A 72,089-nucleotide genomic window follows, 5' to 3' on the forward strand; every position below is an offset into this window, starting at 1 on the left:
TGAATTAGTTCTTGCAAGAATTTCTTCAAAGATATGATTCATGTACAAATGGTGTCTAAGTCCAGGGTACGGGAGGAAACTGCTATTGCATGCTATGGGCTATGTTCAAAAGGAAACCATCAGCACTACCACAGCAAAGGCAGAGGTAAATATTGGGGGAGGGACATGAGCTAAGAGGAGGTTTAGATTTCTTATTTGATGAGGGTGTGTTTATTGGTCTTTCTCTTCTCTCTTAAGAACAATGAAATTATTTAAAATTGGAAATGTTGAACTCTTGGACTTTAAAAATTATTTAAAATTGGACTGTGGACTTTGGGGCCTACACATGATACTTGATGAATGCAGGTGGCTGAAGGATGCATTGACTGAGAAGTAGATTGACGAACGATGGCACATACTTATGAATACAGATTGTGCTGCTACAAAAAGGAACAAAGTCATGCAACGATGGGAATGAACATGTGGGACATCTGCTGAGGCAAAACGAGTGAGAACAAAAGAACAAGAATGGCATGGTCACCTTTAGAAAATGCTTATAAGAAAACGGGCCTAGATTTCAAGCTTTTAGAGCAGACACATTAAGTTTGGAGTCATGATTATTATTTATGGATTTCAAGAGGCTGTTTATATATATATATATATATGATCTGGAACTGAAATTTTCTGTAGCACATAATCTAACTCAACCTATCTGTATACCTTATTTGAACAATTGAAACACAGGAAGCCCAGAATAAGAAAGAGGTCCTTTAATCCTGTAAAGAGTATTGCAATGCCTGGACACATCCTGGAGTATATTAAGTAGATAATCAAAAAGTATTGGCAAAGTCCCTTGAGGGATGGGAGAAACAATTTAGAATATTAAACCCTACTACCAGGGAATCCCTATTACTGTGTCAAACTTTAGAGACATCCAAATCAATAGGCCATGCCCTCGACCACGAGGCTTACTCTTGTGAAGCTTATGTAGGTAGTGGAGAAGCTTAGACTACCTATAGGCATGCCTAAGAGTTGCTTCTGGAAAACCTCTTTTGTTACTCAGATGTGACCTCACTCTCTCTAAGCCCAACTCTGCAAGTGAAATCATTACCCTCCCCCCTCTGTGGGACATGACATCCAGGAGTGAAAGTCTCCCTGGCAACATGGGAGATGACTCGCAGGGATGAATCCAGACTTGGCACCATGGGATCAACAATTCCATCCTGACCAAAAGGGGGAAAAGAAGTGTAATTAATAAAGTGTCAGTGGCAGGAGAGTTCAAATAGAGTTCAGAGGCTATTCTGGAGGTTGCTCTTACACAAGCTTCAGTTAGATATTGCTACCTGTCATAACCTGCCAAATACCAACTAGGGCCATTCCAACCAATCCTAAAGAACACCTAGGGCAATATATAAGATTCTACAAGGGTTCCATGCCCTAGAGAAACTTTCCAGAAACCTATACCTCCAAATGGGTCCCTGGTCCAGATAAGTACAGAAACCTAGAGGGCCCAGCCTCTCCAGAACATCGGATAGTTCCCGAGCCCATATTAGTGACAGACCCTTCCAATATGAAAAATTTAGAATGGCCATAGCCCAACACCCATAAATAGAGGGAAGGAAAGATCAAAGGTGATAGTGAAGTTATACAGTGAAGATAGAATTTAACAAATGAATATGAATGCTGAATCATTAAATTGATATCTTTTTTAGTCTCCAGTATCTTAGAACAGCTAGAAGTAAAAACCTAAAATTGTGGAATTATAACCCATGTCAAACTCTGAAAAATGTTCTATAACTAACTGTGGTGCTGTGCTTCGAAATTTATTGCTTTTTTTTTGTATATATGTTATTTTTCACAAGGAAAAAAGTCGATTGTGATGATAAAAAAGTATTTAAGCCTTCTAGCCTCGTATATTCTGGAGCAGCTGGAAAGAAAAATCTGAGAGAATTGTATGGTCGCCCATGGCAAGCTCTGGGATCTGTCCTGTAACTATTTGTTGAAGAGTATTTTGAAAACCATTGCTTTTTTCTTTCTTTGCTTTTTATATATGTTACACCATACAAAGAAAAAGGTTTAAAAAAAAAGTATCAGCAAAGTCCCTTGAGGGATGGAAGAATAAATATGGAACTATTAAACTTTACATTGGGGAAACCCTTGATACTGTGCCAAATATTAGGGACACTCAAATTAATAGGCCAAGCCCTTAATCTTGAGGCTTACTCTTGTGAAGCTTGTGTATGTAGTGGAGAGGCTAACATGTATATCAGTTAATATATAGATATGTCTAAGACTTACTTCTGGAGGACCTCTGTTGTTGCTCAAGTTTGGCCTCACTCTTTCTAAGCTTAACTCTGCAAGTGAAATCATTGGCCTCCCCCCTACATGGGACATGACGTACTGACTTGAATATCTCCCTGGAAGCAGCGACATGACTCCCAAGGATGAGTCTAGCCCTGGCACTGCGAGATAAACAATGCCATCCTGACCAAAAGGGGAAGAGAAGTGTGACAAATTAGGTACCAGTAGCTAAGAGAGTTCTAATAGAGTCAAGAGGCTACTCTGGAGGTCACTCTTATGCAAGCTTCAGTTAGACATTGCTATGTATCATAACTTGCCAAACCCAAATCAAAACAATTCCAGCAAATCCTAAAGATTATCTAGGGCAATATATAAGATTTTACAAATGTTCCATGCACTAGGGTAGTTTTCCAGAAACCTACAACCTCCAGCTGGGTCCCTGGACAAGATAAGTACTGAAGTCTATGGGGGCCAGTGTCTCCAGAACATCATCTAGATCCGTCTCCCCACCCCATATTACTGACAGCCCTCCCCAACATGAAAAAGTTAGAATAGGCATAGCACAAATTCCTCTAAAGAATGGGAGAAAGGTGATGGAATTATACAGAGAAGACAGGGTTTAACAAACATACAAACAACTATGATTGCTGAATAATTAAATTGATATTCCTTTTAGTCTCCAGTATCTTAGGGCAGCTAGAAATAAAAGCCTAAAATTGTAGAATTGTAACCCTTATCAAACTCTGAAATCTGTTCCACAACTAATTGTTGTGCTGTGCTTTGAAATTTATTGCTTTTTTTGTATATATGTTATTTTTCACACACCAAAAAAAAAAGAAAAAAGTCGATTGTGGTGATAAAATAATATTTATTCCTTTTAGCTTTCAACGTTTTGGAGCAACTAGAAGAAAAAATATGAGATGATGGTATCATAACCCATGACAAACTTTGGGACCTGTCCTGTAATTACTTGAAGGTGAGTGCTTTGAAAATTACTGTGTTTTTCTTTCTTTGCTTTATATATATGTTATATTACACAATTTTTAAAAGTTTTCAAAAACTTAGTTTCACACTAATTTTCAGAACACTAGGTCAGTTTTCTGTGAAAATGGTGCTTTTGACTCAAAAAAGTGAAAGTAATTCAATGAAGAAATTCTTTCATTTCTTTTCAAAGTGGAACGACATACTAGATTCACAGAGCACTTGGTTAGTGTGTTGTGAAAATAGTGGTTTTAACTCAAAGAACTGCATGGACCTAAAAGAGCAAGTTTTTAGTCAGTTTTTAAAATTGAGCTACATACTATTTTGAGAGAGCACTATGTGAGTTGTCTGAGAAAACAGTGCTTTGGACTCAACTAAGTACATGGATATCAATGCAACAAGTATTTCACTCAGAATTTAAAGCGGAGTTGCATACTAGTTTCACAAAAGACTAGGTGAGTGCTCTGGGAAAATGGTGTTTTTTACTCAAATTAGTGCATGTAAGTCAATGAAGCAAATATTTAACTCAGTTTTCAAAAAGGAGTTAAATACTAGTTTCACAGAGCACCAGGCAGGTGTTCAGCTGAAATGGAGCTTTTCAATCAAAGAAGTGCATGGAAGTCAATGAAGCAAGTATATCACTACAGTTTTAAAAATTGAGTAATGTACAGGCTTGCACATTACTAGATGAATTTTCTGTGAAATCATATTTTAGACAAATACATGCATGGACATTGTGTTCATTTGAAGCTATTACATACCCCAGAAAAGCCATATCCTTTAAAGCTCAGTATTGCTCAGTAGGATATTTTTATTGTTTCCATGGAGATGTACCCCACCCAAGTATGAGTGGTAACTTTTGATTAGATGATTTTCACTGATATGTGTCTCTACCCATTCGAGGTGGGGTTGCTTACTGGAGCCCTTTAAGAGGGAACCACTTTGGAAAAAGCTGTCTGCCAGAACCGACAGAACCAACAGAATAGACAGAGCCCCAGGGAATCCATTAAAGATTCCCAGAGAGAAAGCTAGCAGACTTTGCCATATACCTTTCTAGCTGAGAGAGAAACCCTGTACATCATTAGCCTTCTTGGACCAAGTTGTCTTTTCTTGGATGCCTTAATTTGGATATTTTCACAGCCTTAGAACTATAAAATTTCAACTTAATAAATCTCTTTTTTCAAAAGACATTGGGTTTCTGGTATTTCACATTCTAGCAACTTACAAACTAGAACACATTTTGGTACTGGAGAAGTAGGGTGCCACTGTAGTTTGCAAACACCAAACATGATGGAATAGCTTTTTAAATGGATAAGGGGAAGATTCTGGGAGAGTTGTAAGAAGCTTGGTAGAGAAGGCCTAGAATGCTTTGAAGAGACTGTTAGTAGATATGTGGTCTATAATATACTCTCATAAAGCCTTAGACAGATATGATGCATGTGTTATTGCAAATTGGAAAGAAGGTGATCCGTGTTTTAAAGTGGCACAGAATCTGGTAAAACTGACTGACTTTGTTTGGAAGGCAGATTATAAAAGTCATGAACTTGGGTATTTAGCAGAAGATACTTCTAGATTAAATGTGCTAAGTCTAGCCTGGCTTCTTCTTGCAGCTTACAGTGAAATGTGAAGGGAAAGAAGTAAGCTGAGAACTGAATGCTTGGGTATAAAGACACCAGAAATTGATGGTCTGGAAAATTCTGGGCTTACAGAAATGGAAGTCTCAGAGAATAGAGCCCCACATGAGGATTTCACCAAATGTGGAACCAGTCAGCCATTTCAGAAAAAGCCAAAATTGGAGATGGAGTAATCCAGGAAGGATTTGTGGGAAGTCTTTTGTCTGATAGGCATGATCTCAGCCCATTGCAAAGGAAATCAACAACAGTATTGTGGTATCTGCATAAACAGAGCCACTGCCAGTCTGGGCTGGGAGAGACACAAAAGGGACACATTGGAGGAAAAACAACTTTAGAGGCAGAACTATAGAAGCTGACATCTGAAGTTAAGAAACCATGGGTCAGGAGAGCAGACCCACCCAGGAACTTCAAGAGGATTAGTTTGCCCCAAACACAGAGGGTGGGCCTTCCATATCATTGCAGTGGGAGAGTTGTGCTACTGCACTCATTGGAGAGAGTGGAGCACATTCCTTGGGGACTGGGGAGAGCCTGGCTGCCACTCCATTGTTTTGGAGGGGTTGAGCAGTGGAGCACATTCCTTGGGGATTAGGGAGAGCCTGGCTGCCACTCCATTGTTTTGGAGGGGTTGAGCATTTGTCCCAGAGATGGCAGTGATCCCAGATGTGGCCCTGATGCATGGTGAGGGTGGAGCCAAGAAAAAGGTGGTCTCCCCAATGTCCCTCAAAATTTCATTGGAGAGCGACAAGCCACTGTGTAGGGCTGTGGAAAGGATGGCACTGCTGCTTTAAAAAGTCCTGAAGATAAATGGCTCTCAGACTGAAATCTAATGGGGTTTTCCCTGTAGGTTTTTGAAACTGCTTGGGTCTGGTGATCCCTGTGTTCCTTTCGATTTCTCCCCATGGAAATAGGAATAAGTGTCTTGTGACTGTCCTGCTTTGTATGCTGGCAGCAAATAACTTGTTCTGAGTTTTACAGAACAAATGTGGAAAAATTTTCCTTATGACAGACCATGCCATAGCTGACTTTGATGAGATTTTGTACTGTTTCTGATTTTGTATTGTATTTGTATTGTTACTGAAATGGTTTGTGGCTTTCTGATATTATTATGTAATGAATGTATTTTGCATTTGGAAAGAGAATGTCTTTTTAGAGTTCAAACTGTGAAATGTGCTGGTTTGAAGCTATTATATACCATAGAAAAGCCAGGTCCTTTAATCTTCATTCAATATTGCTGGGTAGGACTTTTTTATTTCTATGGAGATGTGGCCCACCCAATTGTGGGTGATAAACTTTGACTGGATGGTTTCCATGGAGATGTGTCTCCACCCATTCAAGGTGGGGTTGCTTACCGGAGCCCTTTAAGAGGGAATCATTTTGGAAAAAGCTTTAGAACCACCAGAACTGAGAGAGCCAACATAACAGACAGAGCTCTGGGGAAGCTATTAAATGTTCCTGGAGAGAAAGTTAGTAGATGTTGCCATGTGTTTTTCCAGCTGAGAGAGAAACACGGAACATCACTGGTCTCCTTGAACCAAGGTATCATTCCCTAGATGCCTTAGATTGAACATTTCCATAGTCTTGCTTTAATATGGATGTGTGCTGTGTGCTGTGAAAATGGTAGTTTTGACTCAAAGAAGTGCATAGAAGTAAAGGAGAAAGTTTTTCACTCAGTTTTCAAAACTGAGTTAAGTTTCATACTATTTTCAGAGAGCTCTATGAAGTTGTCTGAAAAAAATGGTTTGGACTCAAATAAGTGCATAGTTATCAGTGAAACGAGTATTTCACTGAAAATTCAAAGTGGAGTTACATACTAATTTCACAAAAGTGTAGGTGGGTTGTTCTGTGAAAATGGCACTTTGACTCAAATCAACGCATGTAAGTTGATGAAGCAAGTGTATCACTCAGTTTTTAAAACTAAGTAATTTACAGATTTGCACATCGGTAGGTGAATTTTCTCTGAAATTATATTTTAGATTAAATAAGTACATGGAAATTAATGAAGAAAGTACTTCATTCAGTTTTTCAAAATGGAGTTACTAGTTTCACAGACCTAGGTATATATTCTGTGAAAACATCGTAGTGACCGAGAAGATATGCTTGGAAGTCAATGAAAAAAGCGTATCACTCAGTTTTCAAAACTTGATAACATACACATTAACACAGCATTGTCTGAGTCTTTTGTGAAAATCGGTCTTTTACTCATATCGGTGCATTCAAGTCAATGAAGCGAGTATTTCACTAATATTCAAACTGAGTTACATACCAGCTCACAGAGCACTATGTAGTGTTCTGCAAAAAAAAAAAAATATATTTATTTAACTCAACTAGTGCTGGAAATCAATAAATCAAGTATTTCACTCAGTTTCAAAAAGTGAGTTACATATTATTTTCACAATGCACTATGTGTATGTTCTCTGAAATTGAGTTTTGAATGAAATAAACAGCATGGATGTCAATGAAGCAAATTTAACTCAGTTTTCAAACTGAGTTACATATTAGTTTCATAGTGTGTTGTGAGTATTTTATGAAAATGGTGTTTTAGATACAAAGAAGTGCATGCAGTCAATTAAGCAAGTATCTAACTCAGATTTCAAAATGGAATTACATATTATTTACCAGAGCACATTTAGTGAATATGATATTTTGCTTCAAATCAGCACATGGATGTCAATGAAGCAAATATTTCACTCAATTCTCAAAATGAAATTACATAGTCTTTTCACAGAGCAGAATGTATACCTTCTGGAAAATGGTGCTTTATGTAAAATAGTCGATGGCAGTTGTTCTAGTTTGCTAGCTGCCAGAATGCAACACACCAGAGATGGATTGGCTTTTAATAAAAGGGGATTTATTTTGTTGGTTCTTCAGAGGAAAGGCAGCTAAATTTCCACTGAGGTTCTTTCTTACGTGGAAGGCACAGGATGGTCTCTGCTGGTCTTCTCTCCAGGCCCCTGGGTTCCAACAACTTTCCCCGGGGTGACTTCTTCCTGCATCTCTAAAGGCCTGGGCTGAGCTGCTAGTGCTGAGATGAGGAATGCCGAGCTGCTTAGGCTGTGCTACCTTGCGATCTCTCATTTAAGCACCAGCCAATTAAGTCAAACATCACTCATTGCAGCAGACACGCCTCCTAGCCAACTGCAGATGTAATTGGCAACAGATGAGGTTCACATACCATTAGCTTGTGTCTGCAGCAACAAGACTAGGTATGCTCACCTGGCCAAGTTGACAACTGAATCTAACTATCACAGCAGTCAATGAAGCAAATATTTCACTCTCTTTTCAAAATTGAGATACACACTAGTTTTGCAAAGCACAATGTGACCATTCTGCAAAAATGGTGCTTTGAGCTCTAAAAAGTGCTTGGAATTCAGTGGAGCAAATATGTCACTCAGTTTTTAAAATGGAATTAAATAATAATTTTGCAAATCACAATGTGTTTTTGTGAAAACGTTGCTGTGACTGAAAATGAGTGCATGGAAGTCAATGAAGCAAGTATTTCACTCACTTTTCAAACTGAAGTACATGCTTGTCTCACAGAGCACTAGTGTGTAGTGTTCTGTGAAAATCTTGTTTATAATTCAAAGAAGTGTATGGAAGTCAATGAACTAGTAATTCACTCAGTTTTCAAAACTTAGTTACATACTCCTTTCACAGAGCACTAGGTGAGTTCTCTGAAAATGGTCTTTTGATTCAAATAAATGCATGGAAGTCAATGCTGCAAGGATGTCACTCAGTTTTCAAAACTGAGAGAAGACCAATAGAGATCACCCTGTGCCTTCCCATGTAAGAAAGAACCTCAGTTGAAAGTTAGCTGCCTTTCTTCTGAAAAAATATGCATTTTTAACGAAATAAATCCCCTTTTATTAAAAGCCAATCCATCTCTGGTGTGTTGCATTCTGGCAACTAACAAACTACAACAGATATATACTAGTTTTTCAGGGGATTAGATGAGTGTTCTGTGAATATGATGTTTTTAACTCAAATAAATGCATTGAAGTCAGTGAAGCCAGTATTTAACTCTATTTTCAAAATTCACTTACATACTGGTTTTGCAGAGTACTAGGTGAGTGCTCTGTGAGAATGGTGTTTTTGACTCATACTTGGAAGTCTATAAAGCATTATTTCACTCAGTTTTCAAAACTTACATACTAGTTTTGCAGAGTACTAGGGGTGTGTTCTGTAAAAATGCACATTTGACATAAGAAGATATAGGGAAGTCAATGAAACAAGTATTTTACTCAATTTTCAAAATTTACATACTGGTATTGTAGAGTATTAGGTGAGTGTTGTGTGAAAATTGTGTATTTCCTCAAAGAAGCTCGTGAAAGTTAATGAATCAAGTATTTCACTCAGTTTTCAAAACTGATTACCTGCTTTTATCACAGAGCACTAGCTCAGTATTCTTTGAAATGTGGGGTTCTACTTAAAAAGTTTATGAAAGATAATAAAGAATATATTTCCATCAGTTTTTGCAACTAAGTTACATACTAGTTTCACTGAACTCTAGGTGAATGTTCTGTGGTGATGGTGTTTTTTACTCAATTAAGTGCATGGAATTCAGTGAATCAGCTGTTTCACTCAGTTTTCAAAACACTGTTGTCTATAGTTTCAGAGAACAGTAGATGAGTGTTCTGTGAAAATGGTGCTTTTGACTAAAATGTGCATGGAAGTCAAAGAAACAAGTACCTCACTTAGTTTACAAAACTAACTTACATACCAGTTTCACAGAGCTCTAGGTGATTTTTCTGTGAAAATGATTTTTCTGTGAAAATGGTGTTTTGGAATCAGAAAAATGCAAGGAAGTCAATGAGACAAGTATTTCACTCACTTTTCAAGCTGAGGCACAGACTGGTTTCAAACCACACTAGGTGTATGTTCTCTGAATATGATGCTTTGATTCAAAATGAGTTCATAAATATTAATGAAGCAAGTATTTCTCTCAGTATTCAAAACTGAGTTGCATACTTGTTTCACAGTGTACTCGGTGAGTGCTCTGTGAATATGGTGTTTTTGATTCAAAGAATTGCACAGAAGTCAGTGTAGGGAATATTTTACTCAATTTTCAATTGGAGTTATATTCTAGTTTTGCAGAGGAGTAAGTGAGTATTCTCTGAAAATGGTGTTTTTGACTCAAATATGCACATAAAATTCAATAAAGTCACACAGCTTAAGTCTGGAGTTACATACTAGTTTTACAGATCTTTAGGTTAGTGTCTGTGCAATGGTGTTTTAGACCCATATATATGTACATGGAAGGCATGAAGCAAGTTTCTTACTCAGTTTTCAAATGTAGTTATATACTATTTTCACAGAGCATGTGTTTTATCTTCTAAAAACTGGTATCTGACTTTAGAAAGTACATACCTGTCAATGACACAAGTATTTCATTCACTTTTCAAAATATAGCCATGCAGCATTTTCAAGAGCACTAGGTGGTTGTCTGCAAAAATGGTATTTTGGATTCAAAATAAGTCATGGAAGTCAATGAACCAGGTATTTAATTCCGTTTTCAAAACACACATACATACCATTTTTGCATCGCATAGGTGTAACATCTGGAAAATGGTGTTTTGACTTAAAGAAGTGCATGGCTGTCAATGAAGCAAGGATATCAATCAATATCCAAACCTGAGTTACATACTAGTATCACAGCATGATAGCTGAGTGTTCTGTGAAAATGGTATTTTTCACTCAAAGAAGGGTATGGAAAACAATGACGGAAGTGTTTCACACAGTTTTCAAGCTTAATAACATACCAGTTTCCCAGATCACCAAAGGAGTTGTTCTGGTTTGCTAGCTGCCAGAATGCAATATACCAGAAACAGAATGGCTTTTAAAAAGCGGAATTCAATAAATTGCTAGTTTAAAGTTCTGAAGGCTGAGAAAATGTCCCAATTAAAGCAAGTCTATAGAAATGTCCAATCTAAGGCATCCAGGGAAAGATACTTTGGTTCAAGAAGGTCGATGAAGTCCAGGGTATCTCTCTCATCTAAGAAGGCAGATGGTGAACATAGTTACAGTTTCTCTCTCATCTGGAAAGGCTCATGGTGAGTACAGCATCATCTGCTAGTTTTCTCTCCTGGCTTCCTGTTTCATGAAGCTCCCTGGGAGGCGTTTTCCTTCTTCATCTCCAAAGCCCTGGCTGATGGACTCTCTACTTCATGGTGCTGCAGCATTCTCTGCTCTCTGAATCTTTCATTCTCCAAAATGTTTCCTCTTTTATAGGACTCCAGTAAATCAATTAAGACCCACCCAAATGGGTGGGGACATATCATCACCTAATCCATCTTAACAACCACTCTTGATTGGGTTACATCTCCAGGGAGATGACCTAATTACAGATTCAAACATACAGTATGTAAAAGGGATTATTCTGCCTTTACAAAATGGGATTTTGATTAAAATGTGGCTTCTCAAGGGTACATACATCCTTTCAAACCAGCACAGGAATGTTCCATGAAAATGTTCTTTTAGAATCAATCAAATGCAAGGTAGTCAATGAAGCAAGTAGTTCACTCAGTTTTCAAAACTAAGTAACATACCACTTTCACAGATCACTAAGTGATTGTTCTGTGAAAAAGGTGCTTTAGATACAAATGAGTACATGTCAGTGAAGAAAGTAGTTCATTAAGTTTTCAAATTAAGTTTCATACTAGCTTTGCAGAGCACTAAGTCAGTGTTCTGTGGAAAGTTTTTTTAACTCAAAGAAGTGGGTGGAATTCAATGTTCAATTATTCCACTTAGATTTCAAATAAGAGTTACATACTAGTTTCACAGAGCATTGGGTTAGTGTTCTGTGGAAATGATGTTTTTGACTTAAAGAAATGCATGAAAATCAATGAAGCAAGTATTTCACTCAGTTTTCAAATCAGAATTACATACCATTTTCAAAGAGCACCAGGTGAGTGTTCTTTGAATATGTAGTTTTGCTTCAAATCAGCACATGGGCGACAATGAAGGAAGTGTTTCTCTCAGTTTTCAATCTGAGTCACATATTAGTCAAAATGGCACTTTTAGTTCAAAGAAATTAATGGAAGTCGTGATGCAAGTATTTCATTCAGTTTTCAAACTGAGTTACATACCAGCTTTACAGAGCACTAGGTCAGTGTTCTGTGAAATAGTTTTTTGACTCAAAGAAGTGGATGGGATGGAATTCAAAGTGCAATTATTTCATTCAGTTTTCAAATCAGAGTTACACATTTGTTTCACAAAACACTAGATTAGCGTTCTGTAAAAATGGTATTCTTGACTTAAAGAAGTGCATGGAAGTCAATGAAGCAAGTTTTCCACTCAGTTATCGAAACGGAGTAACATACCACTTTCACAGAGCACTATGTGAGTGTACTGTGAAAATGGTGTTTTTGACTCAAATAATTGCATGGAAGTCACTAAAGCATATATTTAACTCAGTTTTGTGAACTCTGCTACATGCTTGTTTCACAGAATATTAAGTGAGTGTTCTGTGAAAAAGTTGGGTTTTTTTTTTTACTCAAATCAGTGTTTGGAATTCAATGAAGCAAGTAATTTCACTCAGTTTTCAAAAATTATTTACAAACAAGTTTCGCAGTGACTATGTGAGGGTTCTTTGACATGGTACTTTAGACTCAAACTGAAGCATGGAAGTCTGTGAAGCAAGTACATCACTCAGTTTTCCAACCTGAGATACTTGTTAGTTTTCTAGAGCACTATGTTAGTGTTCTGTGAAAATGGTGTTCTTGACTCAAAGAAGTGCATGGAAGTTAAAGAAGTAAGTATTTCAGTCATATTCAAAACAGAATTGCCTACTATTAACTCACAGCACTAGGTGAATTGTCTGTAGTGAACGTGTTTTGAACACAAAAAAAGTGCATAGGAGTCAATGAAGCAAGTATTTCACTCAGTTTTCATATCATAAATTCCTTCAAGTTTCACAGACGACTAGGTTAGTGTTCTGCAGATTTGGTGTTTTTGAATCAAAGGTTTGCATGAAATTCAATCAAGCAGTTATTGCATTCACTTTTTAAAACTGAATAGCACCAGTTTCACAGAGCCCTAGGTGAGTGTTCCATGAAAATATTGTTTTTGACTCCAGTAATTACAAGGAAGTCAATGATTCAAGTATTTAACCTTGTTTTCAAAATGGAATAACACATAACTTTCACAGAGCATTAGGGGGATGATCTGTGAAAATGGTGTTTTGATTGAAGTGATGTGCATGGAAGTCAATTAGCAAATATTACATTTAATTTGCAAAACAGAGTTACATACTATCTTTGTAGAACACCAGGTGAGTGTTCTGACAAAATGGTATTTTTGACTCAAAGAAATGCATGGATTTCAATGAGACAAGTTTCTCACTCAGTTTTCAGAACAGAGTTACATACTATTTTTGAGAGCACCAGGTGAATGTTCTGTGAAACTGATGTCTTTGACTCAAAACAGTGCATAGATTTTGGGCGGTGCGATGGTGGCTCAGTGGCAGAATTCTCACCTGCCATACCAGAGACCTAGGTTCGATTCCTGGTGCCCACCCATGCAAAAAAAAAAAGTGCATGGATCTCAGTTAAGCAAGTATTTTACTTATATTCCAAAACTATGTTACAATAATATATCTACCAAACTCTAAGTGAATGTCCCCTGGAAATGGTTATCACTCTTATAAGCACATGGAATTAATTGAAGCAAGTACTTCACTCGGTTTTCTAGTTTCAGAGAGCACTAGTTGAGTTTCTGTGAAAATGGTGGTTTTAACACAAAAAGTGCATGTAGAACAAAAAAAGCAAGTATTTCACTTAGCTTTCAAAACTGAATTACATACCAGATTCACAGAGCTCTAGGGAAGTGTTCTGTGAAAATGGTGCTTTTGACTTAAAAAATGTGTGGGGTTAATTAATCAGTATTTCATTCAGTTTTCAAAATTTAGCTACATACTACTATCACAAGCATTTAGGTAAGGGTTCTGTAAAAATGGTGTTTTGTTTTGCTTTGTTCTTTTGCATGATCAGACTCTGGGAAATGAACCCAGCAAATGATATTTTTTTACTCAATGAATTGCACGGAAATCAATGAAGCAAGTAATGAATGCAGTTTTCAAAACTAAGTTATATACTAGAGTTGGAGAGCACTAGGTCAGTGTTCTGTGAAAATGGTGTTTCTGACTCAAAGAAGTGGATGGAATTCAATAAAGCAATTATTTCACTCAATTTTAAATTGGAGTTAAACACAAGTTTTTCAGAGCACTTGGTTAGTGTTCTGCGAAAATGGTGCTTTTTACTCAAAAATGTGCATGGAAGTCAGTGAAGCAAGTATTTCATTCAGTTTCAAAACTGACTTATATACTAAATTCACTGAGCTTTATGTTACTATTCCATGGAAATGGTGTTTTTACTCCTATAAGTGCATGGACCAATGAAGCAAATATTACATTCTGGTTTCAAAGCAATGTTACATACTACTTTCAGAGAACGCTAGATGGGTGTTCTGTAAAAATGGTGTTTTTGAATAAAAAAAAGTGCATGTAAGTTAAAAAAAAAGCAAGTGTTTCACTCAGTTTTCAAACCAAGATACATGTCAGTTTTATACAGTGCTAGGTGAGTGTTCTATGAAAATCGTATTTTTGACTCAAAAATGTGCATGGAAGTCAACAAAGCAAGAATGTCACTCAATTTTCAAAACTGAGTTACATACAGTTTTCAAAACTGAATTACATATAGTTTTCAAAGTGCACTAGGTTAGGGTTTTTGAAAATGGTCATTTGACTAAAGGTATTGCATGGAAGTCAATGAAGCAAGTATTTTACTCTGATTTCATTCAGAGTTGCATAGAGTTTTGCAGATCACTAGGTGACTGTTCTGTGAAAATGTTGTTTTTGAGTCAAATAAGTGTATATAAGTCGAAGCACATACTACACAAAGTTTTCAAACCAGAATTATATAATATTTTCACAGAACACCATGTGAGTGTTGCGTGAAAATATTTTTTTAATAATACCAGTGCATGGTATTTAAATAATACCAGTGCATGGTAGTCAATGAAACAGTATTTCCCTCAGTTATCAAATTCAATAAAAATTGTATGTCCAATATTGTTGGCTGGGAGTTTTTTCATTGTTCCCATGGAGATGTGGCCCACTCAGTTGTGAGTGATAACTTTTGATTAGATGGCTTTCATGGCATCGTGACTCCACCTATTCCAGATAGATCTTGATTAGTTTACTGGAATCCTTGAAAAGAAGAAGCATCTTGGAGAAAGGATGACAGAGACATGAGACAAGATAGCCATGAGAACTAGAAAAGCCCATGCAGCCAGAAACTTCTGGAGATGAAAGAATATGCCCCCAGGGGAGCTTCATGAAACAAGAAGCTTGGAGAGAAAGCTAGCTGATGTTGTCATATTCACCATGAGAGAAAAAACCCTGAAAATTGGCCTTTCTAAAGTGAAGGTAATCACTTGTTGATGACTTAATTTGGACATTTTTTATAGACTTGCTTTAATCTTGACATTTCCATTGCCTTAGAACTGTAAACTTGTAGCTTACTAAATTCCCCTTTTAAAAAGTCATTCCATTCCTGGTATATCACATTCTGGCGGCTAGCAGTCTAGAACAGATTTTGGTACTGGAGAAGTGGGGTGCTGTCGTAGTTTGTGAATACCAAACATGTTGGAAAATTTTTTGAAATGAATAAGGGGAAGATTCTGGAAGAGAGGTAAGGAGCTTGATGGAAGTCTAAAATGCTTTGAAGAATCTGTTGGTAGAAACGTAATTCTAGGGATACCTCTGGTGAGGCACTAGGTAGAAATGAGGCATGTGCTATCACAAATTGGAAGGAAGGCAATCCTTGTTTTAAAATGGCAGATAATCTGGTAAAATTGACTAGTGGCTTTGGCTGGAAGGCAGATTTTAAAAGCTATGAACTTGGATAGTTAGCAGAATAGATTTCCAAATTAAATGTGGAAGGCGCAGCCTGTTTTTTCCTCACAATGTATAGTGAAATGTGACAGGAAAGAGAAAAGCTGAGAACTGAACTCTTGGGTACAAAGAAACCAGAAATTTATGTTCTGGGAAATTCTGGGCTCTCGGGAAGACCCCAGAGAATAGTGCCCCATGTGGGGATTTAACAAAAGGTGGAACCAGCCAGCCATTTCAGAAAAAGCCAAGACTGGAAATGGAGTTATCCACGAAGAATTTGTGAAAACTCCTACTGTCTGATGGGCAGTATTTCACTAAGTTTACAAAATGGTCTTACCATTTTCGGAGAGCATTAAGTGAGTGTTCTGTAAAAATGCTGTTTTAGACTCAGAGAAGTGCATGGAAGTCAAAGAAGGAATTAATTCCCTCAGTTTTCAAAACAGTTACACCCTAGCTTCAAAGTTTACTCGGTGAGTGTTCTGTGTGAATAAATGTTTTTGACTCAAAGAATTGTTTGGGAGTCAGTGAAAGAAGTAGTTAGTTTAGAAAACTGAGTTATAGAGTAATTTTGTGGAGCCCTAGGTCAGTTATTTGTGAAAATAGTGTTTTGACTCAATGAAGTGGATGCAATTCAATGAAACAATTATTTCACTCAGTTTTTAAATTGGAGTTTTACTACATACTAGTTTGCACAGCACTAGGTTACTGCTCTGTGAAAATGGTGTGTGTTTTTCCTCAAATAAGTGCATGGATGTCAATGAAGCAAGTATTTCACCCAGATATCAAAGCGGGATTACATGCAATTTTTCACAGAGTCCTAGGAGATTTCTGTGAAAATAACGTTTTTTACTCAAATCAGTGCATGAAAGTCATTAAGACAAGCATGTCACTCAGTTTCAAAACAGAGATACACATAAGTTTGCAGTGCATTAGGAGAGGGTCCTGTGAAAATTGTATTTTTGACTAAAAGAAATGTATGGAAGTCTGTCAACCAGCAGTTCACACAGTTTTCAAAACTTAGTTCCATACTGGTTTTGCACAGCACTAAGATAGTGTTCTGTGAAAATGGTGTATTTACACAAAAGAAGTGTGTGTAATTCAATAAAGTGGTTTTTACACTGTTTTCAAATCAGGTGTACATACAAGTTTTATAGAGCACTAGGTTAGTGTGTTGTGAAAATTGTGTTTTTGACTGAAATAATTTAATGGAATTCAATGAAGCAAGTATTTCACTTAGACTCAAAGCAATTCATGCAAGTCAATGAAGCTAGTATTTCACTCAGTGATGAAAAATGATTACAAACTAGTTTTGTAGAGCCCTAGGTGAAAGTTCTGTGAAAATGATGTTGACTGAAAGAACTGCATGGAAGTCAATTAAGCAAGTATTTCATTCTTGTTTCTAACAGACATACATACATATTTCACAGAGTATGAGGTGTATGTTCTGCTAAAAATGGTTTTTGACTAAAAGAATTACATGGAATAAATGAAGCAAGTATTTCACTCAGTTTTCAAAATGAAGTTACAGACTACTTATGCATATCCCAAAATATGTCTTCTGATAAGTGGTGTTCAAAACATCACTTATCAGAAGACGTCAACGAAGGCATCAACAAAGCAAATATCACCAGTATTCAACACTAAATTTTATACTAGTTTCACAGTCCACTAGGTTATTGTTCTGTGGAAAGGGTTTATTGACTCAAAAAAGTGCATGGATATCAATGAAACTAGTAGTTCACACAGTTTTCCAAATGGAGTTACATACAATTTTCACTGAGCACTAGGTGAGTGTTCATTAAATCGGTGTTTTTGACTCAAAGGAGTGCATGGAATTCAATGAAGCAAAAATTTTGCTCAGTTTTCAAATTGGAGCTACATATTAGTTTCAGAGAGTGCTATTTTTGTGTTAGATGAAGTTGGTATTTTTAAACTCATTTTAGTTTTAACTAAAAGTTAAAAAGTGCATGGATGTCAATGAAGCAAGTATTTCTGACAGTTTCAAAGCACATTTAGATAATATTCTCAAAAAGCAGAAGGTATATCTTCTGAAAATGGTGTTTTGATTTAAAGAAGTGCATGGTAATCAAAGAAGCATGTATTTTATTCAGTTTTCAAAACTGAAGTACACACTAGTTTGCAGAGTACAAGGGTAGTGTTCTGTTTAAATGGTGTTTTTGAATCAAAGAAGTGCAGGGAATTCGAGGAAGCAACTATTTCAGTTTTCATAACTGAGCTACATACCAGTTTAACAAAGCACTCAGTGAGTGGTCTGTGAAAATGCTGTTTTCAGTCAGAGTCAAGGAATTCAATGAAGCAAGTATTTCACTCAGTTTTCAAAACTGAGTTATATGCTACTTTCACAGAGTACTAGGTGCATGTTCCCTGAGAAATTGTATATTCGCTCTAAAGAAGCCCATGGATTTCAATGAAGCAATTATTTCAGTCAGTTTTCAAACTGAGTTTCAAACTTGTTTCACAGAGCACTACATGAGTGTTCTGTGAAAATTCCGTTTCATAAGATGCATAGAAATCAATGAAGCAGGTATTTCTATTATTTTTAAAACTGAGTTACATGCAAGTTTTGCAGAACACTAGGTTAGTGTCTGTGAAAATGGTGTTTATTTTTCAAAGAAGTGGATGGAATTGAATGAAACAATAATTTCGCTCAGTTTTCAAAACAGAGTTACATTATAGTTTCCCAGAACACTAGATTAGTGTTAGGTAAAAAAAAAAAATTAACTCAAAGAAGTGCGTGGAAGTCAAGGAAGAAGATATTTCACTCAGTTTTCAAAGCGGAATTACATACTATTTTCATGAAGCATTAGGTGGGTGCTCTGTGAAGTGGTGTTTTTCACTCAACTAACTGCCTAGATCACAATGAAGCAAGTTTTACATTCAGTTTTCATTATGAATTTACATTATATTTGTGCAAGAGCACAAAGTGTATTTTCTAGAAAATGTTTCTATGACTTAAAGATATGCATGGCAGCCAATGAAGCAAGTATTTCACTGAGTTTTTGAAACTGAGTTACATACTAGTTTCATGGATCACTAGTGGGTGCTCCATAAATATTGTGATTTGACTCAAGGAAGTGCATGAAATCAAAGAAGCTATTAATTCACTCAATTTTCAAAATGGACTTACATATTACTTCACAGAGCACTAGATGAGTGTTCTGTGAAAATGGTGTTTCTGGATCAAAGAAATGCATGGAAGTCAGTGAAGTAAATATTTTACTCAGTTTCCTAACTAAATTACATATCAGTTTTGCAGAGCACTAGGTTCATGCTCTCTTAAAATGATGTTTTGATTGAAAAGAACTGCACGGATGTCAGTGGTAAATTTCATTCAGTTTCCAAAACCGAGTTACATATTGCTTACACAGTGTACAAATTGAGTGCTTTGTGAAAATGGTGTTATTGACTCAAAGAATTGCATAAAAGTCAATGAAGTTAGTATTTCACTTAGTTTTCAAAGCAGAGTTGCAACTTATTTTGCAGAGAATTAGATGTGTTGTGCATGTAAATGGTGATTTTTTTTGCTCAAAATAGTCCATGGAATTCAATTAAGCAAGTATTTCACTCAGTTTTCACAACTGATTTACAGACTAGTGTCACAGAGCACCAGGTGTATGTTCTCTGAATATGAAGTCCCTATTCAAAAGAAATGCATTGATGCCAATGAACCTGGTTTTCCTCTCAGTTTTCAAAACAGTTTCAAACACTTTTTGTAGAATACCAGATGGATGTCCTGTGAAAATGGTGTTTTTCACTCAAAGAAGTGCATAGAAGGCAATGACTGGTGCATTTCACTCAGTCTTCAAAACCAAGTTATACTAGTTTTGCAGAGCATTAGGTGAATATTCTGCGAAAAAAGGAGTTTGGGACTTTACTATGTGCATGGAACTAATTGAAGTAAGAATTTCACTCAGTGTTCAAAACGGACTTACACACTAGTTTTGCAGAGTGCTGGCTGATTGTTACATAAAAATGTACTTTTGAATGAAAAGCGTGCATGAAAGTCAATGAAGCAGGTATTTCACTCAGTTTTCAAAATGGACTTACATACTAATTTCACAGAGCACTAGGTGAGTCTTCAGTTAAAATGGTATTTCTTGCTCAAATAAGTGCATGGAAGACAATGAAGCAAGTAGTTCACTCAGTTTTCAAAACAGAGATTCATTCTATTTTCACAGAGCTCAAAGTGTATCTCCAGGAAATGTTTTTTTGACTTCTGGAAGTGTATGCCAGTTATGCAGCAAATTTAAGTCAGTATTCAAAACTCATACTAATTTCATACTAATTTCAGTGAACTAGGAAATTGTTCTGTGAAAATAGTGTTTTTGACAGAAGATATGCATGGAAGTCAATGAAGCAAATATTTCACTCTGTATTAAAAACTGAGGTACATACTAGTTTTACCGAGTACTAGGTGAGCTCTCTGTAAAAAATGATGTTTTGACTCAAAGAAGTGCATGGAAGTCAATGAAGCAGAAATTTCACTCAGGTTTCAAAACAGAGTAACATACCAGTTTTGAAGATCACTATGTGAGACTCCTTTAAAAATGGTATTTTAGACTCAGGTAAGTAAATGAAAGTCAATGAAGCAAGTGTTTCCCTCTGTTTTCAAAAATGATGTACCTACTAGTTTCACAGATCATTTGTGAGTGTTCTGTGAAAATGGAGTTTTGACTTAAGAAGTACATGTATGTCAATCAAAGAAGCATTTCATAGTTTTCAAAAAGGAATTACAAGCTATGTTTGGCAGAACAATGTGACAGTTCAGGGTAAATAGTATTTTTGTCTCAAAGAAGTGCCTGGAAGTCCATTGATCATAATTCACTCAGTTTTCAAGACTGAGTCCCATATTAGTTTCACAAAGAACTAAATGAATTTTCTGTGAAAATGGTATTTTTCACCAAAGAAGTGCATGGTAGTCATGAAGCAAGTACTTTAGTCAGGTTTCAAAACTACATACTAGTTTTGCAGGATGTTAGGTGAGTGTTCTGTGAAAATGGTGTTTTTGACTCAAGGAAGTGCATGGAAAGCAGTGAAGGTAATATTTCACTCAGTTTCAAAACTGAGTTACATGCCAATTTTGCTGAGCTCTAGGATTGTATTCTGTAAAAATGGCATCTTTGACTCAAAGTGCATGGACGTCAATGAAGAAAATATTTCACTCAGGCTTCAGAACGGACTTACATTCCGGTTTCTCAGAACACTAGGTGACCACTTTGTGTAAATGTTCTTTTTGTCTCAAAGAAGTGCATGGAATGAGTGGAGCAAGTCTTTCACTCAGTTTTCAAGACTGAGTTACATACTAGTTTCACTGAGCACTAGGTGAATGCCCTGTGAAAATTGATATTTGAACTCAAAGAAGTGTCTGGAATTCAATGAAACAAGTATTTCCCTCAGTTTTTAAAACAGAGTTATATACTTGTTTTGCAGACCACTAGGTGAGTGTTCTTGAAAATGATGCTTGTGACTGAAAAAAAGTGCATGGAAACCAAAGAAGGATGTATGTCACTCAGTTTTCAAAACTCAGTTACATACTTGTTTTGCAGCCCACTAGGAGATTGTGACAATAGTCTTTTTGTATCAAAGTGCATGGAAGTCAATGAAGCAGTTATTAAACACAGTTTTTGAAGAGTTATGTAGTAATTTCACAGACCACTAGGTGAATGCTGTGTGAACATGATATTGAAAATGGATGGTATACAAGAAAAAATGCAATCAATGCAAGCTAGCATCTGTAGTCAACAGTAACATTGCAATATTTTTCTACTGAGTGTAACCAAGGCATTATGCCTAAACTAATTACAACAGGTGGGGTGCATGAGGAAGAATATGGATTCTTTGTGGAAGGAAAGGAAGTATCTACAAATATATTATGGTGGCAAGGGCATGTCTTTATACTTAGGCTGGACTGCATGATGCATGAATAAAACTTTAAAAATAAACAGAGATAAATAAGTCCTAGAGAAAAGCCAGAGAAAGAGATGTACCTATTCACTGTCAGTAGGGAAATTGAGAGGTGCAACCACTTGGGGGGCAGTGTGGTGGTTCTATAGGAGGCTAAGGGTGTGGTTGCCACATAATCCTGAAATCCATTGCTCAGTATATAGCCAGAGGACTGAGTGGGGGACACAAATGGACAGTTGCACACTGGTGTCTATGGTGGCAGTGTTTGTGATTCACAAGGGATTCACAATGCATGGGAGTGGCCTAAGGCTACAAAGACTGAGAAGTGGAAGGGGAGAGTTGTGGTGTATGCATACAGTGGCCTATTGAGGGGTCAAAAGGGTTATGGTGTATACATACAGTAGTCCAAGAAGGAATGAAGTTGTGAGGCATTTAACTAGGTGAATGAAATTTAAGGACTGTTTATTGAATGAAATGTCAGAAAGAAAAGGACAAATATTATCATGCCTCACTCATATGGACTAACTATAATGAAAAACTTGATGAACTGAAGTTGAGAGCACGGGTTATCAGGTTGGTACCTATTGCAAAAGATCCTAGATTGTATTTCACTCAGCTTTCAAAGTGGAGTTTCATACTAGTTTTGCAGAGCACTAGGTGAGCATTTTGTGAAAATGGTGCTTTGAGTACAAAAATGTGCATGGAAGTCAATGAAGGATATATTTCACTCTGTTTTCAAAACTGAGTTACACTTATATGGACAGTTTAATTAAACACCATAAATACATACAACCTAGAATAGAACATGAGATTTTGTAGGTTTGTCCAGGTTAGTCTGATGCCCTGATAAATCCCAGAGTGATATGAACAGTGAATAAAAAAAGTATTTGCAAAGTCCCCTTGGGGGAATGGGGAGAAAGGGGAAAAATTCAACTTCCCCATATGAAGAATTTCTGATATTCTCATGAGCAGTGGGAACAACCAAATCAATAGGCCACACCCTCAATCTTGGGGGTTGTTCCTATTAAATTTATCCCCACAAAAGATAGGCTAAGCTTACTTAAAATTAGGCCTAAAAGTCACCCCCAGAGAACCTCTTTTTCTGCTCAGATGTGGCCTCTCTCTCTCTCTCTCAGCTAATATGACAAGCGAACTCACTGCTGTCTCCCTCTGTACATGAGACATGACTCCCAGGGGTGTAAACGTCCCTGACAACATGGGACAGAAATTCTAGAATGAACTTTGACTCAGCATCAAGGGATTGAGAAAACCTTCTCGACCAAAAAAGGGGAGAGAGAAAAGAGACAAAATAAAGTGACCATGGCTGAGAGATTCCAAACATAGTCAAAAGGTTATCTTGGAGGTTATTCTTACACATTGTATAGATATCCCTTTTCAGTTTATGGTGTATTTGAGTGGCTATAGGGAAGTACCTGAAACTGTAGAGCTGTTCTCCAGTTTCTTATAGATGATTGTATAAAGATTTAATGTTTACAATGTGGCTGTGTGATTGTGAAAACCTTATGTCTGATGTTCCCTTTATCAAGGTTATGGACAGATGAGTAAAAAATATGAATAAAAAATAAACAAATAATAGGGGAAACAAAGATTAAAATCTATTGGGTAGATGTGGGAATACTAGTGGTCAATGAGAGGGAAGGGTAAGGGGTACCATATGTATTAGTTTTTTCTTTTTTATTTCTTTTAAATAAATAAAAGTGATGCAAACATTCTAAAAAATGATTAGAGTGGTGAATATACTACTATGTGATGATGTTGTGAGCCATTGATTGTACACCATGAATGGAAAAAAAATCTTCTAAAAAAAACTGAGTTATATATTTGTTTCTCAGCACACTAGGTGAATGTCCTGTGAAAATGGTCTTTTTGACTCAAGCAAGAGAAATGATGTCAATGGGGCATGTATTGCACCTAGTTTTCAAAATAGAGTTATGCAATAGTTTCATAGAGCACTGGGTGAATGTTTCATGAAAATGATATTTGTAATCAAATAAGTGACAGGAAGTCAATGAAGCAAGTATTCATTCAGTTTTCAAAGTAGAGTTACATGCTAATTTTTGAAGTGCACTAGGAGAATATTCTGTGAAAATGGTGGTTTTGAATCAAAGAAGTTGCATAGAAGTCAATGAAGCAAGTAATTCACTCAGTTTTCAAAATGGAGTTACATAGTAGTTTTGCAGCACACTAGGTGAATGCTTCTTGAAAATGATGTTTCATTCTCAAAGAATTGCATGGAGGTCAATGAGGCCAAAATTGCACTGAGATTCAAAACTGAGGTACCTAATATTTTGCACCGTACGGTGTGAAAGTTCTGTGAGTATAGTCATTTTGACTCAAAGTAGTGCATGGACTAAATGAAGCAAATTTTTCACTCCCATTTTCCAAAATGAGTTAAATATTCCTACCAGAGCACTAGGTGACTATTCTTTGAAAATGGAATTTTTAACTCTAAGAAGTGCACGGAAGTCAAGGAAGAAATTCCTTCACTCAGTTTTCAAAACTGAGTTACATACTGCTTTTGCAGAGCACAAAGTTAGTGGTCTGTGAAAAATCGTGTTTTTTACACAAACAAGTGCATGGAAGCCAAAGAAGTGATATATTTATTCAGCAGCTCATAGCTGCAAGTAGAGCATGCATTTAACTCAGCTTTCAAAACTAAGAATGATAATAGTTTCAGAGTGCCAGCGAATAAGTTATGAAAGCAGAGATATGGTGAAAGGAAGCTCAGAGGAGCAAATGAAAAATGCATGTAACTTAGCTTTCAAAGCAGAATGTGATACAAGTTTCCCATAATGCCAATTGAATATTCTGTTAAAATGGAATAATTGGCTAAAAGAAGCTCCTACAGCAACTGGAACATACACTTAACACAGTGTTCAAAGTTGAATATGACACTAGTCTCACAGAGTGCCTGTTGAACGTACTGTGAAAATGGAGTTTTGGCTAAAAGAAACTATTAGCGGCAAGTGGAACATGTATTTTAACTCAGTTTTCAAACCTGAATATAAGTGTCAGTTGAATATTGTTCTAGTTTGCTAGCTGCCAGAATGCAACACACCAGAGACAGATTGGCTTTTAATTAAAGGGGATTTATTTTTGTTAGTTCTTCAGAGGAAAGGCAGCTAACTTTCAACTGAGGTGCTTTCTTATGTGGGAAGGCACAGGATGGTCTCTGCTGGCCTTCTCTCCAGGCCCCTGGGTTCCAACAACTTTTCCAGGATCTCCAAAGGCCTAGGCTGAGCTGCGAGTGCTGAGATGAGGAATGCCAAGCTGCTTGGGCTGTGCTACATTGTGCTTTCTCATTTAAGCACCAGCCAATTAAGTCAAACATCATTCATTGCAGCAGGCACACCTCCTAACCGACTGCAGATGTAATCAGCAACAGATGGGTTCATGTACCATTGGCTCATGTCCACAGCAACAGAACCAGGTGCCTTCACCTGGCCAAGTTGACAACTGAATCTAACTACCACAAATATCCTTTGAAAGTGGTATTTTTTGCTAAATGACCCTTATAGCAGCAAGTAAAACATGCACTTAACTCAGTTTTCAAAACTGAGTATGATACAAGTTTCTCAGAATGTCAATTGAATATTCTTGAAACTGAGTTTTTGGATTAAAGTAGCTCATAGCAAGTGGATCATGCATTTAATTCAGTTTTCAAAATTGAATGTCATTGGATGGGCCATGGTGGCTCAGTGGCAGAGTTCTCGCCTGCCATGCTGGAGACCCAGGTTCAATTCCTGGTGCCTGCCCATGTGAAAAAAAAATTGAACAAGATACTAGTTTCTCAGAGTGCCAGTTGAATATTCTGTGAAAACAGTTTTTCTGACTAAAAGAAGCTAATAGCAGCAAGTGGAAAATGCATTTAATTCCATTTCGAAGCTGAATATGATACTAGTTTTACCAAGTTCCAGTAGAACGTTTTGTGGAAAAAAAAAAAGAATTTTGGGCTTAAAGAAGCTCATTGAAGCTAATGGAAAATGCATTTTACTCAGCTTTCAAATCTGAAAATGATACTAATTTCACAGAGTGCCCTTTGAATGTTTTGTGAAAACAGACAATTTTGCTAAACAAAGCCCAGTAGCAAGTGAAACATGCATTTAACTCCATTTTCAAAACAGAGTTGCACAGACTGCAACAAGAATGTTATCTGAAAACAGTGTTTTTTGCTAAAAGAAGCACATAGCAGCAAGTGGAACATGCATTGAACAGTCTCAAAACTGTGTATGATCCTACTTCCACATAGTGACCATTGAATGTTCTGTGAAAATGAAGTTTCTGGGTTAAAGAATCTCATAGCAGAAGTGGAATATGCATTGAACTCAGCTTTGAAAATGGAATGTGATATGGGTTTCAGGGTGCCTATTGAATGTCCTGTGTAAACAGAGTTTGGGACAAAAATAAGCTCATAGCAGCACGTGGAACTTGTAGTGAAGTCAGATTTGAAAAGAGAATACAATACTTATTTCACAGAGTACATTGAATATTCTTTGAAAATGGAGGTTACAAAGGAAGTTCAGAACAGCAAAAGCACTTACAGAGAACTCAGATTGAAAAGGGAGTATGATACAAAGTTTCACAGAATGTTTTGTGAAAACATAGTTATTGGACTAAGTAGGCTCATAGCAGCAAATGGGCATTCATGAACACAGTTTTCAAAACTAAGTAAGATACTACTTTCACAGATGCCAGTCGAATGTTCTGGGACAATGTAGATATTGTCTTAAATACGATCTTTGACATGAGAGAAACTTGCAGTGATCTCTATTTTGAAACAGAGTATGAAACTAGTTTCACAGAGAGCCAGTTATATATTCTGTGTAGCAGAGCTTCTGGCTAAAAGAAGCTCATAGCAGCATTTGGAACTTGCAGTTAACTTAGTTTTGAAAACTGAGTATGATATTAGTGTCACAGAATGACGGTTGAATGTTCAGGGAAAATGCAATTTTGGCCTTAGTAAGTTCATAGCAGCAAGTGGACCATACACTAAACATACAGTTTTCAAAACTGATGATACTCATTTCACAGTGTGCTGTTGAATATTCGGTGAGACTGGAGTTTCATGCTAAAAGAAGAGCATAGCAGCAGGGGAAAGTTGCAGAAAACTCAGTTTTGTAAAGGCAGCATGATACTGGTTTCACAGGGTGCCAGGTGAATGTTCAGGAAAAAATGTAGTTATTAGTTTAAATAAGCTCATTGCAGCAAGTGTAACTTGCAGTGAACTCAGTTTTGAACATGGAGCATGATACTCATTTCACAGCGTACCTGTTGAGTATTCTGTAGTAAACAGAATTTTGGTTAAAAGAAGCCATAGCAGTAAGTGAATATTGCAGTAAAGTAATTTTGAAACCAAAGTATGGTACTGGTTTCACTGAGTGCCAGGTGAATGTTCTTTGTAAATGGAGTTTCAGGTTAAAAGACGCTCATAGCAGCAAGTGGATTTTGCAGTGAAGTCAGCTTTGAAAACAGAGTACGATAGCATTTTTACAGAGAGCCTGTTGAATGCTCTGTGTAAATGCGGTTCTAGATAAAAGAAATGTACTTCAAAGAGAACTGAATTTTGAAAATAGAGTATGATATTAGTGTCACAGAATACCAGTTGAAAGTTGAGGAAGCTTAGTTTTGGCTTAAATAAGCTCATAGCAGCAAGTGGAATATACATTGAACACAGTTTTCAAAACCGTATTTGATTGTAGTTTCACAGAAAGCCTGTTGAAAGTTCTGTGCAAATGGAGTTTCTGGCTAAAAGACACTCATAGCAGCAAGGAGAAATTGCAGGGAACTCAGTTGCAGAAAGGGATATGATATTAGTCTCAAAGAGTGTCAGTTGAATGTTCTGTGAGAATGGACTTCCTAGATTAAAAAAAAGCTCATAACAAGTGGAATTTGCAGTGAACTCAGTTTTGAAAATGGAGTGTTATACTAACTTCAAAGAATGGTAGTTGAATGTTCTGGAAAAACACAGCCATTAGTTTAAACAACCTCATTGCAGCAAGTTGAATTTGCATTGAACTCAGTTTTCAAAAAAAGGGTACGATACTAGATTCACAGAGTGACAGATTAATGTTCTGTGTAAATGGAATTTTATGTTAAAAGAAGATCATAGCAGCAAATGGATATTACAGTGAAGTTAACTTTGAAAATAGAATATGAAACTATTTTCCCAGAGTGCTAACTGAATGTTACCTGACAAGGGAGTTTTTTGGCTAAAAGAAGCTCATAGAAGCAAATGGAACTTGCAGTGAAGTCAGTTTCTACATCAGAGGATGATACTAGTATCACACAGTGCCAGTTGAAAGTTCTAGGAAAGCATAGTTTTTGGCTTAACTAAGCTCACTATAGCAAGTCAAACATAAATTTAGCACAGTTTTCAAAACTGAATTTGATTGTAGTTTTGCAGAATGCCTGTTGAGTGTGTGAGTAAATGGAGTTTCTGGCTAAAAGACACTCATAGGAGCAGGTTGGAACTTGCATGGAACTCAGATTTGAAAATGGAGTATGTTACTAGCTTCACAGAGTGCCAGTTGAATATTCTGTGTAAACAGAGTTTCTGGCTAAAATAAATACATAGCAACTCATGGATCTTGCGGGGAACTCGGATATGAAATGGGAGTATAATACTAGTTTCAAAGTGTGATACTTTACTATTTTATGAGAACAGGGTTTCTGGCTAAAAGAAGCTCATAGCAACACATGCAAATTGCAGAACTCAGATATGAAAAGGAGTATGATAGTAGTTATTGGCTTAATTAAGCTCATTGCAGCAAGTGGGTCTTACAGTGAACTCTGTTTTGAAAAATGGATTCTGGTACTGGCTTCACAGAGTAACTGTTGGATTTTCTGTCTAAATGGAGTTTGGGGCTAAAAGAAGCTCAGCAGCAAGTGAAACTTGGAGTGGAATCAGTTTTGAGAAGAGAGTATGATATTAGTTTCATAGAGTGACGGATGAATGATCTTGGAAAATGTAGTTGTTGGCTTAAATTAGCTCATAGGAGCATTGGAACATACATTAAATACAGTTTTTCAAACTCAGATACTAGTTTCACAGAGTGCCAGTTGAATGTTCTGTGATTATGCAGTTTCTGGCTAAAAGAAGCCCATAGCAGCAAGTGGAATTTGCCGTGAACTCAGGTATGAAAACTGAATATGATGCTTGTTTCATAGCGTGCCAGTTGAATGTCTGGGAAAACATAGTTATTGGCCGAAATTGCTCTTTGCAGGAAATGGAACTTGCAGTGAATGCCATTATGAAAATGGAGTATGATATTAATTTCTAAGAGTGCCTGTTGAATGTTTGGAAAAAACAGTTATTGGCTTAAATAAGTTCATTGCAGCAAGTGGAACTTGCAGAGAACTCAGTTTTGAAAATGGAGTATGATACTAGTTTCACAGAGTGACCATTGAATAGTCTGGTAAAACGTTACTGGGTTAAATAAACTCATTGCAGTAAGTTAAACTGCAGTGAAGTCCATTTTTGAAACAAAGTGTGATACTAGTTTTGCAGACTGCCAGTGTGAGTGTTCTTTGAAAACAGATTTCAAGCAAAATGAAGCTCACAGCAACCAGTGTATCTTGCAGTAAACTCAGATTTGAAAACTAAGCTTGAAAATTCTGCCACAGAGTGCTAGTTGAATGTTCTGGGAGAACAGAGTTTTGGCCTTAAATTCATAGCAGCAAGTGGAATGTACATTGAACACGGATTTCAAAACAGAGTATGAAACTATTTTCACAGGGTACCAGTTGAATGTTCCATGATGTCATCATTTCTGCCTTAAAGAAGCTCATAACAGCAAATGGAACATACATTGTACAGATTTCCAACCTGATTATGATACACATTTCACAGAGTGCCAGTTGAATATACTATGAGAACAGTTCTTGGCTAAAAGAAGCTCATTACAGCAAGTGGAAATTGCATTGAACTCAGTTTTGAAAACAGAGTATGATAATGTGTTTCACAGACTGCCAGATGAATGGTCTGTGAAAAAGAGGGTTCTGTCTTAAAGAAGCTCATAGCAGCACGTAGAACTTGCAGTGAACTGTTTTGAAGTTTCAGTGCATCCGTTGAACCTTGGGATAAAATGGAGTATTTGGTCTAAATCTCATTGTCCAAGGAGAACATACACTGAACTCAGCTTTGAAAACTGAGTATGTCAGTTGCACAGATTGCCTGTTGAATGTTCTGTGGTAAATGAAGTTTCAGGCTAAAAGAAGCTCAGAGAAGCAAGTGGAGCTTGCAGTGAGCTCAGTTATGAAAAGGGACTATGATTCTAGTTTCAAAGAATGCCCATGGAATGTGCTCAGAAAATGTAGTCATTGGCTTAAATAATCTCATGGCAGCACTCGGAACTTTCAGAGAACTTAGTTTGAAAAGGGAGTAAGATACTGGTTTCAGAGAGTGCCAGTTGAATGTTTTGGGGAAATGTAGTTGTTAGGTCAAATAGGCTCATAGCAGTAAGTGGAACATTCACTGAACACAGTTTTCAAAATTGAGTATTATGCCAGTTTCATAGAGTGCCACTTGAATGTCCTGGAAAAATGTAATTATTGTCTTAAATAAGTTCATTGCAGCAAATGGAAAATGCAGTAAACTCTCTTTTCAAATATGAGTATGATTGTAGTTTCACTGAGTGCCTGTTGAATGTTCTTTGTAAAAGGAGGGCTTAAAGAAACACATAGCAGCAAGTGGAACTTGCAGGGAATTCAGTTTCGAAGAGGGAATATGATAATATTTTCACAAAGTGCCAGTGATATACTCTGTGAGAAAGTTTCTGGCTTGAAGATGCTCATTGCACAAGTGGAACTTCCACTTCTGTTATGAAAAGGGAGTATAATACTAGTTTCACAGAGTCTCCATTGAATGTTAAGGAAAATGTGGTTGTTGGTTTAAATAAGCTCATTTCAGCACTGGAAATTGCAGAGAATTCAGTTTTTGCAAAGGCAGTATGATACTAATTTTAAATAGTGCCAAGTGAATGTTCTGTGAAAACAGAATTTGTGGCTAAATGAAGCTCATAGCTGCATGTGGAACCTGGAGTGAATGCTTTTTTTCATTAATACTTTTATTGTGAAATATAACATATATACAAACAAGCAATAAATTTCCAAGTACATTTTAGCAAGTAGTTATATAACCAATTTTAATGTATGGTATGGGTTACAACTCCACAATTTTTGGTTTTTTCTTCTAGCTTCTCCAAGAAACTAGAGACCGAAAACAATGTCAATATAATGATGCAGCAGTCATACTTATTTATTAAATCCTATCTTCTCTATTATACTCCTCTTCTCTTTAAATAACATATATATATAAAAACAAATTTCTAAGTACATCACAACAATTAGTTGTAGAACAGACTTCAGAGATTGGTATGGGCTACAATTCCACAATTTTAGGTTTTTATTTCTAGCTTCACTAAGGTACTGGAGGCTAAAAGAAATATAGTGTGCTGGTTTGAAAAGATTATGTGCCCTAGAAAAGCCATGTTTTAATCCTGATCCATTTTGTGGAGGCAGCCATTTCTTTTCATCTCTATCCAGCACTGTAGACTGGAAGCTTGATTGGATTATCCCACAGATATGTGATGAGATCAGCGGTGGGTATTAACCTTTGATTAGAGGGAGATGTGACTCTACTCATTCCAAGTGGGTCTTGATTAGTTTACTGGAATCTTTTAAAAGAGGAAACATTTTGGAAAAAAGCCACAAGAAGCATGAGAACGCATGCAGTCAGAGACCTTTGGAGATGAAGAAGGAAGGCACCCCAGAGGGAGCTTCATGAAACAAGAAGCCTGGAGAGAAAACCAGCAGATGCTGCCATGTTCACCATGTGCCTTCCCAGTTGAGAAAGAAACCCGTAACTTCAGCCTTCCTGAAACAAGGTTTCTTTTCCTGGATGCCTTAGATTGGACATTTCTATAGCCTTGCTTTAGTTTGGATATTTTCACAAGCTTAGAACTGTAAACTTGCAAAAGAATAATTTCCCTTTTTAAAAGCTGTTTCATTTCTGGTATATTGCATTCTGGCAGCTTGAAAATGAGAACAATCAGTATAATGATTCAGCACTCATACTCATTTTTAAAAACCGACCTTCTCTGTATAACTCCATGTTGCACAAAAGGCAACATGATATTAGTGGCCACTTGATTTATAGGCTCAGATTCATGGATAGCACAGACTTCAATGATATAAAAACAGAATTTATTATGAGAGAAATTAAAAGATTATTAGAAATGAGACATAGTTACATCACCAGTTGGGACAACATCAGCACCTGAAGAGAAGTGCTCAGGCATCTCAGAGACAGCATTCAGGGTCTGCCTGGCAAAAATACACAGCAGAGCGTTCTCACTCTCTCTTTCATAGATTCTCTTTCTAACTTCTTGCATGCTGTTTATATGGCATCTTTACACAATAGTGGCTGGATTCCAATTAGCTTATGTGTCCAAGTCCAGCTGGCCCTCTGGGAACTGGCTAGGGACTGAGAGGAGTATCTTGGGACCTAGATAACTCGTTTTTATCAAAATGCATCTCTTTCTGGGAGGATAGTCAGTCCTCCCAGCTAGAATGCACATTTCAACAATTTATTACCAAGGTCATGTAACAGCCACCTTAGTTAAGCATAACAAACTCTAAAACAATTTATTATCAAGGACATATAATGCTAACTTCAGTTGAGTATTACAAACTCTACAAATGTATTACCAAAGTCATGTAATGGCCATATCATTTAAGTAGAACAGACTCTAGAAATTTATTTTCCCTTTCACTCCAACATCACCTTTGATCTTTCAACCCCTCTCTTTAGGGGTATTGGGCTATGCCCATTCTTAGTTTTTCATGTTGTAAGGGACTATTGATAATATGGAATAGGGGGATGGAACTAGGTGATGTTCTGGAAAGGCTGGCCCCTTTGCATTTCACGACTTATCTGGTCCAGGTACCCATCTGAAGGTTGTAGGGTTTGGATATACTTACTCTAATGCATGGAACCTTTGTATATAATCTTACATAATGCCCTAGGCATTTTTTAGAATTGGTTGGAATGGTTTTGGTTGGGGTATGGCAAGTTATGATAGGTAGCAATGTCTAACTGAAGCATGCATAAGAGGGACCTGCAGTGTAGCCTTTAAACTATTTGAACTCTCTCAGCCATTGATACCTTATTTGTTACACTTCTTTTCCCTCTTTTTGTCAGGATGGCATTGTTGATCCCACAGTGCCAGCAGCAGGCTCATCCCTGGGAGTCATCACCCATACCACCAGGGAGACTTTCATCCCTGGATGTCATGTCCTCCATAGGGGGAGGGCAATGATTTCACTTGCAGTGTTGGGCTAAGAGGGAGAGAGAGAGACCACATTTGAGCAATAAAAGAAGTCCTCTGGAGGTGACTCTTAGGCACACCTACGGGTAATCTAGGCTTCTCCAATACATACATAAGCTTCACAAGATGAAGCCTCAAGATGAAGGGCTTGGTCTATTGATTTGGGTGTCCCTAATGTTTGGCACAGTATCCAGGGTTTCCCTGGTGGTAAAGTTTACTAGATCCATAATTTTCCTCCCACCCCTCAAGAGACTTTGCAATACTTTTTGATTAACTGCTTAATATACTTTGGGAGGTATCCTGGCATTACATTAAGCTATACAGGATTAAAGGTTCTCATTCTTATTCTGAACTCCCTGTGTTTGGGCAGTTTAAATGATCTATCCAGACATGTTGAATGCTATAGAAAACCTAGGTTCTGGACATAATAAAACTTTCTTCCTTTGGTCTCAAGGAGTAGGTAAAAAGTTCTAAAATATAGGTAATGTCTTTCTTACCCCATGTTCTAGTTTGCTAGTTGCTGGAATGCAATATACCAGAAACAGAATGGCTTTTTAAAATAAGAATTTAATAAAGTGCTAGTTTATAGTTCTAAGGCCATAAAAATATCCCAATTAAAGAAAGTCTATAGAAATGTCCAATCTAAGGCATCCAGGGAAAGATACCTAGATTCAAGAAGGCCAATGATGCCCAGGGTTTCTTTCTTGGCTGGAAGGGCACGTGGCAAAGTCTGCTTGCTTTTCTTCTGGCTTCGTGTTTCATGAAGCTCCCCGGAAGGCATTTTCTTTCTTATCTCCAAGGGTCGCTGGCTGGTGGACTCTGCCTCATGGTTCTGTTCCATTCTGTCATCCTTCTCTGCTCTTTCGGAATCTCCTGGCTTTCTCTCTTGTTCTCTAGCCTTTTCCAAAGTTCTTTTAAAGGATTCCAGTATCAAGACTCACCTGGAATGGGTGGAGACACATCTCCACCTCATCAAATTTAATGCCCACACTTGATTGAGTCACATCTCCATGGAAATAAACTAATTAAAGTTTCCAACATACAGTGCTAAATGGGGATTAGAAGAAACCATTGTCTTTACGCAATGGGATTAAGAATATAAAATAGCTTTTCCATGGTACACAAATCCTTTCAAACCAGCACACTCCTGTATCCTGAATTACCTTAATCCTAACCTGATTGGTTTCATTCTTATCTCTAAATACCATGTTATATAAAACAACCCCTCAAAATCCAGAAATAATAATTACCACTCTGGACTAAGTCCGACAGCTATAAGAGCGTACAATCTCGGTTCCAGTTTTCTTGTAAGTATTTTCTGAATGAGATCATACAATATTTGCTCTTTTGTTTTTTGTCTTACTTTGCCTCACCAAATGCCCCACAGGTTCATTCACATTGTTGCATGCCACACAACTTCATTTATTTTTGTAGCAGCACTGTGTTCAATCATATGCTTACACCATCATTCACCAATCTACTTCTCAGTCAATGTATCTTTCAGCTACCTCCATCTGCTGTGCCTCAGGTGTACTGTCCATAGTCAAAGTCCATCAACACTCTCAATTTTAGATAATTTCATTGTTTCCAAGAGGAAGATACCCAATAAGTACACCTTCACCAAGTAGAAAATCCAAACTTCTCCCTAATCCTTGTCCCTTCCCCCATTATGTACCACTTGTATTGCTGTGGTACTGTTGATGTTTTCCTGCTAAAAATAGCCCATAGCATACAATAGCATTTCCTCCCCTACCCAGAAATTACACATTCTTTGTACAAGATTCATAGCTTTGCATAGTTTATGCAAGAACTTATTATTATTTATAGTGTTAACTGGTGGGACGCATGAGTCAATACAACCCCTATCAATCATGTTCACCTTCAATATGGCAATTTTACTTATATACCTACTGTGTTAGTTAGATTCAGTTGTCAACTTGGCCAGGTGAGCATACCTAGTCTTGTTGCCCCGGACATGAGCCAACTGTACGTGAACCTCATCTGTTGCTAATTACATCTGCAGTCAACTAGGAGGCGTGTCTGCTGGAATGAGTGACGTTTGACTTAATTGGCTGGTGCTTAAATGAGAGAACGCAATGTAGCACAGCCTAAGCAGCTCGGCATTCCTCATCTCGGCACTAGCAGCTCAGCCCAGGCCTTTGGAGATGCAGAAAGAAGTCACCCAGGGAAAGTTGTTGGAACCCAGGGGCCTGGAGAGAAGACCAGCAGAGACCATCTTGTGCCTTCCACGTAAGAAAGAACCTCAGTGGAAAGTTAGCTACCTTTCCTCTGAAGAACCAACAAAATAAATCCCCTTTTATTAAAAGCCAATCCATCTCTGGTGTGTTGCATTCTGGCAGCTAGCAAACTAGAACACCTACTAATGAACTGCCTTCACTTCTATCTAATCCCTTACAATTAAGTTCAACCTCATTAGCAAAATGTTCACCTCTCGAACTTCTGTGTATCTCTAGGTCCCCTATATTCTGTATTACAGGTCTCTGATTTTACCTTTACCATGGTCATAAAAGTGGAATCATACTGTAACTGTCCTTTTGTGTCTGGCTTACTTCACTCATCCTTATGTACTCAAGTTTCATCCATCCTGTCATGTGGTTCAGGACATCATTTTGCCTTATTGCTGCATAATATTCCATTATATCTATATGCTACATTTTGTAAATCCACTAGTCTGTTGATGGGCACTTGGATTGTTTCCATCTTTTGGTGACTTTGTATAGTGCTGCTGTGAACACTGGTGTGTAAATCTTTGTGTCACTGTTTTCAGCTCTTCTGGGTATATATCAAGTAGGAGTATTGCCAGGTCATAGGGCAACTTGATATTTAGATTGGGGAACCACAGACTGTCTTCTATTGTGGCTTCACCATTATACATTCTCACCAACAGTGCATAAATATCCCAATTTCTCCATATCCTTAACAACATTTGTAGTTTCCTGCTTGTTTAATAGCAGCCATTCATAGAGGTGTGAGGTGGTTTCTCATTTTGTAGTCTTCATTTGCATTTCCCTTATAGCTAATGAGAATGAGCGTCTCTTCATGTGCTTTTTAGCCATCTGTATTTGCTCTTCAGAAAAATGTCTATTCATATCTTTAGCCCACTTTATAATTGGGATGCTTGTACTTTTGTTGTTGAGTTCTATGATTTCTTTATGTATTCAGGATGTCAAATCTTTATCTGATATGTGATTTCCTACTTTCTCCCATTGAGTTGGCTGCCTCTTCACCTTTTTGACAAAGTCTTTTGAGGTGCAGAAGCATTTAATTTTGCAGAATTCCCAATTATCTATTTTTTCCTTTTGTTGCCTGTGCATTGGGTGTAAAGTTTAGGAAGCTACTTCCTATTACTAGGTCTAGAAGATGTTTCTCTACATTTCCTTTAGGGGCTTTATAATACTGGTTCTTATATTTAGGTATTTCTTCCTATTTGAGTTGATTTTTGTATAGGGTGTAAGGTAAGGGTCCTCTTTCATTCTTCTTGCTATTGACACCCACTTCTTCCATGCCCATTTATTGAAAAGACTATTTTGTTCCAGTTCAGTGGATTTGGGGACATTGTCAAAGATCAATTTAACATAGATTTGGTGGTCTATTTCTGTGCTCTCGATCCAATGCCATTGGTTAATACCTCTATTTTGTACCATGCTGTTTTGACCACTGTTGCTTTATAACAAGTTTTAAAATTGGGGATTGTTAATCCTCCCATTTCATTCTTCTTTTTTAGGATACTTTTAGCTATTTGGGGTCTCTTTCCCTTCCCGAAGAATTTGGTAACTAGCTTTTCCAAGTCTTCAAAGTAGTTTTTTGGAATTTTGATTCATACTGCATTGAATCTGTAGATCACTTTGGGTAGAAGTGACAACTACAACCTTCTTATTCATGTGTGTGGAATGTCTTTCCACTTATTTAGATCTTCTTTGATTTCTTTTAACAATGTTATCTAGTACTCTGAGTACATGTCCTTTATGTCCTTAGTTAAGTTCATTCTTAGATACTTGATCATTTTAGTTGCTATTTTGAATGGAATTTTTCCTTAGTTAACTCCTAGGTTACATCCTTGCTGATGTATAGAAACATTACTGATTCATGTACATTAATTTTATATCATAACACTGCTGAATTTGTTTATTAGCTCAAGTAACATTGCTGTAGATTTCTCAAGATTTTCCAAATATAGAATCATGTCATCTGCAAGTAGTGAAAGTTTTACTTTTTCCCTTCCAATTTCGATGCCTTTCATTTCTTTTTCTTGTACGATTGCAGTAGAACTTCCAGTACAATATGGAATGGTAGTGGTGACAGAGGGCATCCTTGTCTTGTTTCCAATCTTAGGGGAAAAGCTTTCAGCCTCTCACCATTGAGTACAATGCTGCCTATGGGTTTTTCATATATGCCTTTATCATATTGAGGAAGTTATCTTTGATGCCTAACTTTTGAAGTGTTTATCAGAAAAGTATGTTGCATTTTGTCAAATGTTTTTTCAGCATCAATGAGATGATCATGTGATTTTTCCCTTTTGATTTGTTAATGTGCTATATTACATTAACTGATTTTCTTGTGTTGAACCATCCTTGCATTCCTGGTATAAACCCCACTTGGTCATGTTGTATAATTCTTTTAATGTGCTGTTAGATTCTATTTGCTAATATTTTGTTGAGAATTTTTGTATCTGTGTTCATTAGGGAAATCGGCCTATAGCTTTCCTTTCTCGTAGCATCTTTATCAGGCTTTGATATTAAAGTGATGTTAGCTTCATAAAATGAAGCTAGTGTTCTTTTTTTCCTTTTAGGTAGTGTTCTTTTTCCTCAATTTTTAAAAAATTTTGAGCAGGATTGATGTTATTTCTTTCTGGAATGTTTGATAAAACTCCCCTGTGAAGCCATCTGGCCCTCGGCTTTTCTTTGTGGGAAGATTTTTGATGAGTGTTTGAATCTCTTTATTTGTGACTGGTTTGTTGAGATCTCCTATTTCTTCTTGAGTCAGTGTAGCTTGTTTGTGTATTTCCAGAAATTTGTCCATTTCATCTAAGTTATCTCATTTATTGGCATATAGTTGTTAGAGTATTCACTTATGATTTTTTTTCTTCAGGGTCTGTGGTAATGATCCCCCTCTCATTTCTGATTTTATTTTCATCCTCTCTTTTTCCCTTTGTCAGTCTTGCTAGTGGCTCATCAATTTTATTGATTTTCTCAAAGAACCAACTTTTGGTTTTACTGATTCTTTCTATATTGTTCTTTTGTTCTCCCATTCATTTTATTCTACTTTAATCCTTGTTATTTATCTTCTTCCATTTACTTTGTGGTTAGTTTGCAATTCTTTCCCAAATTCCTCCAGGTGAGCAGTTATGCCCTCGACGTTTGGTCTCTCTTCTTTTTTAATATAGGCATTTAAAGCAATAAACTTCCCTCTAGGGACAACCTTTGCTGTACCATATAAGTTCTGATATGTTGCGTTATCATTTTTACTCAATTCTGGATACTTCTGATTTGTCCAGCTATCTCTTCCTTGATCCGCTCATTGTTGAAGAATGTGTTAATCTCCATTTATTTGTAAATGGATGTGCTAGACTGTTTGCACTAGCTGGCTGGTCTCCAGTTCTCTGCATCTCAGTTATTCTACTTTTTCAACCAGTTCCTACCTATGTGATGTAAAAGAACCTACCAGATGACTTACCCTCTGGAATTGGACTCCTGGTCTTTTCTTGGTCCCTTCTTTAGCTGGTCTTGGAACAGGAGTAAACTCGACCTATCCTATTCCACCAACTTCCTGCTGTAGAGAACTCATTTTTGAAATGGGAGTATGATACTAGTTTCACAGAGTGCCAGTTGAATGTTTGGGAAAATACAGTTATTGGCTTAAATAAAGTCATCTCAGCAAGTGGAAATTGCCATGAACTCAGTTTTGAAATTAGTTTCACAGAGTGCCAGTTGAAAGTCCTGAAGATTGGAGAATTAGGCTAAAAGAAGCTCATAGCAGCAAGTGGAACATGCAGTGGGCTCAGTTTGAAAAGGGAATACAACACTAGACTCATAGAGTGCCAGTTGAATGTTTTCTGAGAATGGAGTTTCTGGCTAATAGAAGCTCATAGCAGCAAGAGGAACTTGCAGTAAACTTAGGTTTGAAAATTGAGTATGATGCTAGTGTCACAAAGGGTCAGTGGAAAGTTCAGGAAACATGTAGATTTTGGCTTAAATAACCTTAGCAGCAAGTGGAATATATGTTGGACATAATTTTCAAACAAGAGTATGATTTTAGCTTCACAGTGTCCCTATAAAATGTTCTGGGTAAATAGGGTTTCAGGCTAAAAGAAGCTAATAGCATCAAGTGGATCTTGCAGTGCAGTCAGTTTTGAAAACAGAGTATGATACTACTTTTACAGTGTGCCAGATGAATTTTCTGTGAGAGTGAATTTTCTAGTGACAAGAAGCTCATACAAGCAAGTGGAAATTGCATTGAACTCACTTTGAAAATGGAGTATGATATGAGTGTCTCAGAGTGCTAGTTGAATACTCTAGGAAAATGCAAATTTTGCCCTAAATAACCTCCTGGCAGCAAATAGAATAAATACTGAACACAGTGTCTCAAACTGAATATAACGTTAGTTTCACAGACTGCGAGGTGAATATTCTGAGAGAATATAGATTCAGGCTAAAAGAAGCTCATTGCAGCAAGTGGAATTTGCGGTGAACTCATTTCTAAAAATGGAGTATGATACTAGCTTCACAGAGTGTAAGCTGAATATTCTGTGTAAAATGCAGTTTCTTGCTTAAAGAAGCTCATTCCAGCAAATGGAAATGCAGTGAACTCAGTTTTGACAATGGAATATGAGACTTGCATCAGAGAGCGCCTGCTGAATGTTCTTTGTAAATGGAGTTTCCACCTTAAAGATGCTTATAGCAGCAAGTGGAACCTGCAGTGAACTCAGTTTTGCTCTGGGAGTATGCTACTAGGTTCACAGAGTACCTGTAGAATATTCTGAGAGAATGGATTTACTCACTAAAAGAAACTCATAGCAGCAAGTGGAGCTTGAAGACATTTCAGTTATGAAAAGGGAGCATGATACTATTTTCACAGAATGTCAGTTGACTATTCTTGGAACACATAGTCATTGGGTTAAATAAGCGCTAGACAACAGTGGGGACTTGCAGTGAACTTAGATTTGAAAACTGAGTATGATACCAGTGTCACAGAGAGCCAGTTGAACGTTCAGAGAAAACATGGTTTTGGCATCAGTAACCTCATAGCAGCAAGTGGAATATACATTGAGCACTGTTTTCAAACTTGATTGTCATAGAAGTTTCACAGAGTCTGTTGTATGTTTTATAAGAATGGAGTTTCTGTCTAAAAGCAGTGCATATCAGCAAGTGGAACTTTCAGTGAACTCAGTTCTGAAAAGGGCGTAAAATGCCAGTTTCACAGAGAGCCAGTTCAATGCTCCAGGGAAATGTACTTGCTGGTTTAAGTTAGCTCATTGCAGCAAGTGGAACTTTCAGTGAACCCTGTTTAGAAAATGAACTATGACACTGGTATCACAGAATGCCAGTCAAAATGTCTAGCAACACATTGTTTTTGGCATAATAAGGTCCTAGCACCAAATGGAATATATATTGAACACAGTTTTCCAAACTGAGTATGATTGCAGTGTGCCTGTTGAATGTTCTGTGTAAATGGAGTTACTCACTAAAGAAGGTCATAACAGTGGTACCTGTGGGGAACTCAGATTTGAAAGGGAGTATGATTCTAGTTTCACAGACTGCCAGTTGAATGTTCTATGAGGATAGAGTTTCTGGTTAAATGAAGCTCATCCCAGCAAGTGGAACTTGCAGCGAACTCAATTATAAAAAGGGAGTATGCTACTATTTTCACTCTGTGCCAGTTGAAGGTTCTGTGACAATGTAGTTTTTGCCCTTAAATATGTACATTGCAGCAAGTGGAACTTCAGTGAAGTCAGTTTTGAAAACAGTGTATGATAGTTTTATAGAGTACCAGTGGAAATGTTCTGTGACAATGGATTTTCTGGCTAAAAAAAGCTCATAGCAGAAAGTGGAGCTTGCTGGGAACTCAGTTTTGAAAATGGAGTATGATGTCAGTTTCACAGAGAACCAGTTGAATGTTATGTGAGAACAAAATTTCTGCCTAAAAGAAGTAGGACTTGCAGTGAACTCAGTTATAAAAAGGGAATGTGATACTAGTTTCACATAGTGCCAGTTGAGTGTTTTGGAACAAAATAGTTACTGACGTAAATAAGGTCATTCCAGCAAGTGGAACTTGCAGTGAATTCAGTTTTGAAAACTGAGCATGTTACTAATGTCACAGCATGCCAGCAGAATGTCATGGGAAAATGCAGTGCTGGCCTAAATAAACATAGAGCAGCAAATGAAACATACATTGACCACAGTTTTGAAAACTGAATATGATCCTAGTTTTCAAAGAGTGCCAGCTGAGTGTTCTTTGAGAGTTTCTGGCTTAAAGAAGCTCATAGAGCAAGTGGAATACGCAGTGAACTCAGTTTGAAAATGGAATATGATACTTGTTTCACAGAGTGCTAGTTGAGTGTTCTGGGCAAATGCAGTTATCGGCTTAAATAAGCTCATTGCAGCAAGTGGAATATACATTGAAAACAGTTTTCACACCTGAGTATAATTGCAGTTTCACAAAGTACCTGTGAATGTTCTGTGGAAATGGATTTCCTGGCTAAAAGAGTTCATAACTGCATGAGGAACTTGCATTGAACTCAGTTTTGAAAACTGAGTATGATATTAGTATCACAGACTGACTTTTTTGTTATTTCAGGGAGCAGGTACATTTTGGCTTAAATAAGTTCAGAGCGGCAAGTGGAACCATGTACCACCACCACCCCCCAAAAAAATTGAGTTTGCAGTTTCACAGAATGCCTGCTATATCTATGCAAATGGAATTTCTCACTAAGAGAATCTTATATCAGCAAGCGGAACTTAGGGGGAACTGTTTTGAAAGGGAGTATGATACTAGTTTCAATGGATGCCAGATGGATGTTCTGGAAAAATGCAGCTTTGAGTTTACATAGGCTCATATCAGCAAATGCAACATTCATTGAACACAGTTTTAAAACTGAGCACGATACTACTTTCACAGAGTGCCAATTGAATACTTTTGGGAAGGGAATTTCTGGCTAAAATAAGCTCATAGCAGCAAGTGGAACTTACAGGGAACGCTATTTGAAAATGGGGTATGACACTACTTTCACAGAGTGCCTGTTGTATGTTCTGTGCAAACTGAGTTTCTGGCTAAAATAAGCTCATTTCAGCAATTGGAACTTTCAGTGGACTCAGTTTTGAAAACAGAGTACGATACTTGTTTTACAGAGTGCCATTTGAGAACAGAGTTTCTGGCTAAAAGAAGCTCATAGCCGCAAGTAGAACTTGCATGAACTCAGTTATAAAAAGAGATTATAATACTCGTTTCATAGAGTGCCAGTAAAATGTTCTAGAACAGCATAGTTTTGGCTTAACATGTTTATTGCAGCAAGTTGGATTTACAGTGAAGTCAGTTTTGAAAAGCGAGTATTATGATAGTTTTACAGAGCACCAGTTGAATATTCCATGAAAACAGATTTTCTGGCTAAAAGAAGCTTATAGCAGCAAGTGCAACTTGCAGGGAACTCAGATTTAGAAAGGAATATGATACTACTGTCTCAGATGCTAGTTGAATATTCTGGGAAAATGCTGTTTGGGGCCTAAATAAGCCCTTAGCCTCAAGTTGAACAAACCTTGAACACAGTTTTCAAAACTGTGTATGATAGAAGTTTCACAGAGTGCCTGTTGTATAGTCTCTGTAAATGAAGATTCAGGCTAAAAGACTCTCATAGGAGCAAGTGGAACTTGCAGTTGTCAGTTTTAAAAAACAGAGATAATACTAGTTTTACAGAGTGCCAGATGAATGTTTGTGAAAAATGGAGTATCTGGCTAAAAGATGTTCTTAGCAGCATGTGGAACTTGCAATTAAGACAATTTTGAAAATGTGACATGATACTAGTTTCACAGAGAGCCAGTAGAACATTTTGTGAAAAATGGAGTATATTCCTAAAAGAAGCACATAGCAGCAAGTACGTCTTGCAGTGAACTCAGTTTTTAAAATGTAGTATGACACCAATGTCAACAGAGTGCCTGTCGAAATTTCAATGTTTCTGGAAAATGGAGTATCTGGCTAAAAGATGGTCTCAGCAGCATGTGGAACTTGCAATTAAGACAGTTTTGAAAATGAGATATGATACTAGTTTCACAGAGAGCCAGTAGAATGTTCTGTGAAAAATGGAGTATATTCCTCTATATCCTAAAGATATAGAGCAAGTATATTTTGCAGTGAACTCAGTTTTGAAAATGTAGTATGATACCAACGTCAACAAAGTGCTTGCTGAAATTTCAGGGAACATATAGTTTTTGGCTTAAAGAAGCTCATAGCAGCAAGATACATTGAACACATTTTCAAAACCAAGCATAAGTGTAATGCACCTTTAAATGTTCTGTGTCAATGAAGTTTCTGTCGAAAAGACGCTCATAGCAGTAAGTGGTACTTGCAGGGAACTCAGTTTTGAAAACAGAATATGATACTAGTGTCACAACATGCAGTTAAATGTAATGGGAAAACAGAGTTTGGGGCCTAAATAAGTACTTAGTGCAAGTGAAACGTACATTGAACACAGATTTCATAACTTAGTATAGTCGAAGCTCAGAGCTGCAGGTGGAACTTGCAGTGAGTATGATAGTGTCACACAGTGCCAGTTTAAAGTTCACAGAAAACACGGCTTTAGGCTTAAATAGCCTCATAGAAGCAAATGGAACATACAGTGAACACAGTTTTCAAAACTGAGTATGATTGTAGTGTGCCTGTTGAGTGTTCTATGTCAATGGAGTCTGGTTAAAAGAATCTCGTAGCAGGAGTTCCAGGAAGACAGTGTAATAGGATAAGTTCAAACTTGCTCCAAGGAACAGCTAGAAAAGGAACAGGAGGGTGACTGGGATGGTGATTTCAGGATGTAAGTGACCTGGGAGAGTCTTCTGCACTACATAGAGTGGATCTGGCTGCAAAAGCCAAGGAGCTGAGAAGCAGAGAACTGGAGATCCTCCGGCTGGTGCAAACAACCTAACACAGAAGCCTGGAGCCCTCAGGAGTGCACAGATGGGGAGACGGGAATAGAAAGTAAGTCAAGCTGCATTCCTTGAATGCACAAACTTCACCAGCTTGGCTCCACAATTCGTGACTCACCCCACATCCCACGCACCTGAACCCTGTCACCCACACCCCCTCTCCAGGCATACTTGCTCCACAACCCCACCCTAAGTGCTTGCACATCTGCCCCAGCCCAACCCACCTCTCCAAGCAAAAGTACAGTCTTGCACTGCCCTTCCTGAGCTCCCTACCTTACAGTTCCCACCCGCTGCAGGCAGTCACCAGTGCATAAAGGCTGTAGGTGCTTACTTCTGTACTCGCCCCCAGCCCATACAGTCATGCATCCCCACCCCACACCCCTGAGCTCTGCACACATGTACGTCAGCTTACAGACCTCCAAGATCTGTGTATGTGCATGGCCCCAAGTCACGCCCCCCAGCTCTGGGCAAGCACTGGCCTGCACAACCAGGTCAGACCCACCCCCAGCCCATGCAGGTGCAATGCTGACCTGCTGCCCTGAGTTCTGTGCATGTGCATAAAGGGCCACATGCCCTAGATCAGCACACACCAGGGCCCCGCCCCACAGACCCATGTGTCTGCACAGCCACATCCTCCCTGCAGCTGGGCACCCATGCTCCCAGGCACCAGCATAGCATCCTCAACATACGCCTATCCCTGTGCTGCAACACATCACTGCACTGTTGTGCCTTGCCCTGTGCCCTGCATCCTGCTCCACATCCATCCCACAAACACAAGGCTTTAGACTACTGAAGGAAATCTACCTCCAAAGTAAACTGTGCTGGTTTGAAATGAGGTATGGACCCTAGAAAAGCCATGTTTTAATCCTATTTTGTAAAGGCAGCCGTTTCTTCCAATCCTTATTCAGTATTGTAAGTTTGCAACTGTAATTAGATCTCCCTGGAGATGTGATTTAATCAAGAGTGATTGTTAAACTGAATTAGGTGACAACATGTCTCCACCCATTTGGGTGGGTCTTGATAAGTTTCTGGAGTCCTATAAAAGAGGAAACATTTTGGAGAATGGGAGATTCAGGGAGAGCAGAGCAGAAGGACATAGCCACGAGAAGCAGAGTCCACCAGCCAGTGACCTTTGGAGATGAAGAAGGAAAATGCCTCCTGGGGAGCTTCATAACACAGGAAGCCAGGAGAAGAAGCTAGCAGATAATGCCATGTTCACTACGTACCCTTCCAGATGAGAGGAACCCTGACCGTGTTCATCACGTGTCTTTCCAGATGAGAGAGAAACTCTGACTGTGTTTGCCATGTGCCCTTCCACTTGAGAGAGAAACCCTGAATTTCATCAGCCTTGAACCAAGGTATCTTTCCCTGGATACCTTTGATTGGACATTTCTATAAACTTGCTTTAATTGGGACATTTCTTCGACCTTAGAACTGTAAACTAGCAACTTATTAAATTCTCCCTTTTAAAAGCCATTCTGTTTCTGGTATATTGCATTTCGGCAGCTAGCAAACTAGAACATAAACCATTCAAGATATTTGCATGTCACAGAGATAGTAGAAGATCACTAAGCATATCACAATGCAACCTAATGACCAAATTAAAACACCAGAAGAGAACAGACAACTAATCAATGACATAAGGGAGATCAAGAAGACATTAGAAGAGCATGAAGAGAAATTTGAAAGAATAAGTAGAAAAATAGCAGATATCACAGAGATTTAAGACGTTGTAGACCAAATAAACATACTAAAGACACGCAACATCACATCTGAAGAAGCAGAAAGAATAAGCAAATCAGAGGACAGGACAACTGATTTTGAACATTCAAAATAGTAAATGTCAAAAAAAGGGAAAAATTTGAATTTGATCTCAGGGAAATAATGGACAAAACAAAGCATACAAATATAAGAATCTTTGGTGTCCCAGAAGAAGAGAAGAGTAAAGGGCTAGGGAGATTAGTTAAGGGTATAATGGAGGAAAACTTCCCAACCCTTATAAAGGGCATAAATATGAATGTCAAAGATGCTCAGTGAACTCCAAATAGAATAAATCCAAATAGGCCTTCCCCAGGACACATACCAATCAGTCTGTCAATGTTGAAGAGAAGCAGAAAATCCTGAAAGCAACAAGAGAATATCAATCTACTACATCCAAGGGTAACCATATAAGCCTGAGTTCAGACTATGCAACTGGCATTATAGAGGCAAGAAGACGGTGGTATAATATATTTAAGATTCTGAAAGAGAAAGACTTCCAGCCAAGAATTCTGTACCCAGCCAAATTGTCCTTCAAAGCTAAGCAAGAGATTAAAATTTTCACAAAAAAAAATCCTGAAAGATTTTATCAACCAGAGACCAGCCCTACAATAAATACTAAAGGGAATTCTGCCAGTTGGAAAAAAAGAGACAGGAGTGAGAGGTCTGGAGGAGACACATAACTGAAGAGTACCAGTAAGGGTAACTTCAAAGATAAAAATAGAAAAGAATATATAGATCTGACAAATAAAATAAAAAAGATAAGAAAGTGGGTTCAAGAAATACCTTTTCAGAAATAACTTTGGAAGTTAATGGACTAAAAATACCAATTAAAAGATGGAGTTTGGCAGAATGCATTAAGAGACATAATCCAGCCATATGCTGCTTACAAGAAACTCATCTTAGACACAAGGATACAAATAGATTGAAAGTGAAAGGATGGAAAAAGATGTTCCAACAAAGTTATAACCAAAGAAAAGCAGTAGGTATACTAATATCGGAAAAAAATAGACTTTAAACATAAAGACATCATGAGAAACAAAGAAGAACACTATATATTAATAAAAGGGACAATTCACCAAAAAAAAATAACAATCATGAATGTTTATGCTCCCAATCAAGGAGCTCCAAAGTACATGAGACAGACATTGGCAAAACTGAAGGGAATGATAGATGTTTCAACCATAATAATGGGATACTTCAATATACCACTCTCCTCTATAGTTAGAACAACCAGAGAGAGCATCAACAACAAAATAGGGAAGTTAAACAATTTGGTAAACGAATTAGACCTTACAGAAATATATAAGTCATTGCATCCAAAAACAGCAGGTCATATATTCTTCTCTAGCACTCATGGAACATTCTCCAAGATAGATCATATGCTGGGGCAAAAAACGTGTCCTTATTAATTTAAAAACATTGAAATTATTCAAAGCACTTTCTGTGACCACAATGGGATGAAGCTGGAAATCAATAATCAGCAAAGAATGAGAAATTTCACAAATACACAGAGAATAAATAGCATACTCTTTTTTTTATTAATTAAAGAAAAAAAGAAATTAACACAACATTTAGAAATCATTCCATTCTACATATGCAATCAGTAATTCTTAACATCATCACATAGATGCATGATCATCATTTCTTAGTACATTTGCATCGATTTAGGAAAAGAACTAGCAAAACAACAGAAAAAGATATAGAATGTTAATATAGAGAAAAAATAAAAATAATAATAATAGTAAAAAAAAGAAAAGGAAAAAGAAAAAAAAAGACAAACAAACAAACAGACAGACAAAAAAAAACCTATAGCTCAGATGCAGCTTCATTCAGTGTTTTAACATGATTACTTTACAATTAAGTATTATTGTGCTGTCCATTTTTGAGTTTTTGTATCTAGTCCTGTTGCACAGTCTGTATCCCTTCAGCTCCGATTACCCATTATCTTACCCTGTTTCTAACTCCTGCTGGACTCTGTTACCAATGACATATTCCAAGTTTATTCTCGAATGTCGGTTCACATCAGTGGGACCATACAGTATTTGTTCTTAAGTTTTTGGCTAGACTCACTCAGCATAATGTTCTCTAGGTCCATCCATGTTATTACATGCTTCATAAGTTTATCCTGTCTTACAGCTGCATAATATTCCATCGTATGTATATACCACAGTTTGTTTAGCCACTTGTCTGTTGATGGACATTTTGGCTGTTTCCATCTCTTTGCAATTGTAAATAACGCTGCTATAAACATTGGTGTGCAAATGTCCGTTTGTGTCTTTGCCCTTAAGTCCTTTGAGTAGATACCCAGCAATGGTATTGCTGGGTCGTATGGCAATTCTATATTCAGCTTTTTGAGGAACCGCCAAACTGCCTTCCACAGTGGTTGCACCATTTGATATTCCCACCAACAGTGGAAAAGTGTGCCTCTTTCACCGCATCCTCTCCAGCACTTGTCATTTTCTGTTTTGTTGTTAATGGCCATTCTGGTGGATGTGAGATGATATCTCATTGTGGTTTTGATTTGCATTTCTCTAATGGCCAGGGACATTGAGCATCTCTTCATGTGCCTTTTGGCCATTTGTATTTCCTCTTCTGAGAGGTGTCTGTTCAAGTCTTTTTCCCATTTTGTAATTGGGTTGGCTGTCTTTTTGTTGTTGTGTTGGACAATCTCTTTATAAATTCTGGATACTAGAACTTTATCTGATATGTCATTTCCAAATATTGTCTCCCATTGTGTAGGCTGTCTTTCTACTTTCTTGATGAAGTTCTTTGATGCACAAAAGTGTTTAATTGTGAGGAGCTCCCATTTATTTATTTCCTTCTTCAATGCTCTTGCTTTAAGGTCCATAAAACCGCCTCCAATTGTAAGTTTCATAAGATATCTCCCTACATTTTCCTCTAACTATTTTATGGTCTTAGACCTAATGTTTAGATCTTTGATCCATTTTGAGTTAACTTTTGTATAGGGTGTGAGATACGGGTCTTCTTTCATTCTTTTGCATACGGATATCCAGTTCTCTAGGCACCATTTATTGAAGAGACTGTTCTGTCCCAGGTGAGTTGGCTTGACTGCCTTATCAAAGATCAAATGTCCATAGATGAGAGGGTCTATATCTGAGCACTCTATTCGATTCCATTGGTCGATATATCTATCTTTATGCCAATACCATGCTGTTTTGACCACTGTGGCTTCATAATATGCCTTAAAGTCAGGCAGCGCGAGACCTCCAGCTTCGTTTTTTTTCCTCAAGATGTTTTTAGCAATTCGGGGCACCCTGCCCTTCCAGATAAATTTGCTTATTGGTTTTTCTATTTCTGAAAAATAAGTTGTTGGGATTTTGATTGGTATTGCATTGAATCTGTAGATCAATTTAGGTAGGATTGACATCTTAACTATATTTAGTCTTCCAATCCATGAACACAGTATGCCCTTCCATCTATTTAGGTCTTCTGTGATTTCTTTTAACAGTTTTTTGTAGTTTTCTTTATATAAGTTTTTTGTCTCTTTAGTTAAATTTATTTCTAGGTATTTTATTCTTTTAGTTGCAATTGTAGATGGGATTTGTTTCTTGATTTCCCCCTCAGCTTGTTCATTACTAGTGTATAGAAATGCTACAGATTTTTGAATGTTGATCTTATAACCTACTATTTTGCTTTACTCATTTATTAGCTCTAGTAGTTTTGTTGTGGATTTTTCTGGGTTTTCGATGTATAGTATCATATCGTCTGCAAACAGTGATAGTTTTACTTCTTCCTTTCCAATTTTGATGCCTTGTATTTCTTTTTCTTGTCTAATTGCTCTGGCTAGAACCTCCAACACAATGTTGAATAATAGTAGTGATAGTGGACATCCTTGTCTTGTTCCTGATCTTAGGGGGAAAGTTTTTAATTTTTCCCCATTGAGGATGATATTAGCTGTGGGTTTTTCATATATCCCTCTATCATTTTAAGGAAGTTCCCTTGTAGTCCTATCTTTTGAAGTGTTTTCAACAGGAAAGGATGTTGAATCTTGTCAAATGCCTTCTCTGCATCAATTGAGATGATCATGTGATTTTTCTGCTTTGATTTGTTGATATGGTGTATTACATTAATTGATTTTCTTATGTTGAACTATCCTTGCATACCTGGGATCAATCCTACTTGGTCATGATGTATAATTCTTTTAATGTGTTGTTGGATACGATTTGCTAGAATTGTATTGAGGATTTTTGCATCTATATTCATTAGAGAGATTGGTCTGTAGTTTTCTTTTTTTGTAATATCTTTGCCTGGTTTTGGTATGAGGGTGATGTTGGCTTCATAGAATGAATTAGGTAGGTTTCCCTCCACTTCGATTTTTTTTGAAGAGTTTGAGGAGAGTTGGTACTAATTCTTTCTGGAATGTTTGATAGAATTCACATGTGAAGCCGTCTGGTCCTGGACTTTTCTTTTTAGGAAGCTTTTGAATGACTGATTCAATTTCTGTACTTGTGATTGGTTTGTTGAGGTCATCTATTTCTTCTTGAGTCAAAGTTGGTTGTTCATGTCTTTCCAGGAATCCGTCCATTTCATCTAAATTGTTGTATTTATTAGCGTAAAGTAGTTCATAGTATCCTGTTATTACCTCCTTTATTTCTGTGAGGTCAGTAGTTATGTCTCCTCTTCTATTTCTGATCTTATTTATTTGCATCCTCTCTCTTCTTCTTTTTGTCTGTCTTGCTAAGGGCCCATCAATCTTATTGATTTTCTCATAGAACCAACTTCTGGTCTTATTGATTTTCTCTATTGTTTTCATGTTTTCAATTTCATTTATTTCTGCTCTGATCTTTGTTATTTCTTTCCTTTTGCTTGCTTTGGGATTAGTTTGCTGTTCTTTCTCCAGTTCTTCCAAGTGGACAGTTAATTCCTGAATTTTTGCCTTTTCTTCTTTTCTGATATAGGCATTTAGGGCAATAAATTTCCCTCTTAGCACTGCCTCTGCTGCGTCCCATAAGTTTTAATATGTTGTGTTTTCGTTTTCATTTGCCTCGAGGTATTTACTAATTTCTCGCAATTTCTTCTTTGACCCACTCGTTGTTTAAGAGTGTGTTGTTGAGCCTCCACATATTTGTGAATTTTCTGGCACTCCACCTATTTTTGATTTCCAACTTCATTCCTTTATGATCCGAGAAAGTGTTGTGTATGATTTCAATCTTTTTAAATTTGTTAAGGCTTGCTTTGTGACCCAGCATATGGTCTATCTTTGAGAATGATCCATGAGCACTTGAGAAAAAGGTGTATCCTGCTGTTATGGGATGTAATGTCCTATAAATGTCTGTTAAGTCTAGCTCATTTATAGTAATATTCAGATTCTCTATTTCTTTATTGATCCTCTATCTAGATGTTCTGTCCATTGATGAGAGTGGTGAATTGAAGTCTCCAACTATTATGGTATATGTGTCTATTTCCCTTTTCAGTGTTTGCAGTGTATTCCTCACGTATTTAGGGGCATTCTGGTTCGGTGCATAAATATTTATGATTGTTATGTCTTCTTGTTTAATTGTTCCTTTTATTAGTAGATAGTGTCCTTCTTGTCTCTTTTAACTGTTTTACATTTGAAGTCTAATTTGTTGGATATTAGTATAGCTACTCCTGCTCTTTTCTGGTTGTTATTTGCATGAAATATCTTTTCCCAACCTTTCACTTTCAACCTATGTTTATCTTTGGGTCTAAGATGTGTTTCCTGTAGACAGCATATAGAAGGATCCTGTTTTTTAATCCATTCTGCCAGTCTATGTCTTTTGATTGGGGAATTCAGTCCATTAACATTTAGTGTTATTACTGTTTGGATAATATTTTCCTCTAACATTTTGCCTTTTGTATTATATATATCATATCTGACTTTCCTTCTTTCTACACTCTTCTCCATACCTCTCTCTTCTGTCTTTTCGTATCTGACTCTAGTGCTCCCTTTAGTATTTCTTGCAGAGCTGGTCTCTTGGTCACAAATTCTCTCAGTGACTTTTTGTCTGAGAATGTTTTAATTTCTCCCTCATTTTTGAAGGACAATTTTTCTGGATATAGGAGTCTTGGTTGGCAGTTTTTCTCTTTTAGTAATTTAAATATATCATCCCACTGTCTTCTAGCTTCCATGGTTTCTGCTGAGAAATCTACACATAGTCTTATTGGGTTTCCCTTGTATGTGATGGATTGTTTTTCTCTTGCTGCTTTCAAGATCCTCTCTTTCTCTTTGACCTCTGACATTCTAACTAGTAAGTGTCTTGGAGAATGCCTATTTGGGTCTATTCTCTTTGGGGTGCGCTGCACTTCTTGGATCTGTAATTTTAGGTCTTTCATAAGAGTTGGGGAATTTTCTGTGATAATTTCTTCCATTAGTTTTTCTCCTCCTTTTCCCTTCTCTTCTCCTTCTGGGACACCCACAACACGTATATTTGTGCAGTTCATATTGTCCTTGAGTTCCCTGATACCCTGTTCAAATTTTTCCATTCTTTTCCCGATAGTTTCTGTTTCTTTTTGGAATTCAGATGTTCCTTCCTCCAAATCACTAATTCTATCTTCTGTCTCTTTAAATCTATCATTGTAGGTATCCATTGTTTTTTCCATCTTTTCTACTTTGTTCTTCACTTCCATAAGTTCTGTGATTTGTTTTTTCAGTTTTTCTATTTCTTCTTTTTGTTCAGCCCATGTCTTCTTCATGTCTTCCCTCAATTTATCGATTTCATTTTTGAAGAGGTTTTCCATTTCTGTTCGTATATTCAGCATTAGTTGTCTCAGCTCCTGTATCTCATTTGAACTATTGGTTTGTTCCTTTGACTGGGCCATATTTTCAATTTTCTGAGCGTGATCCGTTATCTTCTGCTGGCATCTGGGCATTTAATCAGATTTCCCTGGGTGTTGGACCCAACAGGTTGAAAGATTTTTCTGTGAAATCTCTGGGTTCTGTTTTTCTTATCCTGCCCAGTAGGTGGCACTCGTGGCACTCGTTTGTCTGCAGGTCCCACCAATAAAAGGTGCTGTGGGTCCTTTAACTTTGGAAAACTCTCGCCGTGGGGGATGTTCACCAGCCAAAGCAGCTTGGAAGAGTGCCAGTCCGAATCTCCCAGCCGGCCCAGGGATCTGAACACGGGGAGGGTCGCTGGCCACCGCAGCCCGGGAGAGCGCCCGTTCGAATCTCCTAGCCGGCCCGGAGCGCCAAGCGTGGCGGCAGGGCGCCAGCCGCTGTGGCCTGGGGGAGTGCACCGTTCCCAGCCGGACCAGGAAGCCACGTGTTTGGAAGGGACCCCGGTCACCGTTCTCCACAGCCTGGGGATCTCCGATCCAATTCTCCCAGCTGGTCCGGGGGTCACCCGTTGGGGGGGCACCAGCCGCTGCGGCTTGAGTGGACCTCCTGTCCAATTCTCCCAGCCAGCCCGGGAAGGAGGGAGGGAGGGACTCCGGCCGCCTGCCGCCCCAGCCCAGGGAAGCCCGCGCCCCTCGGTGATCTCACTGGAGTGGGTTCTCCCAGCCAGTCAGCCATTCCAGAATGGGGTACACTGTCTTCTTGATCTCTGTCGTGGCTCCGGGAGCTGTTCTGTATCGTTTCTACTCCCCTAGTAACTGTTCTGGAGGAGGAACTAAGACCCGCACGTCTTACTAAGCCACCATCTTCTCCCAGGGATCAATAACATACTCTTAAACAACCAATGGCTCAAAGAAGAAATTTCTAGAGAAATCAGTAGCTGTCTGGAAATGAATGAAAATGAGAATACAACACATCGGAACTTATGGGGTGTGGCAAAGGCTGTGCTGAGAGGGAAATTCATTGCCCTAAATGCCTATATTAAAAGAGAAGAAAGAGCAAAAATCGAGAACTTAACAGCACACCTGGAGGAACTTGAGAAAGAACAGAAAACTAACCTCAAACAAATTGAGGAAGAGAAATAACAAAGGTTAAAGCAGAGTTAAATGAATGGGAGAACAAAAGAACAATAATCAATAAAACCAAAAATTCATTCTTTGAGAAAATCAATAAAATTGATGGACAGCTAGCAAGACTGATAAGGAAAAAAAAAGAGAGAGAGAGTATACAAATAAACAAAATCAAGAATGAGAAGGGGTATGCTACCACCGACCCTGAAGAAATAAAAGAAATCATAAGAGGATACTATAAACAACTATATGCCAACAAACTGAACAACTTAGATGAAATTGACAAATTCTAGGAAGCACACAAAGAAACTACACTGACTCAGTAAGAAATAGCAGACTTCAACAAACCAATCACAAGTAAAGAGATTCAATCTGTCATCAAAATCTTCCTACAAAGAAAAGCCTAGGGTCAGTTGGCTTCACAAGGGAATTTTATTAAACATTCCAAAAAGAACTAACACCAATCTTCATACTTTTCAAAAAAATTGAGGAAAAGAGAACACAACCTAACTCATTTTATGAATCTAATATCATTTTAATACCAAAATGATAAAGGTAAAGATGCTATAAGAAAGGAGAACTACAGGCCAATCTCCCTAATAAACATAGATGCAAAAATTCTCAACAAAATGCTAGCAAATTGAATCCATCAACACTATGAATTATACACCATGACCGAGGGAGTTTATACCAGGAAGGCAAGGATGGTTCAATACAAGAAAATTAGTTAATGTAATATAGCACATTAACAAAGCAAAAGGGAAAAATCACATGATCATCTCTTCTGATGCCGAAAAGGCATTAAACAAAATGCAAGATTCTTTTCTGATAAAAACACTTCAGAAGGTAGAAATCAAAGGTAACTTCCACAATATGATAAAGGACATATATGAAAAACTGATAGCCAGTCACACTCAATGAAGAGAGACTGAAAACTCTCCCCATAAGATCAAGAATGAGACAAGGATGCCCTCTGTTAGATAACCACCATTATCTAACATTGTACTAGAAATTCTAGTGACAGCAATCAGGCAGGACAAAGTAATAAAAGGCATCCATAGTGCAAAAGGAAGAGGTAAAACTCATTATTTGCAGGTGACATGATATTATACTTGGAAAATCCTGAGAAATCTACAACAAAGTTACTTGAGCTAATAAACAAATTCAGTAAAGTGGCAGAATATGAAATTCATTTGCAAAACTCAGTGATGTTTCTATACACAAGTGATGATCTAATTGAGGAGCTAGTTAAGGAAAATTTTCCATTCAAAGTAGCAACTAAAAGAATCAAGTACTTAGGAATGAACTTAACTAGGGATGTAAAAAAACATTGCTAAAAGAAATCAAAGAAGATCTAAATAGGAGGAAAGACTTTCCCTCCTCATGGAAAGGAAAGTTAAATATAGTTAAGACATCAATTCTACCAAAGTTGATCTACAGATTTAATGCAATACCAATCAAAATTCCAACAACCTAAGTCTTGGAAAAGCTAGTTGCCAAATTTATCTGGAAGGTAAAGAGACCCCCAAATAGCTAAAAGAATCCTTAAAAAGAAGAATGAAGTGGGAGGATTAACACGTCCTGATTTTAAAACTTATTATAAAGTTACAGTCATCAAAATAGCATGGTATTGGCACAAAGATAGAAGTATTAACCAAAGGAATCAAATTAAGAGCACAGAAATAGACCACCAAATCTATAGTCAACTGATTTTTGACAAGGTCTCCAGATCCACTGAACTGGGACAAAATAGTATTTTCAATAAATAGGCATGGGAGAACTGGATATCAATAGCCAAAAGAATGAAAGAGGACCCTTACCTTACACCCTATACAAAAATTAACTCAAACTGGATCAAACACCTAAATATGAGAACTAGTACCATAAAGTTTCTGGAAGAAAATGTAGGGAAACATCTTCAACACCTATTAATAGCAGGTAGCTTCCTAAACTTTACACCCAAAGCACAGGCAACAAAAGAAAGAATAGATAAATGGTAACTCCTCAAAATCAAAGACTTCTGCACCTCAAAAGACTTTGTCAAAAAGGTGAAGAGACAGCCAATTCAATGGAAGAAAATATTTGGAAATCACATATAGGACAAAGGTTTGATATCCTGTGTACATAAAGAAATCATAAAGCTCAACAACAAAAGAACAACCAACCAAATTATAAAATTGGCTAAAGATATGAATATGCATTTTTTCTGAGCAGCAAATACAGATGGCTCAAAAGGACATGAAGAAATGCTCATTTTCATTAGGTATACGGGAAATGCAGAGGAAGACTACAATGAGATACCACCTCACAACTATAAGAATTACTGCTACTAAATCCAATGTAAATGTTGGAGAGGATGTGGAGAAATTGGGACACTTTTTCACTGCTAGGCAATGCATAATGGTACAGCCTCTATGGAAGACAGTTTGGCAGTTCCTGAGGAAACTAAATATTGAGTTGCCCTATGAACAGCAATAGCCCTACTTGGTATATACCGAGAAGAGCTGAAAGTAATAACATAAACAGGCATTTGCACACCAATGTTCATAGCAGCATTATTCACAATTGCCAAAAGATGGAAACAAACCAAATGCCCATCAACCAATGAGTAGATTAACAAAATGTGGTATACATACTACAGAATATCATGCAGCAGTGAGATGAAATGATGTCTTGAAGCACATGACAAGATGAATAAGCCTTGAGGACATAATGCTGAGTGAAATAGGCCAGACACAAAAGGATAGATACTGTATGACTCCACTTTTATGACCATAGTAAAGGTGAGATCAGAATCTTATAATAAAGAATATAGGGGACTTACAGATACATAGAAACTAGAGGTGGGTGAATGGTTAGTTAATGAGGTTGAATTCAAATGTAAGGGAATAGATGGAAGTGATGACAGTTACAGTTCTCTAGTAGGGCTATAAGTAATATTACCATATTAAATGGGAAAGAGATTGAAAGGTGTTGTATAGACCTATGTGTCCCACTGATAAACACTCAAAATATAAATAAGTTCTTGCAAGAACTACTTCAAAGGTATGATTCGTGTACAAAGAGTGTTTAAGTCCAGGGTGCAAGGGGAAAAATACTATTGAATGCTATGGGCTATGTTTAACAGGAAAACCTCAGCAGTACCACAGCAACAGCAGGGGTAAATAATGGGGAGGAGAGACAAGAGTTAAGGGGTGGTTTCGATTTCCTATTTGATGAGAGTGTGTTTATTGGTTATCTTTTTCCTGGGGACAATGAGATTATCTAAAATTGAGAGTGTTGGTGGACTGTGGACTTTGGGAATTATGCGTGATGCCTAATGAATGTAGATGGCTGAAGAACGCACTGAGCAATAGATTGGTGAATGATGGTGTGCACTTATGAGCAAATATTGTGCTGCTACAGAAAGTAATGAAGGCATGAGGCATGCAACAATGTGAACGAGACTGTGGGACATTTGCTGAAGCAAAATAAGCCAGAATAAAAGAATAATTATTGTACAGTCTCCTTTAAAAAATACTTATAAGAAAACAGAGGCCTAGATTGTAAGCTCTTATAGCAGATGCATTTAGTCTGGAGTGGTAATTATTATTTCTGGATTTTGAGAGGCTGTTTTATATATGTGTAACATGATATTTAGAGATAAGAATGAAGCCAATCAGTTCAGGATTAAAGTAATTCTGATCACAGGGGTAAGGAAGACATTGTCTGTTTCTTAGAACTGCACCTATTCTTTGAAACCAAAGAAAGAAAATTTTATTTTGTCTGGAACCTTAATTCTCTACAACACATACTCTAACTCAACCTGTCTGAATAGCTCATTTTGAACAATCAAACCACAAGGAGCCCAGAGTAAGAATGAGGGCCTTTAATCTTATATAGCTTAATGTAATGCCTGGAAACATCCTAGATTATATTAAGCTGATAATCAAAAAGTGTTGGCAAAGTCCCTCGAGGGATGGGAGAAAAAATATGGAACTATCAAACTTTATCATCAAGGAATCCCCTGATACTGTGTCAAATATTAGGGATACCCAATTCAATAGGCCAAGCCCTTGATCCTGAGGCTTATCTTGTGAAGCTTGTGTATGTAGCATAGAAGTTTAGCCTACCAATAGGTATGCCTAACAGTTACTTCTGGAAGACCTGTTTGGTTGCTCAGATGTGGCCTCACTCTCTCTAGGCCCAATTCTGCAAGTGAAATCATTACCCTTCCCTCTACGTGGGACATGGCATCCATGGACGAAAATCTTCCTGGTGGCATGGGAGATGACTCCTGTGGATGAGTCCCACCCTGGCACTATGGGATCAATAGTTCCATCCTGACCAAAAGGGGGAAAAGAAGTGTAACTAATAAAGTACCAATGGCTGGAAGAGTTCAAAAAAAGTCAAGAGGCTACTCTGGAGGTCACTCTTATGCAAGCTTCAGTTAGACATTGCTACCTATTATAACTTGCCAAAACCATTCCAGCCAATCATAAAGAACACCCAAGGCAATATATAAGATTCTACAAATGTTCCATTCATTAGGGTAACTTTTCAGAAACTTAAAACCTCCAGATGGGTCCCTGAACCAGATAAAAGTCCTGAAACTTAGAGGGTCCAGCCTCTCCAGAAGAACAACGGCTAGTTCCATCTCCCAACCTCATAAAAGGGACAGCTCCTTTCAACATGAAAAAGTTAGAATGGCCATAGCCCTAAAGAGAAGATAGAATGATCAAAGGTGATGGTGGAGTTATACAGAGAAGGAAGGTTTTAATGATGAATATGCTTGCTGAATCATTAAATTGGTATTTCTTTTAGTCCCCACTATCTGACAGCAGCTAGAAGTAAAAACCTAAAATTGTGAAATTGCAACCCATACCAAAAAAAAATCTGTTCTACAGCTAATTGTTATGCTGTGCTTTTGAAATTTATTGCTTTTTGTGTGTGTATATGTTATTTTTCACACAAAAAATCATTGTAGTGTTAAAAAAATCTTTATTCCTTCTAACCTTCTGGGACAGCTAGAAGGAAAAATCTGAGAGGATGGTATGGTAGCCCATGACAAACTCTGGGATCTGTCCTGTGACTGCTTGTTTGTCATGATCAGGTTCATGTGTGAACTTGGCCAGGTCGTGGTGCCTAGTCATGTTGTCAGGCAAGTGTTTCCTATTTTTGCTATGAGGACATTTCATGGACTTAAATCATAATTACATTGGCTGTATCCACAGCTGATTGCATTTATAATCAGCTAAGGGGAGTGTCTTCTGCAATGAGTGGTGCTTAATAATCACTGGAAGGCTTTTAAGAAGGATTCAGAAAAAAACAGTCACTCTTCTTGCTTCAGCTGGTGAGCCTCTCCTGTGGAGTTCATCCAGACCCTTCACTGGAGTCACCAGCTTCACAGCCTGCCCTACGGATTTTGGACTCTTCCATTCCCATGTTGTCCAGCTAGCTTCTCCTGAGAGTTCATTGAGGAACTTCATCAGTTACCAGTTTGCAGCCTGCCCTACAGACCTTGGACTCTATATTCCCATGGCTATGTGAGACACTTTTATAAATTTTATATCTATAGATATCTCCTGCTAATTCTGTTTCTGTAGAGAACCCTAGCTAATACAGCTTGGTACCAAGAGTGGGGTGGTTCTTAAGAAACAGAATCTTAAAAATGGATTTTTATCATTGGTTTTCTACTCTAACCAGACTCATAGGCACTAAGGATTCTGTTTCCCATAATCAGAATGGCACAGCCAATTCATGGGGTGAGCTGGCAAAAGAGATAGTCAAAATATCACCATTGGATTCTTCTAATGCTTTGCTTGCACAAAGCCAGGCTCTGGGGGATAATGTTTTTGACACCTTTACAGAGTCTTGTGGAAATAGGAGGTATAGAGATGTTGACCAGTTGTTGTTAGATACACTATATACATTAATGAGGGAAATGGATGAGCTGAAGGCTGCAAATGAGAAGCTTACGTGCCATATGACGAATATAAACATTTCTGAGTGCCCTGAAGAAAAACTTATTTCCTGTAGCTGCAAAAATTAGACTCAGAATCTTATTGTTAGAGTAGCAACTTTACAATGTAAACTGAAATACCAATCTTGCATGGTGTCTGCTGTTAAAGTGAGGGCATTGGTTGGAAAGGAGTGGGGCCTTGAAAAATGGGATGGTGGCATATGGATTGATAATGATGTCAATGGAGAGGGTGAAACCCTAGCTGGTGCTGAGTCTTCTCTAGATAACCTGTAATAGTCTGCCCTGAGGACATAGCCACCCCACATACAGCCTGCCCTGAGGAGCTGTCCACCCAACCTCCAAATGAAGGGATTAATCCTAGAGTGTTTAATCATGTTTCACCAGATGAAATTGCAAATGAATGCCCTGTAGCAACTGGCTTGGAAAATGCTTCTAATTCTTTTCATGACCCACCTCCACTACCCCTCATTTCTTCCAGACCTATAACTAAAGTCCCAAGAGGCCCCAAAAGGTGAGGTACAAAGTATCACCCATGAGGAAGTATGCTACACTCCAAAAGAACTGTATGAGTTTCCCAATTTATATAGACAGAAATCAGGGGAATATGTGTGGCAATGGATTTTAAGGGTGTGGGATAGTGGTGGGAGGAATATAAAGCTGGATCAGGCTGAATTTATTGGTATGGGTTCACTTTAAGCAGAGATTCTGCATTTAATGTTATAGCTTGAGGGATTAGAAAAGGCATTAACAATTTGTTTGGATGGTTGGCTGAAACATGGATCCAAAAGGTGGCCGACATAACCTGAGTTTGAAATGCCACTGAACCACCTATGTGCCCTAATTTTATTATAAAATATTTATAATACAACTTGACCTATGTTAAATACAGTTTCATGTATTTTTCTTAGGATGGGTTAATTTATCCTTTCTTTCTAGATGTGTACCTGTTTATGAATAGGCTAGGGCTAGTACATCATGGGGTACCTAGAAGTTCAATAGATGGGCAGTCTACTAAATTCTTATTTGAGCAGTATAAGCAGAAGAGTTCTAGGTCAACTGAACAGAAGTCTAACTTGAATTACAAAAACAAGGCCCCTTAAGCAGTTTCCAGACTTGGGACAGTTTACAGATCCAGAATCCCTTTAATTAGGGGGAGGCCAGGTCCCTGTGGAGGAGAACCCTGTTACACTGCCACAAATCTATACTTTTAATCTTCCTCCAAGCCTTCCCCAAGGAGACCAATGGCCTTTTACCAGGGTAACTGTGCATTGAGGAAAAGGAAATTATCAGATATTTGAGGGATTATTAGACACTGGTTGAGAAGTGATATTAATTCCAAGGGACCCAAAACATCACTGGTCCACCAATCAGAGTGGGGACTTATGGAGGTCAGATGATCAATGGAGTTTTAGCTCAGGTCATCTCACAGTGGGTCCGTTGGGCCCCAGACCCATTCTGTAGTTATTTCCCCAGTTCCAGAATGCATAATTGGAATAGACATACTGAGCAATTGGCAGAATCCCCACATTGGCTCTATAACTCATGGAGTTGAGGGTTATTATGGTAGGAAAGGCCAAGTGAAGCCACTAGAAGTGCCCCTACCTAGCAAAACCATAAATTAGAAGCAATACCGGATTCCTGGAGGAATTGCAGAGATTATTGCCACTCTTAAGGACCTGAAGGATGCAGTGGTGGTGATTCCACCACATCTCCATTCCATTCTCCTATTTGGCCTGTGCAGAAAACAAGATGGGTCTTGGAGGATGATGCTGGATCATCATAAGCTCAAACCGGTGATAACTCCAATTGCAGCTGCTGTTCCGGATGTGGCATCCTTGCTTGAGCAAATCAATACATCCCCTGGTGCCTAGGTTGCAGCTATTGATCTGGCAAATGCTTTTTGGCAAATAGCTGCTACTAAGGAACACCAGAAATGGTTTGCTTTCAGTTGGCAAGGTCAGCAGTATACTTTCACTGCCCTATTTTAGGGGTATATCAACTTTCCAGCTCTATGTGATAATCTTGTCCACAGGGACCTTGATGGTTTCTCCCTTCCACAAGACATCACATTGGTCCATTATATTGATGATATCATATTGATTGGACCTACTGATCAGAAAGTAGCAACTACTCTAGACTTATTGGTAAGGCATTTGCATGTCAGACGATTGGAGATAAAGCCAACAAAAATACAGGGGCCTTCCACCTCAGTAAAATTGCTGCGTCTGGCTCCTCCTATGACCAAAAAGGCACAATGCATAGTTGGTCTCTTTGGATTTAGGCAACAATATATTCCTCATTTGGTTGTGGTACTCTGGTCCATTTATTGAGTGACCAGAAAAGCAGCTAATTTTGAGTGGTGACCTGAACAAGAAGAAGCTCTGCAACAGGTCCAGGCTGCTGTACAAGCTGCTCTGCCATTTGGACCATATGATCCAAAAGATCCAATGTTACTGGAAGTGTCAATGGCAAATAGGGATGCTGTCTGTAGCCTTTTGCAGGCCCGGATAGGAGAATCAAAATGCAGACCTTTAGGATTTTGGAGCAAAGCCTTACCATCTGCTGCAGATAACTACTGTCATTTTGAGAAACAGCTTTTGGCCTGCTATTGGGCCTTAGTAGAGACTGAATGCTTATCCATGGGCCACCAAGTTACCATGAGACCTGGGTTGCCCATTATGAGCTGGGTGTTGTCTGACACACCAATAAAGTTGGGCGTGCACAGCAGCACTCCATCATAAAATGGAAATGGTATACACAAGTGTCATGGTCAGGTTCATGTGTCAGCTTGGCCAAGTGGTGGTGCCTGTTTGTGTGGTTGGGCAAGTGCTGGCCTGTCTGTTGCAATGGAGACATTTCATAGAATTAAATCATGATCATGTCAGCTGCATCCACAGCTGATTCCATTTGTAATCAGCCAAGGGGAGTGTCTTCTGCAATTAGTGATGCTTAATCTAATCACTGGAAGCCTTTTAAGGAGGATTCAAGAAAGATAGGCTCTCTTCCTGCTTTGGCTGGTGAGCCTCTCCTGTGGAGTTCATCCAGACCCTCCATCAGAATCATTGGCTTCACAGCCTGCCCTGTGGATTTTGGACTCTGCATTCCCAAGGTCATGTAAAACACTTATATAAATTTTATATTTGCGAGTGTTCCCTGTTGATTCTGTTTCTCTAGAGAACCCTAACTAATACAACGAGATAGGGCCAGAACAGGTCCTGAAGGCACAAGTAAGTTACATGAAGAAGTGGCCCAAATGCCCATGGTCTGCGCTCCTGCCACATTACCTTCTCTTTCCCATACCAGAGCTATGACCTCTTGGGGAGTTCCTTACAGTGAATTGACTGAGGAGAAAACTCAGGCCTGGTGTACAGATGGCTCTGCATGATATGCAGGTACCACCCAAAGGTGGACAGCTGCAGCACTACAACCCCTTTCTGGGATGTCCCTGAAGGACAGTGGTGAGGGGAAATCCTCCCACTGGGCAGAACTTTGAGCAGTGCACCTGGTCATTCATTTTTCTTGGAAGAAGAACTGGCCAGAGGTGCATTTGTATACTGACTCATGGGCTGTTGCTAACGGTTTGGCTGGATGGTCAAGGACTTGAAAGGAGCATGCTTGAAAATGGGTGACAAAGAATTCTGGGGAAGAGGTATGTGGACAGACCTTTCTGAGTGGGCTAAAAACATGAAGATATTTGTGTCCCATGTGAATGTGCTCTAGAGAGTGACTTCAGCAGAGGAAGGTTTTAATAATCAAGTCGATAAGATGACCTGTTCTGTGGATACCAGTCAGCCTCTTTCCCCAGCAACTCCTGTCATTGACAATGGGCTCATTAACAAAGTAGTCATGGTGGTAGGGATGGAAGTTATGCATGGGCTCAGCAACATGGACTTCCACTCACCAAGGCTGACTTGGCCACAGCCACTGCTGAGAACCCAATCTTCCAGCAGCAAAGACCCACACTCAGCCCCTGATATGGCACCATTCCCCAAGGTGACCAGCTGGCTGCATGGTGGCAGACTAATTAAATTGGACCACTCTTCTCATGGAAGGGGCAGTGATTTGTTCCAACTGGAATAGACACACACTCTGAATATGGGTTTGCTTTCCCTGCACACAACGCTTCTGCCAAAACTACCATCCGTGGACTTATAGAATGCCTTATCCATTGACATGGTATTCCACACAGCCTTGCTTCTGATCAAGGAACACACTTCACAGCAAGTGAATTGCAGGAATGGGCACATGCTTATGGAATTCTCTGGTCTTACCATGGTCTCCATCATCCAGAGGCAGCTGGATTGATAGAACAGTGGAATGGCCTTTTGAAAACTCAATTTCAGTGCCAAGTAGGTGACAATACCTTGCAGGGCTGGGATGATGCTCTCCAAAAGGCTGTATATGCTCAGAATCAGCATCCACTCTATGGTACTGTTTCTCCCATAGCCAGGATCCATGGGTCCAGGAACCAAGGGATGGAAATGGGAGTGTCACCACTCACTATAACCCCTAGCGATCCACTAGAAAAATTCTTGTCTTCTCTCTCTGCGACATTGAGTTCTGCTGGTATATAGGTTTTAGTTCCAGAGTGGGGAGTGCTTCCACCAGGAGAAACAACAATGATTCCATTGTACTGGAATCTAAGACTGCCACCTGGTCACTTTGGGTTACTCATTTGAAGGTCTCTTCAAGATGTTACACCTTTAAGGTGGGGTCCAACTGAATCAGGTTGGGTTGCAATCTGGATTACTGGAGTCCCTTAAACAGAGTGAAAGTAATGCAGAGACAGAAGCATTACTTCTGTGGGAGTCAACAGATTGCAGAAGAGAAAGGAGAAGACATTGCCATGTGCATTGCCATGTGGCAAAAAAGCCAAGGAACCTCAGTTATTACCAGCCAGGCAGGAGATACTGCCCCCAGGGGGAAGGAAGCCTTCTAGACTCTGAAATGATGAGGCAATAAATTCTTGTGGTTCAGCCAAACATTGTATGATATTTGTTTTAGCAGCTAGGAAACTGAAACAAGACTTTTTAAATACTCAAGAAAAAGCAACTATTCAGTTCATATGAAAGAAATATGATATATCTGAAAAAAATTGAGTATGATTATACTTTCACAGAACTCCAGTTGAATGTTCTGTGAGATTCTGGCTGAAAGAAGCTTATAGCAGCAAATGAAATTTGCAGTGAACTGAGTTATGACAAGGCAGTAAGATACTAGTTTCACAGAGTGCCAGTTGAAAGTTCTGTGTAAACATAGTTTTTTTAGGCTTAAATTAGCTCATTGCAGCAAGTTGAACTTGCTGTGGACTCAGTTTTGAAAACCGAGTAAGATAGCAGTCACAGAGGGCCAGTAGAATGTTCTGGAAAATGCAGTTTTTGGCATAAATAAGCTCATAGCAGCAAGTAGCTCATACATTAAACACAGTTGCCAAAACTGAGTAGGATGGTAGCTTCACAGAGTGCCTGTAGAACGTTCTGTGTAAATGGAGGTTCTGGCTAAAATAATCTCATTACTGCAAGTGGAAATTGCACTGAACTCAGTTTTGAGAATGGAGTATGATACTAGTATCACTGAGGGCAGTTGAATGTTCTGGGAAAACACTGTTTTTGCCTACATAAGCTCACAGCAGAAAGTGAAACATACATTTAAACACAATTTTCAAAACTGAGTATGATATTACTTTCACATAGTGCCTGTAGAATATTCTGTGTTAGCGGAGTTTCTGGCTAAAAGAAGCTCATAGCGGCAAGTGGAACTTGCAAGGAACTCAGTTTTGAAAACCAAAACGATACTAGTTTCAAAGAGTGCCTGTTGAACAATCTGTGAAAACAGAGTTGTTATGCAAAAGAAACTCACAGCAGCAAGTGGGACATTCTTTTAACTCAGTTTTCTAAACTAGGAATGATACTATTTATACAGAGTGCCTCTTAATGTTCTGTGGAAACAGAGATTTTTGGCTGAAATATGGTTACAGCAGCAAGTACAACATTCATTGAACTGAGCTTTCAAAACTGAGTATGATACTAGTTTCACAGAGTGCCAGTTGATAGTTCTGTGAAAACGATTTTGGCCAAAAGAAGCTCATAGCAGCAAGTGGAACATGTATTTAACTGTTTTCAAAACTAAAATGAAATTCATTTCAAAAAGTGCCATTTCAGTATTCTGTGAAAACAGAGTTTTTGGCCAAAACAAACTCTTAGCAGCAAGAGGAATATGCTTTTAATGCAGTTTTCTAAATTGAGAATGATAGTATTTTCACAGAGTGCCAGTTGAATGTTCAATGATTATGAAGTTTTTGGCTAAAAGAAGTTTAGAGCAGCAAGCGGGACACGCTTTTAACTCAGTTTCCAAAATTGAGAATGATACTGGTGTCAGAGAGTGTCAGTTGCTAGTTCTGTGAAAACAGAGCTTTTGGCTAAAAGAAGGTCATAGCATCAAGTGGTACATGCACTGAATTCAGTTTTCAAAACTTAGAATGATACTAGTTTCACAAAGTGCCAGTTGAATGTTCTCTGAAAACGGCGTTTTGGCTAAGAGAAACTCATAGCAGAAGCAGAACACGCATTTGCGGCAGTTTTCAAAACTAGCAATGAGTCTAGTTTCACACAGTGCCAGTTGAATGTTCTGTGAAAACAGTTTTTGGCTAAAAGAGGCTTGTAGTAGCAGGAACATGCATTTAACTCTGTTTTCAAAACTGAGTTTGATACTAATTTCACAGTGTGCCAGTTGAATGTTGTGAAAACAGAGTTTTTGGCTAAAAGAAGTTCGTAGTAGCAAATGGAACATACTTTTAACTCAGTTTTCTAAACTCGACATGATGGTATTTTCACAGAGTGCTGGTTGAATATTCTCTGAAAATGAGGATTTGGGCTAAAACAAGCTCACAGCAGCAAGTGAAACACTCTTTTAACAGTGCATGTACCACTTGATGCTATGACCCTCTTTTAGCCAAAAACTCTGTTTTCACAGAACTAGCAACTGACACTCTCTGACACCAGTATCATTCTCAATTTTGGAAACTGAGTTAAAAGCGTGTCCCGCTTGCTGCTCTAAACTTCTTTTAGCCAAAAACTTCATAATCAGTGAACATTCAACTGGCACTCCGTGAAAATACTATCATTCCCAATTTAGAAAACTGCATTAAAATCATGTTGAAAGATGAGAATCTTTTCATATGTTTTTGAGCTATTTGTATAATAATAATTATTTTATAATTCTAATGATAAAATGATTAATTTTATAATTTAATTTTTAATTTTCAACACTAGGAATGATAGTAGTTTCATAAAACGCCAGTTGAATGTTCTGTGAAATTGGAATTATTGGCTAAAAGAAGCTTATAGTAGAAAATGCAACATGAATTTAATCAGTTTTTGAAAGTGAGTATGATACTAATTTCCCAGAATGCCAGTTGAATGTTCTATGAAAACGGTGTTTTTGTCCAAAAGAAGCTCTTAGCAAAATTGAAACATGCATTTAACTCAATTTTCAAAACCAGGAATGATACTAGTTTCATAGAGTGCCACTTGAATATTCTGTGAAAATGGAGTTTTGGGCTAAGAGAATCTCAGAGCAGCAAGTGAAACTTGCATTTAACCAATTTTCAAAACTGAGTATGATTCTAGTTTCACAGAGTATTATTTGAATGTTCTGTGAAATCAGTGGTTTTGGCCAGAACAAGCTCATAGCAGAAAGTGGAACGTGCATTTAGCTCAGTTTTCACAACTGAAAAGAGTACTAATTTGACAGAGTTACATTTGATATCAACTAAAATTCTGATCATTAGCACAACTGGGTCCCCTTTATTCTATACTTTTTAATTCTTATTTTCAAAATTGTTTAATAATACACATAGTGTGGGTGTGCAGTAGTGTTTAACTGCTGTTTGATTTGCATTAAATATTCAGCATTATTTCAAATGCTCGTTCATTTTATGTATACCTTCTTTGTTGAAATGTATATTCAAGCCTTCATCCACTTTGCAATTGGATTATTCTTCTTTTATGTTGTGTAATGGTAATTTATTCATGTACACTGATTATTAACCCCTTATTAGATATATGATTTGCTACAACATTCTCCCATTCAGTGTTTCCTTTTTTCACTTTCTGAGAATGTCTCCTTTAATTTTCCATGAAGTATATTTGATCGATTAATTTTTCTGTTGCTTGGGATTTTGGCTCCATATGTGAAAAATCTATTGCCAAATCAAAGTTCATAAAGGTTTTCCCCTATATTTTCTTCTGAGTCCTATAGTTTTAGCTCTTACATTTAGGTCTTGATCCATTTTGAATTGCTGTATATGATGTGGGATAGGGGTCCAAGTTCCTTCCGGCCGATGGATACTTATTTTGGGCCAGCATCACTGGTTGAACCACTGTGTTCTTTCTCCAGACGGTGGACATTGCATTCTTGTCAAACCCAATTGTGGAAAGATGTGTGCAATCGTTTCTGGGCTGTCACTCTAATCCACTGTTATATATGCCTATCCTTATGCCACTACCCTTAGTTTCAATGACTATCTTTCTAGTAAGCTTTAAATCATAAATGTGATTCTGACTCTTGTGGTTCTTTTTCTAGATGGTTTTGGGTTTTCATGGCTCCTTGAAATTCAGCATCAATTACAGATTTGGCATTTTGGTTCCTACCCAGAAGGCTGCTGGTATCTTAATAGGGTTGGGAATAAATATGGAGAACATGTTGCGGCGTATTGATACATTACAATTATTAAATCTTCCAGTTCATGTATCTGTACTTCTTTCAATTGATTAAGAAGTTCTGATAATTGCAAAAATGTTTTAATAGTGCTCAGTGCAGAAGACATAGATATTTAGATATTCTTAGATATTTTATTCTTTAGACCCTTTGCAATTGGAGTTGTATTCTTCATTTCAATTTCAAAGTGTTCATTGTTTTTATATAAAAACAAAACTGGTTTTGCATTTGATTTTCCCCCTGCAACTTTGCCAAATTCCATTATTCACTGTAGTTGTTTTTATGTGGATCTTCGGGTAATCTCTAACATAGGATCATATCACCCATGTTAGATAGTGTGCAAGATTTCCTTTATAATTGGAAGGCTTTTTATTTCTCCTATTTTCCCCATTGCTCAGGCTAGAATGTGGGCACCTTCATTTGTTTGTGATTTTATGGGCACCTAAAAATTTTTTACAAAAGTGCACTTTACTAGAGATAACCTGTGCAAAAATTGGTGCTGGACCACTGCAGCAGTTAAGAATCCAAAGGGGGAGGGGAACTTCATCCTAATTATCACACCTATACACAAAGTAATTAAAAATCAAGGTAGTGCAATGATGGCTCAGTGGCAGAATCCTCACCTGCCATGCCAGAGACACGGGTTCGATTTCCAGAGCCTGCCCATGTAAAAAAATATAATTATATATACATATATTTATATCATGACCTCAAGATTCATCCATGTTATTGCATGTGTCACAACAGTATTCTGTCTTAGACCTGTGTAATATTTTTTCATATATATATGCCACAGTTTGTATATCCACAGGTCCTTTGATGGATATATGGGCTCTTTCCATCTCTTGGCAATTGTGAATAGTGCTGCTATAATAATTTGTGTACAAATGTACGTTCATGTCCCTGCCTTCAGTTCCTCCAAAGATATAACTAGTAATGGGACTGCTGGACCATATTGCAACTTAGCATCATGAGGAAATGCCAAACTGCTCTCTAGAGCAACTATACCATGCTACATTACTAACAACAGTGAATAAATGTACTTATTTCTCCACATCCTCTCCATGATCTGTAGTTTTCTGTTTCATTGATAATGTCCATTCTATTAGGTATAAGATGACATCTTACTGAGGTTTTGATTTATCTTTCCCTAATAGCCAGTGAAGTTGAGAATCTTTTCATATGTTTTTGAGCTGTTTGTATTTCCTCTCTGGAAAAGTGTCTGTCCATATCTTTTGCCCATTTTTTAATTGGATTGTTTGTCTTTTTGTTGTTGAGTTTTAGGATCTCTATATTTTCTAGATATTAAATCCTTTTTTAATACATGGTTTCCAAATCTTGTCTCACATTGCATAGGCTACCTTTTTACTTTTCTGACGAAGTCCTTTGATGAGCAAAAGCGTTCAGTTTTGAGGAGATCCTATTTATCTATTTCTTCTTTCATTGTTTGCACTTTGGATGTAAGTTGTATGAAACCACCTCTTCTCATAAAATCTTTAAGATATTTCCTTACATTTTCTTCTGAACATTTTTATGTCTTAGTTCTAATATCATTTGAGTTAATTTTGGCATAAGGTGTGAGATAGGAGTGCTAGTTCATTGTTTTGGATATGTTTATCTAATTCTACAAGCACCATTTGTTGAAGAGGCTGCTCTTTCCCCGTTGAGTCGTTTCGACTGTCTTCTCAAAGATCAGTTGTCCATAGATGAGAGGGTCTATTTCTGAACACTCAGTTCAATTCGATTGGTCAGTATATCTATCTTTATGTCAGTACCATGCTGTGTTGACCTCCATAGCTTTGTAAAATGCTTTAAAGTCATGTGGTGTGAGATCTCACACTTTCATTCCTATTTCTCAAGACATTTTTAGCTATTCGGGGTAGCCTGACTTTCCAAATAAATCTGATTATTGGTTTTTCTATTTCTGAAAATTAAATTTTTGGATTTAATTAGTATTACATTGAATTAATAAAATAATTTGCATAGAATTGACATCTTAACTATTGTCCTCCAATCCATGAACATAGTAGGTCCTATCATTTATTTAGGTCTTCCTTAAGTTCTTTTAGCAATTTTTTGTAGTGTTCTGTGTACAGATCATTTATGTCCTTGCTTAAATTTATTCCTAAATATTTAATTATTTTGATTGTTATTGTAAATGGAATTTTTTTCTTGATCTCCCCCTCAGATTGCTCATTACTAGTAGATCTTGGTAGGGAAGTAGAGTGGTGCAGCCCCTCTGGAGGGCAGTGTGGTGGTTCCATGGAAGACTAGGTATAAGGTTGCCATATAATCCTGGAACCCTATTAGTTTATGCTTGGAAGAACTGAAAGCAAGGGTACTAATATAACCCTACTAGTTATATGCTTAGAAGAACCGAAAGCAGGGCAAATGTCAGAATGGACATTTGCACACTGGTGTTTATGGCAGTATTAGTCACGATTTGCAATGGATAGATGTGGTCTAAAGGTACATCAACTGACAAATGGAAGGGCAGACTGTGGTATATTCAAACAATGGACTACTGAGTGGCTGCAAGGAGTGAAGCATGAGGTGCTTCACTTGAGTGAAGGTGACTGAAACTTGAGAATATTATGTTGAGAGAAATTAGCCAGAAATGAAAAGAAAACTATTGTAAAGCCTCACTAATATAGACTAACTATAATGTGCAAAGTCCAAGAATTGAATTCGAGAGTATAGGTTATCAGAGACTAGAACATGGGCAGAGATTGGGCAATCGATGATAAGGAGAACAGATGTTCAAAAAGGCTTATTATAAAAGTTCCTAGATTGTAAATTCTTACAAACTGAAACAGGGCAAATCTAAACCCATCTTCCTGGAGACCTTAAAAAGAGGGCTCAGGAGTCACAGACGCCATACAGGAGAGGACACTGCCATCCGACGGGAGGCTGAGGCACAAGCCAAGGACTGCCGACAGCCAGAGCTGGCATCCTGCAGGCTCCAGGAGAAAGCAAGACTTACCGATACCTTGATTTGAGATTTCTTTTAGCCTCAAATCCATGAGCCAATAGATCCTTGTGTTTATGCCAGCCCATTGTGTGGTATTTGTCATAGCTACCTGACAAATGAAGACAATTATCCATAGAGGCCTCCAAGGGTTCCAGAGGTGCTCTTGCTTTCTTTCAAATTCCCAAAGCACCTGGAATCTTATACTCTCCCCATTTACCATGGAGCCTTTAACTCATACACCCTTTTATGGGCTGAATTGTGTACTCCCAAAAAATGTGCTGCAGGGGTCCGCAGGTAGTTCAGTGGTTAGAATGTCCACCTTTCATGCAGAGACCTGGATTCGATACCCAGACCATGCACCCCCCCCCCCCGCCCCCCAAAAAAAGATATGCTGCAGTCCTACAACCCTGTACCTGTGAGGGTGACCTTATTTGGAAATAGGGTGTTTGCAGATGCAATCAAGTTAAGATGAAGTCCTACTACCTTGGGGTGGGCCCTAAATCCAATGCCTGGTTCCTTAAGAAAGCCAAGGGAACATACAGGCAAGGTCATAATGATGTGCATACAAGCCTAGGAATGACAAGATT

Source organism: Tamandua tetradactyla, chromosome 6 (genome assembly GCF_023851605.1).
Source record: "Tamandua tetradactyla isolate mTamTet1 chromosome 6, mTamTet1.pri, whole genome shotgun sequence".
In the NCBI taxonomy this organism is placed as follows: domain Eukaryota; kingdom Metazoa; phylum Chordata; class Mammalia; order Pilosa; family Myrmecophagidae; genus Tamandua; species Tamandua tetradactyla.